This window comes from Lycium ferocissimum, chromosome 6 (assembly GCF_029784015.1).
Source record: "Lycium ferocissimum isolate CSIRO_LF1 chromosome 6, AGI_CSIRO_Lferr_CH_V1, whole genome shotgun sequence".
In the NCBI taxonomy this organism is placed as follows: Eukaryota; Viridiplantae; Streptophyta; class Magnoliopsida; order Solanales; family Solanaceae; genus Lycium; species Lycium ferocissimum.
This window is the reverse complement of record NC_081347.1, coordinates 63,651,783-63,723,871: the sequence shown is the minus strand read 5'-3', so window position 1 is coordinate 63,723,871 and position 72,089 is coordinate 63,651,783. Positions and strand designations below refer to the sequence as shown.

Sequence of the window (72,089 nt, the reverse complement as noted above, 5' to 3'; positions counted from 1 at the left end):
CGGTATCATCTTACCGGTCCTTTCGGGACTCGGTGTTATCTCGATCAAAGAGAGGCAACGCATACATATATATATATATATATATATATATATATATATATATATATATATATAAATGCATAAATGAAATCAACGTCATCATTAGAATTACCATTATCATCATATCAATCCTTGAAGGATCAACCATCGCAAGATGAAATCGACGATGTCACGGGAGTCTCGAGAATCATGAACTTAGGTAGCACTGGAAATAGAATCGTTATCATCGCTATATCTCACCTCGAAGGAACGAGTAACATGAGGTGAGACCATCAACAATAAGTACGGTTAAGAGATTCATGGAATGGCTCAATAATCTCATAATGCCCTCAAATCATAGCTTCGGAGTTTCAAAAAAAGAGAATCATCATCATCGTCACAATCATCATAGAAAAAATTCCCTTTAACATCATAAGAGGCTTTAAGAGTTATGAACTTCGAGCTTTTGAAAACAAGGCGGTTATGGTAACATTTATGAAATCATAACATAGGAATCATGCCTTTGAAAGAAAGGGACGAGCCTTAACATACCTGTTCAACCTCCTATTAGCTACGCTTATTCGTCCGAGCTCGCAAGTCTACATTTAAGAGGATTTACACTAACGTTAGCCTCTTTATCGCACACTTATTCCAAGTTTCAAATCAAACTATTCTATATTCTGCCGAAAATCGGGCAGCATCTCCCTGTTTATATGCCTAGCCCAAATTCTCAATTCAATAACCAACACAACAATAACAATACCAACATTAATAACATCATTTACCATATCAAATTATTCCATAGAACAGCCCATATGGTGTTTGTCCCATATTTCCACTAACAGAATTAATTTACAACAATTTAATAACTCCTTCTCCGTAATTAAACCAAGATTAACGTTAATAACAAGAGATTCATACCTTTATTTCGATAATAATGCTATATCTTCACTCCTCCACCTTGAGCTTAAGCCACAATGCCTCAATACACAATTTTGTAGTCGCAACTATATGCCGTCTAGACCGAGATTTGGGAATTATATCTGGTTTCAAGCTAAAAAGTTGATGATGGAAAGTTGGGGAATTTTCTGGAAGGTTTGGGGAGGTTTTGGGTGTGTTTGGTAGAAAAATAAGGGGGCCTCCCCTTTTATAGAACGGTCCAGGTTCTGCCTGGACCGACCTAAAATTAACTCAGCGCGTTCGCGCAGCCTTAATTTCTGACTGCGCGTTCATTCAGTAAAAAGGTCATAACTCTTGTTACCGATATTGTGTGAGGTCCCACGACCTATGGTTGGAAAGCTCTTTCAATCATCTACAACTTTCATTCTTGGTGTTTTTCTAAATTCTAAACTTATAATGTTGTTTTGGTCCCTCCAAGTCAGATCATCCAAAAATGTTTCCTTAAATCGTCCTTTAGGAGGGCTTATGCCCATATTTGGCTTATGGGTCCTTCTTAGGACTTGCTCAACTTTCCATATACTACTCATATGTCTTTTCACATGTCCTTTATAAAACTCCGGCGTGTGAGCCCTACTTGGCTTACAACGAGGGCTTTTCGGCAAGTGATATATGAACCGATGCACCCCGTATGGTCTCCACATATCATATATATGACATTATTCACTCTTATAATATAACCTTTCTCCTTAATCCTCGCATGACTTTATAGTCTAGGTAGCGCAAAATTTTTTGGGGTGTAACATTCTTCCCTCCTTAGGAACATTCGTCCTCGAATGTTGCAGTATTGCTAACCCACAACATCATCTTTGATTCCTTAGAACAGTTATTCTTCCTTTAGGGTCCGATTACCAGTTGCTTAAACTAGAACTTGGGTCAGTCTCTTCTCATTCTTCCTTAACCCTTTTATTGCCTTCAGTCAACTTCTTTCACTTCTTTGCCGTCATGTAGATGATAGGAATTTAACTAGTATCTCACTCTCACTCTGTCCTCATTATTTTAGCCTTGACTTGCCGTGCCATAACTATTCGTCATCCTATAAGTATTCTCTTTTTCTCACTTCTTGTTTCCTTGTTAGTCGGCAATTACTTTTCTCATATATGGCGTCCTCTTTGCGTTTACTCCTTCAGTACCATCTCGGGCTATTCCTTTATACTCGTTGATTTTTAAGTATGCACTGTACCGACACGGTAGCTCGTTAGTCGGGCTCCCTATTCCCTTACATTCTGTCCTTGCCGCTCTTTTACCCTTACATTCCAATTGCTTATTCAATATTACTTTGTCGCTAAAGTGCATAATGGTTGTGTTCCTTTCTAAGGCCAGTTATACCGATATCCGAAATACGTAATGTTTCTTCGCCATTTATTACCCTTCGCAGTACAGTTACATTTATGGCAAACTTATAATTCGAGTTCAAGCTAAATCCTTGGGCTCCTGCCACAACTTTTTCTTTAGCTTCCTGCCATAACTGTTTCTTTAACCTCCTTCCCTCAAATCTCACAATACAACCCAAAAGCATAGGGCTACGGCAATTTTTACTCCATTACGACCCTTTTACAACATATATATATCTAGCTTTGATTTCCTTGTACCGGCGGTCACTTCACCCGTCGTTATTCCTTATTGGCTTTCTGATATGGCCTTTTTGCAATTATAGTCGGGCATAGCTTCACGTTGATAGTTCATATAACTCCATAGCGTATGCTCTCATGTTCAGTATAATTAGTAATCCATGAAATGTTTTCTAATATCCAGTGAACTTTTTTATTTTCATTCATAAGAGTAGCGTTCTTTCTTTCTTCAAAAAATTACCAAACTACCAATCATTGTCCTTTTTGCTATAATTGTTATCCCTTCCGGTGCTAAAATCCCCTTTTTGTTGTCATCCTTGGGTGCGTCATTCTCCCTGTCATCCTTGTGAATTTGACTTGGACACCTTTCTTTCTCCCTTTACTACCCTTTTAGGACGTGTCGCTACATACTTAGGTACGGCGCAATTTTTGCCCGATACGGGGGTTTCAAATCATGGTCAAGAAATGTCGTAGCTGATGTCGGCGTGAAGCATTCTCTTAAGGTGTCTTCCATACTTTCTTCCAATATCTGTCTCACGGTATACTTATTGTCAACTTGTTTCTGCTTCTTTCTGTTACCTTCCTGACATGCCAATACGCCTCCAGCTAATAAATTTCTTCTTTTGGAGCTTGAGAGCATCCCAGTTCTTTTCAAGTCTAATATGCTCTTCCCCCCTTAAGGAGGTCCTTATATACCAATAAATTTTGAGTATCCATCATCTTCGATAATTATCTGCCACACTTCACGACCTTCTCAAGGCGGGGTTCCGTCATCATATGGTCTGACTTATCTATCTTTTTACTGGTTACACTCTTGTATTCAATTGGAATACTTATAAGGGTTAGATCCAATTCCGATGCCTTCTTTTCCGTCTTTTCACACCTCTATCTTTGATAACTAACGATTTTCTGGACCCACAAGTTAATGGGGACATCGAGATTCACCACGTCCTTTATGAAGTCTTCGATTATACCTTACTCCTTGTCTTTCTTCCCGACTTTGCTTATAACATCTCTAAAACCTCTTACCCTGAGTTCTTCATCCATTTATGTCTATATCATCATTCTTTTGTCAATATTTCCATACTCTTCCATCCACTACTAGTCGTTTCGCCCGTTTAACTCACTTGTTTATAATTCTTCTTAACTACGCGTTTGTGTTGCAGCTGTGCATCCAAGTTTTTCGAGTGTCCTACTACTTCTTACTCTTAGCACGGAATTCTTACAATGTACACTCTCTCTATCCTCATTCATCGAGCCTTCATCCGTCTTTCTGATGTCACAGCCAGGTTGTCCTCCATTCACGTTCCTTACATTTCATACTATTTCCTCGATGATCGAATCTCTCGGTCTTTACAGTTATTCTTGTCCCATGCTATTAATTTTCTAGTCATATGTGTCGCCCCATCATCCTCGTTCTTATCTCAATGATTGATCGGTTTCCTACCACCAACTCGTTAACGTATCTTGTGTACCTCCGTGGTTGAAGGTTTCCAGTTACTTTATTCCTAGATGCTCTCCTCTTTCTTCAATCAGCCCATTAGTATACCTTCGCTACTTTCACCCTTAACCTTTCTTGAGTTCTTTCCTCCTCGAGCGCCCTTCTCCTCTTGTTATTTACAGTATCGGCTCCGAAGTTCGTGAAATATTCCTTTAAACGTGCAAATCCGTCTTATTCTTAAGTCATCTTTTAGAAAAGCTTCCTCATGTCCGAGGCAACCGTGTCAATTTGACCACACATTTATCCCTTTACATATCTACCTTTCGAGAGTTGCAAATCTTTTAACATCGTTGCAAGGCTTAATCATCCTTTATCTTACTTCACATTCCTCGTCGTGGTCATTATCCTTTTAGCCCCACTTATCAAAATTTGTTCTCTAGCCCCACACATTCCTCTTTTATTCCATACTACCACACTTTATCCCTTTCACATGCCTACCTTCGAATTTTTTTTACCCAAATAGTCCCGTGCTTTGCCTGTCGTCTCTTTTGAAGGCTTCGCTCACTCTCATTTCTCACTTCTCTCTTCTTTTCTCAAGACATTCTAATCTCTTCACTTCCTATATATATACTCACTTCCTTCCTTTCCCTGATGTTCTTGCATTAGGACCTTCCAACTCTGACCTACAGTAAGAATAACATCAACTTACCTTGTAGCATCCGTACCATTTTTGCCACTTGAACTTCGTTACCTTATTCAATTAATGTCTTCTACATATCGCAACGTCGGTTGCTGGGATACACGTACCCGTTGATACAACCACATATGGAATGTCATACACTTACATATATATGTATTTACTAACATCTTGCTTACAAAGTATTTCCAGACACTAAGTATTTCCAAACATTATTCAAACTCATTCTCGTTCTAAAGCTGTGATGCACTTTCTTTCCTTTCACCGATCTAGTCTGCCTCGTCCTAAGCGACCTCTTAAGGTTTCCGCCCACTCCGCATACTCTAATTTCCCTTAGGGTACTCTAGCTTCCCATCTGCCTCCTATGTCTGACTTTGTAAGATTTTTAGTACACTTCCCAGGGGGTCACCCATCCTAGGATTTCTCTCACCCCAGCACGCTTAACCTTGAAACTCTAATGAAATCCGGTGCGTTAGTGCTGGTTTGGCCGCACACACCTTACTGCATGGCCTTGATCATCTCTCTCATCTGAGTCCGAAGGGTATAGATAACCAGGTAACTTATCGGTTTAGATTTTCGCCGACGGCGTTAAGTGCTAGTCTACAACAATTAGGATAGAAGGCTAGAGTAATCTATAACACTCACCGGGAAGCTAGTCGACGCGGTGCCTTCATCATCTCTCACCATAGGAGCGGGTAACCTGGTATGACCTCGGAGACCTCCTCCTCCGGTGTTCCAGACGAATACTCAGATGGATCTGTATCATAGCTGTCCTTTGGGGGGTCCTCCGAGGGATCAGTCTCAATAGAATAACTAAGGCTCCTCTTGCTGGGTCCTGGAGCCTAGGGTCCTGGATATACTCTAGGGTCCTTCTTAGCACCCCCACTGTCTTAAGCTGATCTCTTCATCTCTCGTCAGTCTGCACTTACAAACAGGAAAAAGGGTCAGAAGTAATCCTTCCTAGACTCTGGCTCTATCGCACGATCTAAGATAGAAAGAAAGGTCAATGATTCCTAAATGCCCTGCAGCATCCTGTTTATAAATGTGGCCGGCTTCACACCCATAAACAGGACTCTGCTAGACACGGCTTGTAGACAACCCTAGGACAGAACTGCTCTGATACCAATTTATCACACCCCACCCTTGGTAGGGCGTGATTGGCACCCGGCACCTTACGGAAACCGAGCGAACCAACTTATAACTTACATCCTTCGCGTCTCAAATGAAAACAATAGGATCGAGAGGCTAAATGCTAACATAATATCATGCATACGTATATGTACAATGGACCCATGATGCCAACATTACTATCGTCACACTATGACTAAGTTGTACACAGGAACTGTCTGCAAAGCCTCTATGAACATGACTGAAGTATACAAGTCGGGACAGGGCCCCCGACATACCCTGAACAAAATCATACATATATATATATATATATATCTAGGCTCGGCAGTGCTCCAGGAAGAGATGGAGCTCACCAATCAGAACTGGTACCTGAAGGCAGCCTACTATGGAAGATCATTGTCTCGTCTATCTACACCTGCGGGCATGAACGCAACGTCCACAAAAAAGGACGTCAGTACGAATAATTTACTGAGTATGTAAGGCATGAACAGTAATATATTAAGAAATACCGAACATGGAAAATTAATATAATGAACGTATGGGGATAAAGTAATATAAACAAGATCAACCTGTGCCTTTGAATGCCCTTTTAAGGCGAATGTCATGCATGCTTAGCTTTTTAAGAATTTTTCCATACATATCCCTACATATATAATATCTCGTCCGGTCGTTAAGGCGGGGTAATATATATATAGATACATATATTTATATACATATAGCATCTTACATGGTGTTATCTTACCCGGCCATATAGGCTCGGTATCATCTTACCCGGCTCTTTCGGGACTCGGTGTTATCCCCAACTGATCAGAGGGAGGCAACGCATATATATATATATATATATATATATATATATATATATATGCATAAATGAAATCAATGTCATCATTAGCATTACCATTATCATCATATCAATCCTTGAAGGATCAACCATCGCAAGATGAAATCGACGATGTCACGAGAGTCTCGAGAATCATGAACTTAGGTAGCACTGGAAATAGAATCGTTATCATCGCTATATCTCACCTCGAAGGAACGAGTAACATAAGGTGAGACCATCAACAATAAGTACGGTTAAGAGATTCATGGAATGGCTCAATAATCTCATAATGCCCTCAAATCATAACTTCGGAGTTTCAAAAAAAGAGAATCATCATCATCGTCACAATCATCATAGAACAAATTCCATTTAACATCATAAGAGGCTTTAAGATTCATGAACTTCGAGTTTTTGAAAACAAGGCGATTATGGAAACATTTATGAAATCATAACATAGAAATCATGTCTTTGAAAAAAAGGGACGAGCCTTAACATACCTGTTCAACCTCCTATTAGCTACGCTTATTCGTCCGAGATCGCAAGTCTACATTTAAGAGGATTTACACTAACGTTAGCCTCTTTATCGCACACTTATTCCAAGTTTCAAATCAAACTATTCTATATTCTGCCGAAAATCAAAGATCTCCCCCGTTTATATGCCTAGCCCGAATTCTCAATTCAATAACCAACACAACAATAACAATACCAATATTAATAACATCAATTCCCATATCAAATTATTCCATAGAACATCCCATATGGTGTTTGTCCCATATTTCCACCAACAAAATTAATTTACAACAATTTAATAACTCCTTCTCCGTAATTAAACCAAGATTAACGTTAATAACAAGAGATTCATACCTTTATCTCAATAATAATGCTATATCTTCACTCCTCCACCTTGAGCTTAAGCCACAACGCCTCAATACACAATTTTGTAGTCGCAACTATATGCCGTCGGGACCAAGATTTGGGAATTATACCTGGTTTCGGGCTAAAAAGTTGATGATGGAAAGTTGGGGAATTTTCTGGAAGGTTTGGGGAGGTTTCGGGTGTGTTTAGTTGGAAAATAAGGGGGCCTCCCCTTTTATAGAACGGTGCAGGTTCTGCCTGGACCGACCTAAAATTAACTCAGCGCGTTCGCGCAGCCTTAATTTTCTGACTGCGCGTTCGTTCAGTAAAAAGGTCATAACTCATAATACTGATATCGTGTGAGGTCCCACGACCTATGGTTGGAAATCTCTTTCAATTATCTACAACTTTCATTCTTGGTATTTTTCCAAATTCCAAACTTATAATATCGTTTTGACCTCTCCAATTTAGATCATCCGAAAATGTTTCCTTAAATCGTCCTTTTGGAGGGCTTATGCCCATATTTGGCTTATGGGTCCTTCTTAGGACTTGCTCAACTTTCCATATACTACTCATATGTCTCTTCACATGTCCTTCATAAAACTCCGGCGTGTGGGCCCCACTTGGCTTACAGCAACGAGGGCTTTTCGGCAAGTGACATATGAACCAATGCACCCCATATGGTCTCCACATATCATATATATGCCATTATTCACTCTTATAATATAACCCTTCTCCTTAATCCTCGCATGACTTTACTCTTGTTCGGGCTCACACTAAGCTGTCCACAATCTAGGTAGCGCAAAATTTTTCGGCGTGTAACAAAAGCAATCCATTATACGCCAATTACAACTTGTAATTATATATAATATAATTTTACAAGTATAAACAATACAATGAAATAAAAGCTATTATGAAATGAAAATCAACTATAACATCTTAACTTTCAAACAATGAAAACATCACAATTTCTTAAAACAATATTGCTATCATACTATTTATTCATTTTATCTCAGTATTATAATCAAAACGGAACTCCTTCATGAATAAAAATAAAATCACTTTCAAATAGCGAAATAATAAAATATGATAATTTTTATACATAGGACAAAAGATCAATGACAAGTAAAAATGTACATTTCGGTTATGTATTTTTAAAAGAAATATAAAGTGATATTCACTCTCACGATGTTCTCAAATGTGTGCAATACTATGACTTGTTATTTGAGTTACACCCAATCTTCTTACTTCTATAGATGAAAAACTATTAAGTATCATTCATTTGTTAAAGAATTGTAAGGGTCAACGATTCTAGTTAAGGAATTTAACATATAATTTGTGTAAGAACTGTTAGGCGAGCCCTGAGCGTTGGGCGTTAGGCGTGTTTAGGGCATATAGTCGGGCGCTTGAGGCGTAAGCCTCATAGGAAATAAGCCCCGCACGTGAACCCCGGGGCGTTTTGCCAGTGCCCCGTCCCGGGGCGAGCCCTAAAACTGCCTTTCAAAACACTGATTGCCATGCCCTACTCGAGGAGGTGGACGACATGTTTTGACCGGGATGTGGATGTGCACCATAGTATTCTTCCATTCCAGGACCAACTTGATCAGATGACGGACGATGCGGTAAAACTATTTAACTTTACATTATTAATTTAATTAAACTCCTTTTCTACTTGGTGATCACTAATTTGTATCTATATTTTATGCAGCTATTTATATGGACGTTGTACGCTACTATTTTGGATGGGTTGCTGGCCTTTTGCAGGGCTGGTCAGGCCGTGTGGAGGTCGCGGTGTCCATTGATACACCTAGACATCGTTGAGGACCACATGCCCGAGCGCGTCTTATAACAGTTTGGGCATACTCAGAATATACCCCCCGACATTTTTCATGAGTTCCGATACTACCAGAGGGACGATTGAGCGGCCATCGATGATGTATTTCTGGCTTTCATGGGTGTCCAGCTCCAGCGTTGGCAGGACAGGTTGGGGATTTTAGCAGTGGTCGGTCATGCGACTCCCATCATGGATTACATGCACTGGTATCATGGGATCACACGCCGATTGATTGGCAACCCAGCTTTACGTCCCGCAAGGGATGTCGGATACGCAGCACTCGCCGGGCAGTACGAGGCGTTGGTAAGTTTATCGTATTTATATTTTTTTAATTGTATTAATTATAACGTTTTAAAAATAACTATTTTTTTACTGTTGAACACAAACGCAGCTGGTGGTCTTACAGTGATTACGCATATTGAGGTTGCAGAGTATGTCTTACCCCGGGGTTGCGGGGCTTGAGGCGGAGATGGTACGGATATCCAAGGACGGTATCCGGTAGGCAGGAGAGTTTCGGCTCATGGATGATCCTGTTCTAGAGGGTGAGTATCAGGCGGCACGAGGAGGAGGACGCGGTCTTTGCTAGAGGACCTGGTAGTGGAGGACACCATCTAGTAGATGTGGCAGATGAGGCCACTCCCATTCCAGAGGCCGTTCCCATTCTAGTGCATCAGCAGCCGTTCCAGGCCAGTGGCAGCTCAGCTGGACAGTCACCTACGTTTACGCCGGCGCGCCTACTTGCGGAGATACTTGAGTCTCCATCTCACCCGAGCCAGAATGCGTACATAGAGGAACGTGATGACATCGATTGGGCGGCGTTTGCGGTTAGTGAGAAATTTAGACGGTCCCTGGATTCTTGACTTCGGTGACTTTTTAATCCCGGTTAGTATTTAAAATACTTATTTGATTATTTGAAGTACTTATTTTAAATATATATGTTACTTATTATTTCGTAATTTTTTATATTTTAGGATTCAGCGCCAGTGGATCCACTAGAGCGACTCATTCAGGCGTTTTCTCATGGGCCTGCCGAGCCAGAGGTGTCTTCTCATGAGACTGTCAAGCCACAGATAAGATTTTTATTAAAAATTAATTTTATTCAATATAAGGTGGATATTGAAAATACTTATTTGACTATTTAAAGTACTTATTTTAAATATATATGTTACTTATTATTTCGTAATTTTTTATATTTTAGGATTCAGCGTCAGTGGGTCCACCAGAGCGACTTACTCAGTTGTTTTCTCATGGGCTTGCCGAGCCAGAGATGTCTTCTCATGAGACTGTCAAGCCACAGTAAGATTTTTAGTTAAAAAAAAAATTATTCAATATAAGGTGAATACTTATTTAATTTTTTTAACCTTTATTTGGACCTCGAACAGCATCTCGTCTATGAGACTACTTCATATTCTGCACCAGACCCATCTCAGGAGCCTAATCGGGCACCCATCGTTACGCTGGTTTGATTATTCAACAAACGTTAATGTATTCAACATAAATAAGAAATGACACTAATTTTTATATCTTTTTCAGGTTTATCCTTCGGCGCCTGCGGTGGCATCTCTCGACCAGAATGAGGTCTCGTTTCCATACCCAGATCAGCCTGAGATTCTGAGCGTACCAGCGGGACTAGATCCCAAGAATAAGCACGTTATGCAGAAAGGCACAAGGGCGATGGATGATCATGGCTTAGAGCGCCCACTTATTAAGAAGAAAAAGGGGGATGGAGACGATGGCGAGGGCGGTGAGGATGGTATGAGCATTAGGCTTAAGGATAGTCTCAGGCATACTACATGTGGGACCCATCCACGATAGTGTATATACAATAGTGTTGTACAGTTTAAGTAAACATTATATATTTTTTGCATATCTATTCATATTTATAAATATTATCTTAGTCTTTATATAGTGTCATCTCCTAAATTGATAATTAAAAAAATCGTGACATCTTCAAAATAAAGTTACGCATTAATTTAAAAATAACACGAAATCCTAAAACATAAATAACTTAAAGCTAATGACAATAAGTCTTCAAAAAAAAGTGGACTTCAGGCACTTTTCAACTACTAAAACGACAATCCAAAGTTTTGCGTATCCTTAATGTATTGAGCCTACCTTATTAATCGCACAAAAATAAGTAGGGTTCTATATAAAATATTGAAGTTCCGGAATCTCGGAGCATAATTAATATATGCCTAAAGTATGTAAAAAAGTGTGAAAATGTAAAAGAAAGAGAGTTTAACCAAAACAAATAGGTCCTTTAGCGCATTATTTTACTACGCTAAAGGAGAGAAGGTATATTCTTTAACGCAGTAAAATATTGCGTTAAAGGACTTAAATGTACCGTTACGGTTAAGCCCTTTTAACGCAGTATTTTACTGCGTTAAAGATATTTTTGTACCTTTTTTTTTCTGGGATATTTTAATTCAATGTATCTTTTATAGGGCCATTTTGGTTCCGGACTACCCCTAGGCCCTAACCCTTCCTCCAACCTTCTTTTTGCTTTTCAACCCGGCCTTACAGATCAAGTCCATTTTAACGGTTTTAATTAAAATCCCACTAGGAATCTTTCACTCTTCTTCCTTCTGGTCTGGCCATCCCTCCTCTCATCATTCTTTTTATTGTTATTTTTTTAAAACTTTTTCAGATAAATGATTATCTTTTTTATTTAGTTCCACATCTATACACTAACCACTGGTCTTAGCCTATCACTATACGTGCCACAATTTGTCAATACTTTGGGCCTCAATTCAGGTTCTTCTTTTGGGGTGGTCTTTAAATTTTACCCCTCATATTTGAAATCTTTAAATTTTGCCCTTCGGCTAAAATTCATAGGTTCCAGGTTCGAACCCACACACAGTCAAAATTTTAAAAAAAATTCGCAAGGCAGAGTTTAAAATTCGCTATGCCCCCACCGGCATACACTTGTGAAGGAATTACCAAAGTTATGCCGGACCCGGCATACTTATGCCTTATGGGCAGACTTGGCATAAGTATGCCGGGTCCGGCATAACTTTGATAATTCCTTCACAAGTTTATGCCGGGTCCGGCATAAAAGTTTGCCCATTAAAAGTATGCCCCCACCGGCAGACTTTGCCTTGAAGCATATATATATATATATATATATATATATATATATATTAACTTTTTAAGGTAAACTTTTAGTAATGCCTTAACTAAAAGTGTGTCCCATAAAACATAACTAAAAGTATGCCCCATAAGGCGTAAGTTTTCCTTAAGGCATAACTAAAAGTTTGCCTTATAAGGCAAAGTTTAAATTTTGCTATGCCCCGGCAGACTTTTAGTTATGTTTAACTAAAAGTCTGCCGGAGGGGGCAGACTTTTAGTTATGTTTAGGAGGGGGCAGACTTTGCCTTATATATATATATATATATATATATATATATATATATATATATATATATATTTTTTTTTTTTTTATTTTATTTTTTTTACTTTTCAAGGTAAACTTTTAGTTATGCCTTAACTAAAAAGTATGCCCCAAAGACATAACTAAAAGTATGCCCATAAGGCGGAACTTTTCCTTAAGGCATAACTTAAACTTTGCCTTATAAGGCAAAGTCTATGCCTTAAGGAAAAGTGTCACGACCCGAACTACGGGCCGCGACGGGTATCCGGGGCTAACCACCGAACACCGCTCACTTTACTGCTTATCTGCTATCATTCATACTATATGCTCATATCATATAAAAACTGTCATTTTCTAAAATACATTTGCTTTTATAAACATAGGCCCTTCGGCTATCAAATAATAATATACATGTACATACACAAAAGCCATGGGACCAGACTACCCACACTGCGTATCTACGAGCCTCTACTAGAACACTGAACATATGGACGGGACAGGACCCCGCCGTGCCCGAAATACATGTACACAAAATAATGTCTCAAATAGCACCTCCGGAATAAGGGAGGGCTTCCGTAACTCTGCTGCTAGCTACTGTAGATCTGCACCGTCTCCTTGTCTACCTGTGGGCATGAACACAGCGTCCAAAGAAACGGACGTCAGTACGAATATTGTACTGAGTATGTAAAGCATGAGCAGTAAAGATGGAGAAACATAACTGTAATACATGAAATGACATAAGATGGAAGACATTGACATTCTCTTCATAGTACTTACCTGCTTTCCGTAGGGATGTTCCATGTTCTATTTCGTGCTCGTATACATAAATTCATACCTTTTACTTACTTACCTTTCATATCTATTCACTGGTCATACTCATGCTCGTATCACGTGCTTTGCATATACATAGCCCTTACTCGGCACTTACATGAACGTAGTATTTTCGTACTCTAATCACTGTCATATGCGTAGCATAATCGTACTCTTAACGATATCATATACTTATCTCATTCGTACTCACATGAACGTGATGCATATGGTATAATCACACAGGTAACACAATCATACTCATATAGACATCATACGTGAAGCATAGTCGTTCTCATACAAGCGTCATGCATATAACATAGTCGTGTTCATAATGGCATCATACATGTAGCATACTCGTATTCATATAGGTTGGCATCATTCATACTCGGCCCCGCCGGGCTCGATAGGATCGCTAGCATACGTACTCGGCCCTCTTGGCTCGATGGCATTACTGGTATACGTACTCGGCCCTCATGGGCTCGATAGACTTGATGGCATTCGTACTCGGCCCTCTTGGGCTCGATGGGCTTATCAGTATCCGTACTCGGCCCTCTTGGGCTCGATAGACTTAATGGTACACGTACTCGGCCCCTCTGGGCTCGATACATACATAGATACATATACGTCACTTAGGGCATCATGACCTTAGCATATCTAGTCATCATCTCGCATTCATCATCACACATACATATACTTTTCATAATGTCGCATCTATTTATGCACATTTAATCACTATCCGTATTCGGCCTCATAGGCTCGACAGCATATCGTATTCGGCCACGAGGGCTCGACCACATCGCATATATCTCATATCGTACATGCATTATAGGTTCATTATTATTTCTCGTTTCATAGTCATGTAGTAGCTTTGTTTTACTCTAGCGTCATCATATGCTTATCATCATATCATATATATACATAACTGTAATAACTGCCCGACCATATAGGTGCGGTGTAATAATCAATATCATCATATACTCATTACATCATGCTTATCATAACCTGCTTATCATAACTCATCGTGGTATGCTTGACATCATATACGCATTACATTACGTGCATAGGGACTCTTAACTATTCATACTTTATCGGGGTGACGTAAGGTCGTGGACCCCCGATGTCGTTATGAGCATTCTTACGTATTCTGCCTCACCTTGAAGGGACAAGCATAAGGTGAGTGTGCACAATGATCAATATCATTAAATTACATAAATGTCATCATTAGCTTCTTCGAGGCATCATATCATAGGCTATAGCATTTCTAGACTTTAGCTTGCTACCATCATTTTCGTATTCATCTTATATTTTTTTTTTCGTTTAGCTATTCATGAGAGAGGATTCCTTATTATCTTAGAGATAGGGACATTTATAGTAAACGAGGAGTTTCATGCCATAGGACTCATGCCTTAGGAAGAAAAGGATTTGCCTCACATACCTTTGCCATTTAGCCACTCCATTCTTTGGCTCGTCCTCCTTCAATGCTTGCGTCTTTACCTTCAAGAGGGTTCGTATCGTCATTAGCTAATCAATTACAAGAACGTACTTCTTAGGGCTAAAGAAAATCGGACAGCGTCTCCTTTGCTTATACTACTTTCCGCCATATTCTATATCAACTCCCAACATTCATAATAATCATCACAATATCGTTAACAACAATTATCATTCATTCATCTTATTTGCATTTCATAATCTCACTCCAATTTCCCATAATCAAGACTAAAAATCCATCGTCGTATTCTTTCGTATCCAATGCTCATTTCATGTTCTATAGGTCATTTATAACATATTTATATCCTCAACATATTCATTTCCACAATCCAATCCACTACTAATCACTAATGGCATTATTCATCCATTTAATGACCCATTTGTTGTACTCTTCTACAATCCATGAATCTTAGCTCAATAATACTTCAAATAGCATGTAAAGTTCGTGAAACTTACCTTGGATGATGGAGGAACAAGCCTTGGATAACAATTCACCCTTCCACCAAAACCCTACTTTCTCTCTCTTGGAATTTCTTGAGTTGAATAACTTTGATGAAGTTTCTTTCCACTTGTTCCACTCTATTTCTAGTTGATGATCTTTGATTTCTCTTGTTTTCTTATGGATGAAGTGTTTAGAACACTCTAGAGGTTTCTTGAATGGAGGAGGTGGGAGATGAAATGAAAATGAAATGAAATGAGGTCCCTTATATAAATCACAAAAGCGATTTTTAATGAACGGTCGTCGGGCTGTACGGTGGTCGTAAACCACGGTTTACGGACCGTATTCTGGTTTACGGTCCGTCCTCCATGCACGTATTTAAGCTTAAGAAAAACAGAAAGTTTGGTTGAGGAATGTGGCAGTTTACGGTCTGGTTCACGAGCCGTATACTAGTTTACGGGCCGTATACTGGACCGTATTTAACCTTTTTACACTTAACAGAAACTTAAGATTTTTGACTGCTTGGAGGACGATCGCACTATACGGTCCGTAAATCACTTTACGGGCCGTATTGTGCACTATACGACCACTGGCTGGGAATTTACGCAACTTTATTAATTCCACAAAATTCATGATTGGCCATTCCCGACTTAACAACACATCATATACTCAAGCTCTTCATCGTTCTACTCATCACTCAAGTACGGAAAAAAAAAAAATTCGAGGTGTCACAAAAAGTTCTTGCCTTATGGGGCATAATTTTGTTATGCCTTAACTAAAATTCTGCCCCATAAGGCATAACTAAATTATGTCTTAGGAAAAATTACGCCTTATGGGGCAGACTTTTAGATATCCGGATCGGCATAACTTTAGCTTTTCCTTAAAGATTGTATGCGGATCCGACATACACTCCCCCGCCCCGCCTTGCGAAATTATTTTTTTATTTTATGCTTGAGCGGGGGTTCGAACCCGAACTTCATGTATTCGCCCACCTTTCCAAGCGAAGGGCACAACTTAAAGACCACAAATATGAGGGACAAAATTTAAAGACCACAAATTTGAGGGGCAAAATTTAAAGACCACCCCAAAAGAAGGGCAATCCGCGCAAAAAAATGTCTTGTCATCACCCTGCAAAGACCAACTCTTTTTGATGGACCACTTATCGGTATAGTTATCCAATACTCCTTAAACAAAAAAGTGGGCTTGGCAGCAAGTCCGAGGGCATTTGCATCCCAGCTAAAAACCTCGAGTTTCAAATTGGGAACTTACGTAAATGTATCCTTTGGCCAACTAGTTTACTAACATGGCTGAAGTATACACTATTTATACATTTTGACTGTATATGTTGTGTATAGGTATGTATAATATATGAATAGTATATGTATATTTATGTATAGTATATGTATATTTAGTATTTTAAATTATACATTACCTATACACTGTGTACATATTCTGTAAACTAGATGGTTGAATGGTATTTGACTATAATTTTTCCTTTCAAATCTTGGCAGCCTAAGCACATATCATTGGAAGATCAGATAGATTAAATCAAGCTTCAGTTGGAACATAAAAAATGGATTAAGAAAGAAATTCAACAGCCTAAGCATACATTATCCACACTATGGACTTTATTCGATATATATTATATTTATCCTCTTCATATGAGGAAAAAATTTGTGAACAAGAAGTTAGTATAGTCAAATGGTTAATGAAGTGGTGACATTTACGAGAGATTGGGATTAAAACAGTAGAGAAAAAATTGTGCATATCTTTACGTTATATGTGTGTACATACTCTCATTTAATTAGTTTTGTTTGCTAATAAGATAAATTATAAGATAACAAACAAATAAATTAAAATTTGAAGACTTAGGGCAAGTCAGCTATGATCCATTGTTAATTAGTTTATTTAAACCCAACAAGTCTTAGTCAAAATAATCTATAGGCGATTTAATGATCAGTGTATTTTTATCCTCCCAAATTCAACTCAATACACTCATTTTGTTAGGGTTTACCCTGAATTTCCTACTTTATTTAAATTTTACCATAATTTTATTTTACTTCAAATAGGTTTTTTCTTATTGGAAAAGGTTATATTTGTGGAAAGGATTCTACCATATATATCATTTTCTTTGAGGAAAAGTTTTGGACTTTTATAAATAGGACATCCTTTCTTTTCATAGTCAACACAGTAGCATTCACAACGTAGTCTGTAAAGGAGTCTTTTTAGGAGAGATTTTTCTCTCAATAGTTTTTATGCTTCCTTTTATATTAGCTTTTATGTACGTCAATGGACCAAATAATATCAAAGTTTTATGCGTCTTAATTAGTGTAGTTTTCTTTGTTGTCTGATTTATCATCGTTAAAGATTTGCAATTATTAGCTTCCGCATGACGCCCTGTTATTTCGATCCCGACACATTTAAGACCCCTAAAGCGATATACATTCACGGTCTTAAACTCTTCATGAAAAAGTTATTATAATATACTGTACCTTAAATCTCTTCTTCTATGGTTTTAGTTAATCTCAAAGTGTCGCTGTACTCTCCTTTTCTTTCTAGCTGGATATTTATCTTTTCTCTTAGATTTTCAAGATTAAATACGTATATGTATTCCTGTAAAGTAGTACTTGCTATTACCAGGATCATTTTAGGCATGCTAGATGTAGGCATTCCATATTCGGAAGGTGACCAAAAAAGAAAAGGAAAGATGACAATTTAATCAGATAAACACACACAAAAAAAAAAAAAAAAAAAAAAAAAAAAACCACAATTAAACTGCCATATAATGAGAGAAAATCACTTCCACAGATCAGTACAAAGAATTAACTCACAACTACAAATTACGAATATAGAGAAAATCCACCAGATTCCAGCTATCAGTAATCCATACATAACAGATGTACTTAACTGTACATTGTGGCTAGGATTACAAGAGATCCCCATTCTTATGAACTTGATATAATTCTGGAATGCTATTAAAATTGTATAAGGAAAAAAAAAAGAAAAAAAAAAGAGAAATCAATTGCAAAACATAATTGATGAGAAACAATTAGGAATTAATTAAACGATGAAGATAATTTAATTACTTTTTCTTCCTGGATTGGTGCTCCTTTGCCATTTGTTCAAATAAGCTACCATCATAAACACCTCTAACTGTTTCTTTTCCAAGCAATCCATGCTTGTCTTTGCAAAGAAAGTATAGTGCCTTCCACTCTGACAAAGCAGCGATACTGCATAACATAATCCACCTTATTAGTATATTTTTACTTGCTTCATGAACCCAACAACAACAACAACAATAATAATTAGATTATATGTTTTAAGATTCTTACATACCGCTTAATTTAAATAAAAAAATATTTAATAGTTTTAATTATAAGATTATTTATCTAAATTATCCTTTATGACTCTCTTAAACATCTCAATTAGTATTCCACTAAAAATTCTAGCCAACAATAAGGATGAATCTGCAACAACAAAAAAAGTGTGTAGTCCCTCCTTCTAGTTTAAATGACACACTATTTTTTTTAATGCACTCTAAAAGGAATATATATATATATATATATATATATATATATATATATATTCGGAAACAATTAGCATTAAGCTTTTCATTTTACCCCTAATAAGAAGGTTTTATGACCACACAAATTAATGGTCTGGTATGTGTAAGCTATAGTTTTTAAAAGTCTTATAGTCACACAAAGACGTACGCTATGGGATGTTTTCGCCAACAAGTTTCAGAAGTCGATTATTTTTTTCTTAAACTCCGTGCAAATTCAAACTACGTCACATAAATTAAAATAAGGGAAGTAATAAATGTTTCTTTTTTTCCTCAAGTATAAAATATTTTAAAATAAGCCCAATTGGTAAAAGGACTAATATTTGGGATTAGAGGGATTACTAACAATAGTTTACTGATAAACTCCAATATTTAGGATAGAGAAAATTGTATTACCGTCCCTTATGGTCCTTCGGTTCCCTGTTTGCCTTTAGCATTTCATCCAATTCCTGGCCTGTCAAGGCGTTTCCATTTGAATGTGCATGTTTCTTGAATATCTCTTCGAATTTTTCCTGAACAAACCTTCAAAATGGGAAGACACATTTTCAGTTCTAATGTTAAACATTATCAACAAAAACGTACAAGTTTTATTCACTAACGATGTAAATAATTCACGTGTTCAGTCTGATTTTGATTGTATAGATACTTTTTACGCGTCAGTTGATGAAACTTAAACTCTTAGCAATAAGGTAGGGGCAGAGTAGAAAATCTCCTCTTTGAAAAATTATACTCATATAAGTAGGGTGAAAATGATATTTTTTTGGCTATAACTATAGATTCCCCTTCGCTTAAGAGAAAATTATATTGTATTGGCAAAAGAGTTCAAAATTTGCTTTACGTTATCGGTTCACATTCTTAGACAGATCTAGGATTTAAACTTTATGAGTTTAGACTCATAAGTTTACCACGCCTTCATCAAATTTACTGTGTTTAGAATCTATTACTTATATATATATTTGGTGACTTTTTTAACACATAGACAGGGCCTTAGCCAAAATCTATGGATTCAAATCAACCCATAGCTTACTAACAGGATGTGCCCCTATTCACATCCGAGGTACGACATTCTAGTACTTTTTTGAATTCCCGCATAAAATTTCTGATTCCGCCGCTAGGCAGGGAGTCGATGGGATGGTTCTAATGGGGTGGGAAGCATGAGACCAAAGTCGGCATGGCTTAGTTCAATTGACAAAGCTTGAAAGACTTGTGATTTAAATTACCGGTTGGAGTCTGCGACAAAACGAACTAAGCCCTGCCTAATATTTAAGTGGAGGAGGACAAAGGAACAGGTTCATTATCCCCAAGTTTTGAAGGCTACACTTATACCTTAAGGGGTTGGTTCTATCGAATCCCCCAGGTACGGAGTCACCTTTGTTAGGGTACGCTTTGCTCCCTAATGTGGAATTTCCCGAAGCGAATGCAGATATAATCGAGCCCAATGTGAATACCGAATTGGGAACCAAAAAATTAAGGGGTTGGTTCTAGATGAATTTCTCGCTCACAAAAAAAATAAAAATAAAGGAGGCATGAAATGCGTACCTTCCTTCACTGTCGTAGACACCACTGTCACTGCCATGCTTGGCAAATTTGATGTTCTTCACTTCAATTGGAAAGAGCAAAGAAGGCCATTTCCCCTGTATTAGTCCACATGATACAGTTGTAATTAATTAGTTATCAGTTACTTCCCTCCGTCTATTTTCTACAAGAAAATTAACATCCATGAAAGCTCAACACATTGTTGTAACGTCCAACAGATTGTGGCACCATCCGAGTATTTCTGTGAATTCTCGAAATGGAATGATGCCGAAAAGTATTTTTAGCCAAACATTAATTAATTAATCGTGTCATAAATATACTACTATAATATTTATGTAACTATAAAAATTTTAATGTATCTTAAATATATACCATAACCTTGGTTTTGCTATAAAAATTTATCATTTAGAGTAAAATGAAAAGTTTCAATTAAATTATTTCGAAATCTATAGGAATAAGGAATAATTAAACAAACCATGGATAAATCAAAGCGATCTTTAATTTTCATAGATTAAGCAATCTTTCCGTAGGTGTTTGCTCCCAACTAAATCGGGGAATTGAATTGATTATAGAAATATGAGTTTAATTAGTTAATTTATTAGTGAACAATAATGAAAAATATTATCAAGACTAGTGAATAGATTGACCGTGAAAATATAACGATTAATTACTCTTGCTATAAGATGGTATTTTTTCTATGTTATTTTTCTAAATCTCATTCTAACTGAGGATTTTTGTGGACTAATTACAGGGGAACCAGGAATAGTGGACCTCTTTTACTTTTATATAACTCAAGTTGTCTAGGCACAAAGCCAAACAAGTCCACATTACAAAGAATGCTAATTAAGTCATTTTTTTAATAGATTAAAAAAAAAATAGATCTTATAAACTGACAGGGAGTATGAATTACTTAACAACTTTGAAAACAAATGTTAAATGATGTACTAGAAAAAGTTAAATTACACTAGTACAGTAGTATATAGATTAATTATTTACTTCTTCTGTGACTAAAATATTTTGTAAGAGGTGCTTAAACTATGCAAGAAGCTTGGTCTAGGATTAGAAATTAATTACGCATAAAACAAATTAAAATAAAAATGCAAAAGAATTAATTAAAGACGTGATCGATCAAATACATGCATGCACGATATGCTTTCTGACATGTAAAGTATTTTAATAATTTTTCTAATGATATGTGAAGTGTTAATACGACATGAAATCAGGTGAAGTTTAGTGTATTTACATGTGAACACAACTGCCTGGTTGCGCACAACTTGTTGGAGATAAAAAGTAGGAAAGTGAATTTATTAAACAAAAGGAGATGGAATCATTTTTGGATTTGTACGTGTTATGTTCTAAAGCATTTTTCTAAGTTCGGAATACCATGAAGTCTATAAAAACGGTTATTTTATTTCTCCACTTTGGCAATATCAGGGTCCATATCTAACGAAGCAAACTACTACTACAAAAGCTTTTAGGAAATAATAATATATTGATACCATGAAATGCATTTCGATCTTATCCAACATTAAGATCGAAGGTGAATTCATGATTTTGAGTTGATGAAATTGATCTTTAAAATTTTAAATACTGACTTCATTGTATTTTCAAAATTATGATTTAAAATTTTAATATTTAGTGAAATTTTTGTAAATTTTCACATATGTAATATACTCCCATTAAAAATAACCTATCAAAAAAATCAAGGGGGCTTCTCACAACCATTGATCTCCGAATAAATATTCTCTCGAGTCATGTACAAAGATGAAAAAAAAAAAAAAACTGGAAATATACGACTAACATATATTATACGTGTGGGACATATAGGTTTGGAAATTGAATTTGTCCTAAATTTGATTCCGAGATTTGGAAAGGTGTAAATACAATATTACAGTTAGTGAAGTTAGACCGGGAAGTGCGTAACTCGCCTAGCTGCACATGAACATATGTATAATTTAGACAATATTTAAAATCATCATAAGGTCTTAATCTTCGCCTTCCATTATTGATCATTGTCATTCTTATTACCCACTCAATCATTCAAAAAAAAAAAAATTATCTTCAAGTTATTAGGGAGGCAAGTAAAATATTTCTATTTATCTTTTCAGTTTAGTTCTTCTATTATATGTCATATTCATTAATACAGTTGTTACCTACCTTAGTCTTTCAGTATAATATTTTTGGTTTAGTTCTCTTACGATATTATGAGAATATAAATGAGACCTAAATATTCTCTCGAGTCATGCACAAATTAGAGAAGTAAAAAGAACTGAAAACATACTATTAATATGTATACACATGTGGGACTTATAGCTTTAAAAATTGAATTAGTCCTAAGATCTGGTTCCTAGATCAGAAAAACTGTGAATATAGTTAATGAAGCTAAACCGAAAAGTGCGTAACTCCCCTAGTTACACATGAACATATATATTAATTTAGGCAATTTTTTTTAAAAATCATCATAGGGTCCTTAATCTTCGCCTTCCATTGCTGATCATTGTCATTCTTATTACCCACTCATTCATGCAAAAGGAAAAAAAAATCCGAGTTATTAGGGAAACAAAGTAAAATATTTCCATTTTTCTTTTCACTTTATTTTTTCTATTGTATGTCATCATATTCAATACAGTTGTTACCTACCTTAAGACTTTCACTATAATATTTTTGTTTTATTTCTCTTACGATATTCAAAATGAGAATATAAATGAGACCGCTTATTAAATAATAATATGTTCATATTCAAATGTGTGAATCTACAAACTCAAATGAATCGTGGAGAAAAAAAAAAGAATCATATAAAGAAAGAGCTAGAGAGACTTACAGGTCGAGTGTTTCGGCTGAGGCCAAAATTAATGAAGAAGGATGCAAAAATGGAAAGAAAAATACCACATCCAATTTTCCGGAAACCTGGTAATTCAAAGAAAGGATTTATCAACCAAAAAAAAAGGACGATTATACATATATAATTTAATTAAAGTGAAGTGCGAAATTATACTCCTAATATTTAGAGATGAAAATTGAATATTAACTTGTAATGAAATGAAGAAGGAAGAAAAACAAACAATGGTCAAGAGATCACAATATATTCACTTCAGAATGTTATGAATTAGAATTTAATTGATCTCTTGGCCATCGTTGCCCAGGACTTTCATTAATAGTGTTCAAGGATGTTTCAAAATCTACTATGTAGTATATAAAGTAATATTTGACCTATATACACAGTATAATTCTTGGATAAAGATATTTAACTGACCATCATCCGATGGTTGTAGCTCCTGCCCTGCTTAAACTACATATATGTGAAAGCAAAATGAAAGGAAAATATTGAGATAGAAATTAAAACCTTGATAAGTTTCCCAAGGGTAAATAATTCCATTCTTGTCGATATCAAAGAACATAACATGCTTTTCTAGAGGGGTTGGCTCTCTCTTCTCAATTCCTGCATATCAAATTAATTACACAAATTATAACTCCTCAAGTTCTCAAATTACAAAAACTACAAAACATTTAACATGAGAATAACAAGAAAAAAAAAAGGGGGGGGGGGGGAATAAGAGCTGCATACCCTCTTGATGTATGTTGTTGCAGGAAGCCATGTTTAAAATCTTAGAATATAATGAACAGAGAAAATTAGAAGAATATGATAGAAAGATTGGAATGAAAGGAATAAAGGAAGTATATATATAGAAGTAATTGGGTTTTATCTAACTCCTTGTGGATTACTAAGATTCACAGGAGAAGTATTTATATACTTACCAAAAGACCAAATAAAAAAAAATACACGCATGTGTTGCTCGGGTGTACACGTAGGTGGCATCCGCTATGAGAACCGAAACTCTTGATACAAAGTGCTTTACCTAGTCTAGTGTGCAAGTGAAAATTCAGATTAGTCGAAACTTCAGCTTTGAATAGTTAACCGGAAGAAAAAAAAATAGGTGGCAGATGCAATGAGAATAGGGGCGCTTTACCCAACTAAGTGTTCGCGTGAATTCAGATTAATCAAGCTAATAAACTTTAGATCTAAAGTGATTAAATCAAAAAAAAAAATACACTAATAAAAAACTCTTTACCCCGTGCGAATTTAAATTAGTCAAGCTACTAACCTTCAATTCGAATGGTTAAACCAAAAAAAAAAAAAAAAAAAAAAAAAACATACAAACAAACAAACATACTGAGAATTCTTTTTGATAGAAATCACTTTACCCCATGCGCGGAATCGAATTGATCAAACTACTAATCTTCAAATTCCGAACAATTAAACCAAAAAAAAAATGGCAGACACATAGAGAATTTTTTAATAAAAATCATTTTATCCCACACGTCAATTCAAATTAACCAAGCTGCTAAACTTCATATTTCGAATGGTTAAACAAAAAAAACAAAAAAAAGTGAGAGACACAATGAGACTTTCTTGGTACGAAACGTTTTATCTCATTTCATGCGATAATGTGAATTTCGAATTAATCGATCTAACAAAGTAGGAATTAGGAAATTCTATGCTGTTCTGGAAATTCTAAAGTACGGCACAGCAATGCAACCAATGTCTTTTTTCACTTTCACATCTGGAATTTGGAATCTTTCTTTATTGACTTAATTAATTTTATTTTCATCTCTTTCTTACCTGTTTCTCTATCTTTTTTTTTTATTAATCTTTTGCATTTTTTATTTGTAGCTTAATTCATTGCATTTTGCAGTGATCTAGTTCTTTTCTTTTACATTCTCATTTGGTTAGTAGTATTTATCATGATAGTCCAAGAATCTATTTCATGATAAAAATAACTTGTAATCCAACATGTTATATATACACTTACTTAAAGTTATGCTAAAAGACGTGATAGTGTAAAAAATATTACAATAAATAGAGACTCTTTTTCAAGTCTTTAGACTCTTTTTCAAGTCTTTAATCTCACTTATTGTGGATAAGAGTATTATTTTTTTTATACACTAAATAGTGTAAATGATCATAAAAAGTAGTTAACATTATACTTCAATAATTCAGCTGGATGCTTCTTTTTCTCTTTTCTTTCTTTCTTTATTTATGTTTTTCGGTGGACTCATCGTTAATTAACTGCCTAAAATATTAGTTTGAAAACGTTGAAGCAACGAATCACAAAAGCAACTAAGTATTTATTTAGCGTGAAAGTAAAAGCATCATTCTAATAAAGCAACAACAAAACATTATTTGCTTTATGAAGAAATAACGCATTTGTGCTTCTGTTTTCCTTTCCTTTGTCTTTAGCTTTACAGGAAACTTCGAAGAAGCAATAACGAACGTTGCTGAGGAGTAAGGACTTGTAAATGTAGAGTCTAGAATGATCGCATTGCTTAATGTATTTTGGCATAGTTTGGTTTACTAATCATCTCGATTGTTCATGTATTTCTGGTATTTATATGTGTACCTTGATAAATCCTCTTTTTTATAACGTTAGTTTGAGTGCACCTCAATTATTTTATGCACACTTGCTACCTCCCATTAGCACGGGCATTAGAGTGTTTGGGCAACTTGTAAGCGCCTCATTAATTTTACCAATTATTTGCTACCTCCCATTAATACTCGTATCAGATAACTTTATCCGCTAACATTTGAACAGATGAAAAGAAATTACTTAAGATTTTTTATTTTAATCAAAATTTAAATCTTGATCTTCCATAATTTTTATCTACTTTATTGGCAACTAGGACATGAGTTTGAATGCACTACGTATACCAATGGTAAAGGCCGAATACATCTACATACCTTTAAACTTGCCAGTAATTTTATTTAGATTCAAATTACAGCTTGTTCGATTGAGCACCTGAACACATAACAAAATGTCCCCATAAGACACTTTCGGCTCATGTTTTAGAAAAGCGTCTGCCTGTTTTCTCAAGTGTCGTTATACAAATACATTAACCACATAAATATGTTATCTCCTTAAATTATACACATTAGCCTTAAAAAGCCGTAAAACCTCAACCTTGTTCTAGCTAAGATTGAAATGCATAATTAAAGGAGGTGACACATTTATGTGGTTAACTTATCTACGTAATGGACACTTGAGAACATCCACAAAGGCCTTTCTATAATTTGAGTCGAAAGTGACTAATATGAATACTTTATCATGTGTTCAAATGTTCAATTAGAACGGACCGTAGTTTGAGGACCTAAATGAAATTTACCGAAAAATTTAAGGGACTATCGATGTATTGGGGTTTCCCACATCAAGAGCATAAGTCTCAAGAAGCAGGAGAAGGCGACAAGAATCTTACATCAAACTTCCCTCAAACAAACGAGTGGTATCATGATACATATTGAATCCTAATCACATAAGTTATCTACATCTGTCTATCTATATCTATATCTATCTATCTATCTATATTATTATAAAAGCATGAATATAAATTTTGGTTGACCAAAATATCCTTCAAATATTGAACGACTTTTATACCCTTCTAAAACTAAATAATTTCTTTACGGAAGCAATTGTTAGACAAAATTGTAATATTTGTAATTCAAAACTGTTTTATATTAGAATTTTGAAGGTATAATGATTCATGTAAAATTGGGATCCTCTCTTTTCGATTGGTAAGATATTAATTCCTTACACAACATAGAGTTCTAATATTACTAGCATTGTGATATCCTTAACAACCCAATTATTGGCAATTCCTTATGGATTTGACTTTGTTTGCGGGAAACAAGAATTAGACCTTATTTAGTTCTCTCCCATTGCAAATTTCAGATTTTAACTTTGACAACTTTGACTGTTTAATTTTCATGGCAGGACATCTCTTTGTTAGAGATTGAATCGGTGGTGTCCCTTTGGGCATATCTGATAAAATTTGATCACTGGTAACTTCTTTTCCTTATAGTACATGAGATCTCATTCATGGCTAAGACTCTTTTCCCTTCACTTTTTGCTTGTTTATTGCTTATGATATAAATTATGTGGTATAATTGTGTTTTGGGTCTGATCTTGCACAGGAAAATAGGCGGCTGTGGTTTTATCTCAACAAGTTTGATAGAGTTTCTCAATTTTTACAGTGGACTTCTATCTTCTTTGGCAAAATAGGTTGCTATTGTATTATTGTTCACATATGCTATGCACAGATTTGTTTAAAGTTTTTTATGAGGTAACGTAACTAGCTTATCTTGCTTTTCTAATCCTATTTCTTTTGGAAAATAATTCTCAAACCTAAAAACCTAAAAGAACGTTATTCAACATACTTCTTAAACCTATAAAATCCTAAAAGACAAAACGGATACATGAAGAAAAGAACAATAACATTATAGAAATTTATAGACGGTGATGTAATTTGCTTTGGAAAATGTAATAGTCGTCTGAAGGTATTTTTTAAGGTTAAAAAACTTGGCTATATAATCTTCATCTTTGTATCTACTAATTTCGTTAAAGAGATTCGGTTAAAAAACTTGGCTATATAATCTTTATCTTTGTATCTACTAATTTCGTTGAAAAGATGAATCTCTATCTTTATATCTGTTTAATGAGGTTTTTGACAACAAAAATCTAACTATAAGCTATTTACATTTTGTTAACCTGCAATAAAAAAAATTATTTGTAGGTGTATGTCGCAAAGGCTTTCAGTTTACCTTGAATTATCGAAATTAGGTGGCACGTTGGCGGCCACGTCATTATTTCTTCCATGTTGGCAGATTCTGTGGAGGTCTGTTAAATATAACAGTATATGTGGTGCCAAAATTAGACGGCAGGGGTAAAATTAATTCCAAAACTTAACGAAGGGTAAATGTGATCTATTTTCGATAGTTCGATGATATTTTTGACCCTTTTCTGTTAATTTTAGTAACATTCCTTTGATGAATACTAAGGTAAAATATTTATACCCCAAAGTCAATTTTAATTTTCATGACAAAAAATTGTTTTTAACTTTTGTTAAATAACTAAATATGTAAATTTTGATGAAATATCTTAAATGCGTGTACTACAAGAAAAAAAGGCAAAGTTTTTAATGTATTAGAGCATTAGACTATTGGTGAAGAACAACATTCATCGAGTATTTCAAGACGTGCTCAATAGACGATGAAACACAAATGTGTCTATACGAAGATAATTCCAAAGTATTATGTCAAATGGTAATTGTTGGAGTTGATATCATTAAGCCAATTAATATTTATACTCCTAAAACCTAAACATCTCGAAGAGCATTCTTAATTGGTAATACTTAATCCTATTGCTACTAGGAACTCAATCCTATTTCTTCCCATTTTTTAAAATACTAATTTATTTCTTTTGCTGTTGACATTTGTGGACTAAGAGGTAATATTCTTTTGGGTATTTGTATTATATATCTTACTTATTCATTTTTTATTTGGCCTTGTTATTTTATTAATATCAAATTATTTTTAAATAGACCCACATGGTACTTTTCTACGAACATATTGAAAAGTGGAAAGATTTTTATCAAATATTTGATTCCTTTTGGGATAATACAACATATAATCTTATTGTTTAAAGGATATTGTCTTTCCCAAGTCTTTATTTTATTAATATATGTTCCATATGTTATGTAACACCCTGCATCTTGGAACTAAGTTTAGACTCATAGCATTAGAGTTTTAGCGGAAAAACTGAAGGTTTGAACGTTTTGCGAAAATGGTTGATACGCCTACTTCGGGCAGCGATAACTCCTTGATCAGTTTGAAATTTGGGAAAGTACCCTTAATGAAAGTTATAGTATGTAGAAATACCTTTCTAACGATATAAGGACCAAGCCAATCATAGATCGGATCAAGGAGATATGATCATCTCAATATGGCTAATAGTAAAGCACTTGAAATCCTATAGAATCGGCTAAGTGTTCGATACGTCTGACTTCCAGTCAAATTTCGTGCAAATCCGTTGGGAATTTGAGGAACCTTCCTCAATGAAAGTTGTAGATCTTTGAAATAGCTTTCCAACGGTAGGTCGCCCAGCCCAAACGGATTACGTACAAGAAGTTATGCCCATTTTACCGAACACTGTGCAAAATCAACACCCGTCGCTTCTCGGGGCGCGTGAGGGCGCGTGAGAGAGCGCGCGATGGCCCCACTTCGCGGAGAGATCGCGCAACTCGAGTTTTTAGCTTCGAATGTTGCGCGATGCACCCGCATCGCGGAACCATCGCGAAACAAAGGTCGGCCGGTCAAAAGGTCGGGTTTACGCGTTTTAAGTTATATTTAAGGTTTGGGGTTTATTTCTCCAGCACCCCATTCACGAAAGATTACCCTAAAGTCAAGAATAACAAGTCCCAAGCCTCAAGAACCCTACAAGGTAAGTTTTATCATGATTTTAGGTTGAATTCAAGTCCCTAATCTCTTTCTAACTTGAGTAAACCCATCTCAAGGTTCAAGAATTCAAGATTTTTAGAAATCCTCTTCAAAGCTCAAGTCTTTAATTCAAGTTTTGGAGCGATTAAGGTATGTAGAACTTCCATCCACATGTGGGAATCTCTACGTTCTTCCCCATGCTCCGTTTCATGATATTCATGAAGTACAAACCCTAGGGCATTAAACCCAACATATTGGTAGCCCATAGTTATGCATTGATGTACATGAATTTTGTATCTATACTCGTCATTGTATTCCTAATCTTCCATTATGGTTATTAGGAACCCTAGCTTAATCCATGAATCATGAATTCTTCCTCATGCATTCTCATTATGTTCATATGAAAATTTATGATTTTATGTAGCAAGTCACATGCATGTTTTCAAGACAATTACTTATATAATTATGAACTATTGTTATTACTCATGAATCAAGAACATGTTTGCAAGACTACGACAAGTTACCTTATGAAACCATGTTACAAGTTATTTCATGAAATCATGATTACAAGTTATTTACAAGTTATTTCACGAAAATCATGGGCTTCTTAGCCAACTATATCATGTTCATGTTTTGGGATTGCTTAGTTAACCGAGAAGGCTCGTATAGCCCGAAACTACGTTGCCACCGTAGGATAAGGGTTGTCGCCAGTAGGCAACACCTTCATTATGCGTTTGGATCCTTACATGCTATTATTACTTAAATCTCATATCCCCGGCAAGGTGCGAGTGTTCTCCCGGTAGGGCGCAAGTACCGCATCATGTTGTCGGTTACACTATAGCATTCCCCACGTTACAAGAAGTTTTATATACATGTATTTTCATTGAATTCGTTTTCGGGCTTTACTCACGTTTCATGCTCATGTTACGTTTCATGCTCATGTTCAAGTTACATTCGGTTTCGATTCATGTTCTATACCTATGTTGTGCCATGTTCTTCATTTCGAAGGTTTTAGATACTAGTACTATTCACCATGTACTAACGTCCCTTTTGCCGGGGCACCGCACTTCACGGTGCGTATACCGATTTTCAGAGCATACACACACACGCGGCAAGAGGGATCACTTCGATTATCGCCTTATTGGAGCCCCACTCCTCTCGGGTTCAACATGGAGTCTATATTTAGTATGCAGATTATGGTAGTCCGTGGCCATGTCCCGGTAGTCGCATTCGACATGTTTTAGAGGTTTCATAGACGCATATTAGTTCGCGAGTCAGTTATGCTTTCATGTTTGCAGACTATTACGTTTTCATGAATTTTCATGCTATGAGATAATTTCAAGGCCTTATTCCGCAAATTATATTTTCATGATTTATTTAAATTGCATCATATAGATATATTGTTTGATGCCCATGTTGACAAGCAAGCCATGAGGTTCGCTCGGACACATGCAAGCAAGGCCCGAGTGCCGTGTTACGCCCAGGCCATGGTTCGGGGCGTGACATGTTACATGTTCAGTTGCCGAATAATATTGAGTTGATCAAATAATATTTATGTAGCTCATAAAATAAATAATATGTCATGTCAAATAACATTATCTAACATTTGTTATGATTGATAGGGAATAACGTGTGAGGCACGTTCATAGAGACTAGTATTATTTTAAAATCATGAATATAAATGTTGATTGACAAAAATACCCTTCAAATATTGAACGACTTTTATACCCTTAATGAGCTCTAATCCTATTTCTTTTTTAACATACTTCTTAAACCTAAATTAACTAAGTTAATCCCTACTTAAACCAAGTCACTTAATTAGTCCAATATAAGAGGTCGAAATTTAAAATGTCGCCCAGAATTTCGACCTCATGTGGTCGAAATCTGGCAACATTGTTGCTAAATTTCGACTTCATGTGGTCGAAATTTTAATGTGGAGGTACATTTAGACCTGGTGAGGTCGAAATTTAGCAATATCTGGGCTGAATTTCGACCTCGTGTGGTCGAAAATCTGGAAAAAAATATCAGCATTTCGCTGCTTTTACAGCAGCCTACCTGACAATTCAACCAAATCAACATTATTCTGCAACATATCAAATTCATCAACAATGCGAAATTACAACACATTCACTATCAAATTCAAAGTACTTCTAAATATCCTTAAAACTACATTCAAACACTTAAAACACCATAAAATTAAACAACCATAAACTACTTTCTACAATCAAATTCACCTTCAAAAGTACATCTAATTCGAATTAAAACTACAATCAAATATCATATACATATCCAAGAAAACATAGCAATATTAGAGTCCAAAAGTATACGAATCAAAAGAGTCAACGTTGGGTGTTAAAGACATGATCCGAATCCTCCCCACTATCCTCATCAACAAGACCATGAACTACGTTGGCCTGTGACCTACGAGCATCCCCGGGACACGGGGGAATCGGAAAGGCCCCCGAATTGAGTAGGCTGTCTATTTGGGCCTGCATACCCAACATCGTTGCCTCCGTGGCACTAAGTGTACGTGTTAGTTGAGTAACTTTCTGCTTCATTTCTTGGTACTCCTTAGGATCCACTGCCCCCTCAGAAGTAGCACCTACACCTTGAAGGAACGACGGGAATTGATGACAAGCTCGATTAGGGATCCCATAAACTGTCCCATACCTTGTCGGGGGAGCAACCTTCTCCATCCACTGCCGATCAATTACCTCGTTGGTCATTGACGTCCCGGCTGGCTGACTGGCACAATATTCCAACTTGTGTTGTTGATACTCGGTCTGAAGTTGAAGGATACAATGTTAGTAGGTAAATTTAGTTAAAACAAAAGTAGTTATTATTGTTAGTTAGTGACTTACATAGGTTTGCTAAGCCCTTGGCTCAATCCATTGGTCTGTACCATCGGCGTTCTTCGACTCCTCGTGTGAGTAATCTTGAAGACTTCATCTTGAGGTACTTCCTAACCCCTCTCGAGTGTCTGCAAACAAATCAAGATTAACAACTAATTTCATATCCAAACGAGCCACAAGTAAAAAATGAAATATGGGAGATGTTACTATATGTCAAGAAATCCAGCAACACTGTATTAGCAGCAGTAGTCACAACCTATTTCACTCCTTTCTCCATAATCAACAACTCTGTATTAGCAGGCAGTATTGTGCTACAATCAACATGAACGATGGAAAATAATCAACAACTCTGTATTAGTTAAATTATACCAGCTTTCGCCTTTAACACATTTCTGAATATGCAGTCTAAAAACATGAACCAAAAGCTGTTACAAAAACCTGAATATGCTTCTGCCAAAAAAAAAAAATGCTTCTGCAATATGGAATTTCAGCTGCTACTGCCAAAAAAAAAAAAGTAGTCAGCCTTAGAGGTTTGTTGAAGTTGAACCTTTCTACTGCTAGTAGCCAAACATTTATATCATTTTCAGCGTTAGTTAAACTTTCAGTGTCCTCATTTCAGGCTCCTGGATTCAGATATCTTGTTTTAAATTTTCTGGCTTCAACGTACACCATAACTTGTGCTACAGCTAATAAGTCAAACTCATATTTCCATTCTTACTTGTGAATGTGCTGATTCCAGATAGCTGAAGTTGCTTTCAGTGCAGAGGTTGCTTTCAAGCCTGAAAATGAAAAGTTGTTTATGAAGCCAATGCTGATGAAAAGATAACATAAGGTATGGTATATTAACATTGAGTGAAGAAACTGATATTGTCATTGAAGATTAATTTGATATTTGTTTCACATCTGGAACTTTTATCCTTATGCACTAGTGAATTCAAAACAGAGTTGTCAAGCACATGAGATCTAATGTACTGGAAATAAAGCTATGCCAGAATAAGGTATGACGAGGCATAATTGCAGGTCCACCTGGGCGATTAAAGGAAATTTGACTAATTATAACTAAGGTAAGTCTGAAACCATCATTGAACCACTAATCTACTTTATACGTTTATGAGTGATCAACTCTTAAAATATGCAGTCTAGTCCGTAGAAGCTAACTGTAATAGTATCCAACCACTATACTAATCAAACTGAAGCTAGAAAAGAGTTGAAAACTCATTAGTCTAGCTACTAACATCCTAACAAGTAGTTAACTGTTAATTTAGGCTAAGCAAAGTGTGATTTAACTAATTGCTTAAACAAAAAAATCACATAATTGCTAATTAAGCCAATAGTGGACTAACATATAAACCAAACAGATCCATGCAACTAACAATTAAACTACTCAAGCCACATGATTTTGATAAACCCCACTTTGCTTTTGATAAAATCTTCAGTTTCTGCCTAGCACATAAATTATCTGCTATAAATACTACTGCTTTTTCTTTGCATATTTTGGTTGGACTTCAGTATTTGTAGTAAAGCTACAAAGATTAGGGTATAGTGCTCCTATTATTATAAATAAGAAGCTTGTATGTCAACTGGCAAATTAGGACAAGTAACAACTTTAGATTTGGTTTACTCATTTGTTTAACTGTCAAGATAACTACATCAGAAAAGAAAAAGAAAATTCAAGTAAGCCTAGTAAAAATTTGAACCATAAGTATACTTGATATATTGGCTACATACTAACTCCTGCTGTCCTGCATATTATAGGAACACCTTAGCAAGTAAGGAGAAAAACATGGTTATATAGATAAATAATCTTATAGCCATTGTTAAAAGCACTCAAACAGAAATAAAAAAGCAAACCACCAGATTTCTTAGAGCGACAATCTTCAACATTCAAAAGACTAGCAATTGTTGCTATCTTTAGTAAATGTCTTGGCTAAGAATTAGAGATGCTTGCTTAAAATAAATGAAAGGTTAATGAACCACAATATGAGATTATGGTGTAGTTAGACACGAACTAGGAGATGAATGAAATGAATCAACCTTGTGTTCACTTATTTCCACTTTTTTCATTCACAATATAACAAACATTGTCCACTCAATTTTTTAAAGAACTTGATCAAGATTGTTATAAACCAGGAAAAAGATGTATTTATGCTTAACAGTTAGAACTTACTGAAGGTTTAGTTTAAGAAGATGCAAGATGTTTTAAAGTTAGAACTTGAAAACTCACTAAACATTTAGCTAACAGAGATGTAGGCAACATAGAACTTACTGTAAGACAAAATCTTAATCAGTTCACAATGACTTATGCTTTAAAGTTAGAACTTACTGAAAACTTACTAGAGCTTTAGTGACAAATTTAAAAGTGGAACACACTCTTTTGTTGGTTTTAAACATTTCTCTTGTTTTTTTCCTTTTTCATATCAAAGCTTCATAATGGCAAACTAGTACGAAGATATAAAGAGAAAGAACTCCAAGCTAAAGAAGCTGAACTGAAAAAAAAAAAAAAAAGAACAGGTAAGCTTGTAAGATTCCTCGAATTAGTGTTTGAAGGAATCTATGGTATTGACTATATTTCTCTTTAGGCATTTTATATACTATTAATTGGCTGTTTTATTGGTTTCATTTAGGACCTGAAAAAGAGGGAAGATGTTATAGCAAGAGGTAGTTCTCCAGTGTAACATTCACAAGTTTTGTAAATATCAAATTCCAGTCCATTCTAATACCTGCAAAGAAGTACTACACAGTCACAGGAACAGAGAGCTACCACGACAGAATGGATGTCTCTTTCACTTTCAAATTTCTTATTTATTGGACCATTTCATAGGTTTTTGCCAATAAAGAGGAACAAAAGAATGAAGGAAATTGAAAGGGATGTTCATGCCTCAATTAGAGGTATTATTGATAAAAGAGTGAAGGCAATGAAAGCAGTAAATATATTTCAAAAACATTCAATTTCAATTTCAATTTACACTTAGTAAAATTTTAACAAATAGCTCCAAATGCAATCTTTAACAATAAATATAAGTAATCTACTAATTAAACTACAATTACAAAGTAATGTAACTAATAATGATAGAAATGAGATTGAAAAAAAAATGGCAAGAAAATTACTTACCTTTAATGGCGGCGACGGAGGACAGGCAGTGGTGGGGATGGGGCATCGGCGGCGGGGAGGGGTGTGGTGGGAATGGGGCGTCGGCGGCGGGGTAGGGGTGTGTTGGGGGTGGGAGTTTTGGTATAAAATTAGGTTTTGGTATATTTTGGGTTGAGAATTGCACGATTGATGCTGGGGGAGTATATTAAATTTTTGAACTTTATTATTTAATTAAGTCAGATCTGACTAAATTTTCGACCGCATGCAGTCGAAATATGCTTTTTTTTTAATTAATTATTTTATTTATTTATTAGTTGTACAAAAATAAGTTTCAACCTCATGCGGTCGAAATTTTATTTCCTGTTTAAATATCCACCACGTGAGGTCGAAATCCAAAAAAAAAATTAAATTATGAAAATTTTGACCTCATGTGGTCGATTTTTTTCCGACCAAAAAGTGAGGTCGAAATTATTTGGTCGAAAAAACCTGAGATCTCAGAATTAGAAGGAGGCGTGGAAAACACAATTTGGTTCGACTTAAAATTTAATCTCCGTCGTGGGAGTTCTTTTGATTATGAAGAAGTATTTAAAATTTTGTTAATAATTATATTATTCAAGTTAATAGAAAATCACCGGTTCACACAATTACCTTATTTTTATGTTAGATCTTAGATCATGGATAGTCTGGACCACATAGGTTTAGGGATATGAGGAACCGCATGTAAATTATTTTGTCATTTATTTATCTAATATTGACATTTTATGCAGATGGGATGGAATTTTGACCAAATTATTTTAAAGATTTTTTTTCAAACCTTTTTTATTTTGTAAATATTACTTTGGGTAATTCTAAACCATATATGAAAATCGCAAAGTTTAAGTAAGGATAACAAAGGAAATGAACCAAGCCAGATAGCTCAAAATAAAATAGAAGGATGAGAAAAACAAGAATAGCTATCGTAAATATGATTGATTAGCTTCTGCAAGTCGGTAAACATTATATTCTAAGTTACATGTAAAAAAATAGTTAGAATTGTTTAAAAGAGAGGTTTCAATTTTTCTGAAATATTATATCTTTCTTTTTAAATCGACTTAATTTTTTTTAATTTCTAAGTACATTAATTGCTCATGGAAAAAAAGTGAATACATTCTGCCCGCTTGTAGTGGTTGGTTAGGCTAGGCCGGTTAGAACCTCTCCGCAGTTCTCGATTCTGATTGAACTAGGGAGGATCGGTATTGCTGGGGGAGATTGTTCTTCCTCAGCTGGCTTGTTAACCATGGTCTCTTGAAGGTTTCATTCTTTTACCAGCTCTCCCAGCTAACAACAAATATTATGCATTGATGCTACCGTTAAAATAGAATAGAAAAATACATCCAAAAAAAAAAAAAAAAGAGGTGGCACATGAAAAATGTTTTCAAAAATATGATTGTAGTGGGTTTGATTTTTGAAGTCCATGCATGCTTGTGGGAGATTAATTAGATGTATTAACGACAACTTCTAATCGAAATAAGTTGATCAATGATTGTAAAAGACAGATAGTCAGGAAAAAGGGGTAAATCCCAATTTTTATCAACTTTTTTGGATGGAAAAATTAAAGAATCACCATCAGGCAAAAAATAGTTATTTGATTTGATTGAAAAAATTCATATTTGGTAACAATGCATACATTGTAAAGCGAATTGTTCCTAATTTACTTTATGATTGACTCTATTTGTAACATGATATCTTGGACTATACACAAAATCGTTGTATCATCTAACTCTTTGTTCGTATCGGTTAGAAATTTTTTAATTTTGTTTAGTAACGTTTTCAGTACTTTTATATTTGTAATGAGAATAAATAAAAATATGATCACTCAATCTCTAATGTGAAATAATTTGTGGTGAAATATTTTTCAACACGGAGTGAAAGAACAATAAACATGTATCAAGAACTGCATTTCAAATACGTATTACTTGTATGATCTAATAATATTTTTGTGCCTCATAAAAATGATTATCTAATTATCTTTTTTTTTTTTTTCCTCATGTTTGACAAGGAATAACGTACAACGCGCGTTCGTAGAGACTAGTTTACTTATAAATGGATAATTTTTTAGAGAATAAATATCTGTGAAACAATTTAAATTTAAACTCATGCGTTACCTGTGTATGTTGCAGTATTATTAATCACTCTACCCTGATTTCTACATGTCGAATCCAAATCACACCAGTTGACTTATAAATGGATATTTTTTACAGAATAGATACCTGTGATTGTGAAACACTATAAAACTAAACACGAGTTACCGGTGTATATTGCAGTAAGTATTATCAGCCACTCTTAATATAGGATGCTAATTTTTGCAGCTAAATTTTTACCAAAGATTGAATCCTAATCAAACATGTGTTACCTTTGTTGGTTTTCATTCCAAGGTTGAGTTTGAATTATTATTATTTTTTGGCCGGGGGCGGGGTCGGTACTAGTGGAGGTCAGAGAGTAGATTGAATTAGAAAAACATTTGAAAACTATAGTTGTTCCTTTGGAGGCATCTTAAGATTATTACTCCTATAACGTAATATAAATACTAACAAATCCATAAGTTTATTTTAAACACTTGAAGTCACACAAATATTGTTCTTCCATAATCTAAATTGATCTCTTTAAGCACATCATTTGTAATCTCAAACAAACTTGAGCAGCATTCAGCAAATCAAAAGTATGAAACTAGTTAGCCTTATTCAGAGAGTTGGATAATTGGCATTAAACATCAATCCATCCCAGAATTAAGGAGGATTCAATAAGAAATACAAAACATACAGATACTTATACATGCTAAGATTGGAATTGTCTACGTATTAAGGTTTATATACATTATTATCTTTCAGTATTTTATCCAACTTACATAATGCAGCATTTCACAACTAGGCCTTTTTGATCCACCCGACCCTCTTCATTGCCTGGAAAAGGAAAGTACAGTCTTCAGTCAGATCGATATCGTAATTCTGGTCTCAACATGCTATTCAATCTAACAATGAAGTCCATTACCTAAATTGCTCGTTCGAGACATTACATCGACATGCCTCAACATACACTAAGCTAGCCATATAGACATGTCAAACTAAATGAAGCTGAAAAAATAAAAATGCAGATGTATACATGAAGGTGCGGATTTGACTTTTTAAAGGAGGGTCTAATTAAAAGAAAGAGGCGGGGTAGGGCAGAAATTAAAGTAAAAAGCAAAAAATACATAAATGAAACTGGGATGCAGGCATTCAGCTAAAAACGAAAAGCAGAAAAAAACACAAGGAATGCAGCAACTGGATTCGAACCCAGGTCATCCAGGGGCGGATCCACCCTTTACAATGGGGTACCACCCCTCAATTAATAAATTTTTTATATACTAATGTTGTAATTTGCTTAAATTAGGTTAAATATTTGATCCTGCCACCCCCAGTCATAAATTAGACAAAGGTGCTAGGGCTGATAGACACAAGTTTGAATTTATCTTGAACATTTTCCAACTCCCGTTTTCCTTTGCGCTTTTTACTTCCTTTGTACCGGTAATTTCCTTTTCGGCCCTCCCAATTTTCTATTTATCTTTTTATTATTTATATTGATTTTCCTCTTTTCTATTATTTTATCTGTGATCTCTAGCGAGAACACACAAATAGAAACTTCAAAATCCCTTAAATTAAGTATTTCTCTTAACCTCAATCTGTGAGTATTTAAATCGAAAAATTTGAGTCTCAATGGGAACTGTGGATTGAGATCAAAATTCAATTTATTTATTTTTATAATTTCTTTTATTTATTACTCCCTCCGTCCATGTTTACTTGTCTACATTTGACCTGAGATACTCTTAATAAGCAATAAATAAAATGAGAAATGAATTGGAGTACTTAATAATAAAGGTAAAATAGGTATAAAATGGTAAATTATGTCTTGATTTTCCAAACTATATAACTTCCAAGTAAAAGTGGACATATATTTTTAGTATAATGGACAAATAAAAATGGACGGAGATAGTGTATTATAAAAATTTATGCAATTCTATAATTGTTAAATTCAATTTAAATCACTTTACTACTTAAATTGTGATGGAAATTTCATAAGCACTACTTAGGAAAAACTTGAAATTTATGATTTAATTTTTAGAACTTTGTAGTTTATCTAATTCTACATTTACTTATGGGAGTATTTACCTATTGAAGAGTTTTTCTATTATTTTTCTTATTTTGATTGGTGTAATTTCCTTATTGAAGATGTTATTTTACTTGTGCAAATTCATTTTTAATATACATAAGAGATGCAAGTCCCTTGGTGAAAATGTTGATTTTGCTTCTGTTGTTAATGGGTGTTAATGAGTGTGATTCCTTGTTTAAGATGTTAATTATGTTCGTTTCTTGATTTTTGAGATGTAATTTTCACATTTGCACAAAAGCCTATTAAGTTGACCCGAATAAACTAAAAAAAGATGGACCCGACCCAAATATACGTTCCTAACAAGATGTATATTGAAGAAAATTGTGGCACCCGCCACCTTCAAATCCTAGATCCGCCTCTGAGGTTGTCACTCTCTAGCAGAGGCACTAAGCAGCGAATTTGACCTGTGGCCCCAGCCGGCTTTGTGTTTCAGGGTGTATAATTAAATGTTGTTGTTTCTCAAGGTATATCTACAAACAAAAATCCAAAGTTAATGAGGTGCAGTGCCCCCTCCCTCCCTCTTCCATGTAGGTCCGCGTCCGTGCATGTGGGTGGGAGGGTGGATGCAGGTGAATTTTTGTACAGGACTAGAACCACGTTAGGAATCAATCCTCTTTTGGGAATCCCATATTCTCTTTGGTTCAACAAGCAGTACAGAAAAGGATAGGAGGCACTTATTAGTTCACAGTGATCCATTATAACAACTACACCTCACTCCCAAACAAATCGGGGTTAGTGCCCCCTCCCTCCCTCTTCCATGTAGGTCCGCGTCCGTGCATGTGGGTGGGAGGGTGGATGCAGGTGAATTTTTGTACAGGACTAGAACCACGTTAGGAATCAATCCTCTTTTTGGGAATCCCATATTCTCTTTGGTTCAACAAGCAGTACAGAAAAGGATAGGAGGCACTTATTAGTTCACAGTGATCCATTATAACAACTACACCTCACTCCCAAACAAATCGGGGTTGGTTATATGAATTTTCACTGATCATGTTACTCTCTTGTAAACTCATCTGGCTCAGGCAGTAGTAATGTAAAATAAAATAAAAATCAATACTAATAAAATGGATAGTACTAGAAGTTATATTGATCAACCTAACAATGACTCACCATCAGAAGGTTGAGATAGCTTTCGATTTTGGGGAGACATCATTTCCTTTTTCAATTGCATCAATACATCCTCCATTGTGTTTTCCCTCTTCCAGTCAGCAAGCATGGGGAAAAGACTTGGCTCTACCTGATAAATTCTCTACATATAAGCCTGCTTTCTTAATATAAAACCTAATAAAGTCACATAGAAAGTAGTAGTACTTACCACACCAGTTTCATAATTTACGCAACTCATGTTAATCCTGGACTGGAACCTTACACCAGGTGGCTGATCTGGATATTCCTTTCCACAAAATAGTTTCAACTGATAGATGCGCCCTTCATGTACAGTCTGTCAAGCATTGCATGTCATTAGCGCACAAAATATTTGGTTTCATTACTGTCGAAGTCATCATGAGTAGTGAACAATTCTTTTACTGATCATACAAAAACCAACTAAACATAAGCTAAAGGCACATTTGATGAAAAGGTTGCTGTGTTAATTCCTGATACTGAGATAACTCCCTTCAGAACCCCTACAGAGGTTGCCAACAATTTCAAAAGGATCTATTTTTTAAAAAAAAATCATATTTGCTTCAATAAATGGTAAACATCCCAAGTTTTTTTTGATAAGGTAAATAATTTTATTAACAATTGGGGAAAACCCCGTATAGAAGCTGTATACCAAAGAAGAGAACCTACATCAAAATATGGTTCTCAAGTAAACAGCCTAAGTTAGAAGTACAATCCACTATTTTTTGTCAAGCGGCTAACTTACCCAATCAAATTTCATTTTATTATACAAACGTATCTCTCCACCCACCTATTGCTGACATCTTGTTTCTAGTATCACATATGGTGGTTGAAAATCAAATTATCCAAAAGTACAGAGTTGACCAGTTGGGGCGGGTCTCCAGTTTGTCATTTTGTACTACCCTTTCATTTTAATATTTATAGCTATATTTCGTTGATCCTTCATTTGTTCTTACATATCCATGTAAAATGGGAGAGATGTGGTTATTGACACCTCATGCAAATTCTCCCAAATATACTAAAAATTGGCAAAACGCTGCGAGTGCCCATATTGAGTGCATGCAACATAGATTTTAGTAAGCATTTGAATTAGAAAGTATGAAGGCTGTGAGATGGAGGAGGACGGCAGTTTACAGCCTACAGCAGTTAAAATTTTATTCCAATAGTTAGCTCGGTTACGAGCTTTAATGGAGAAAAAGGTCACTGAGGATTCCAAACCCAACTTGTTTGGGACTGAGGCCTAGTTGTTGTTAGCTCAATGACTAATAAGACAACATTGCTTTTTGATGAGGTTAATTAAATGTATTCGTCATGGTAGCAAGGCTAAAATCGAAACTGAAATAAATATGTACCAAAAGTGCACTATTGCACAGTAATATCTTATCAAAAGAGTTGAGAAGGTATGTTTCGGTTATGTTACAATAGCAAAAACAGTAGGTATCATATATCAACACGTATGTGCAGTTTTTCGCTAATTTTTAGTGTATTCCCAAAAATTCATTCAAAGTACTTATGCCCATGACACACCCATCAACACTGATACAGTGATAACTGATACGTCAAATGCAAATGCAAGATTCGTGTAATATGGTCCACTTTGTCATCTTTCTCTTTTCTTTACTCCTTTTCGGTGTTAAAATTTCATCAGAGTAGATATCATATCACGCAAGAACTAAACTAACATAAATTCAGGAGAATTTTCTCCTTTGATTGGATAGATAATACCTTCTAGAATAACATTTAAGCACAAAAAAAATAAGAAAAATCCAAAACAACCAAAAACCTCCATTACTGCAATCAGAAGAGTTGGAACGCCTTGGGGTCAATACTTATAAACTGTGCCGCTCCTGCAGTTTATTCCGTCTGAACTACATTTCCTATATTTTTTTCTCTTCTTGTTCCCCTTTTCTGGACTCTTTTTCGCTCGTCTATATCTGCCCCCTCATTCTTTATCTATCAAATAATAAGCAAATATTTTAGGGGCAGAACTTGCATGTAAACCTCTGGACTATTTTCCTAATCTATTTTCAGCTATCTATAGTAGGATTTTGATCATTAGTTTCTGCTAGATATAGTAGGATATGCATGCTGCTTTTGACCCTACCATCTTCTTATACACCAAAGGGTCTGAATTTAAAAATTAAAGCCCTTTAATAAAAACCTACGTGTCATTCTCAGGGTTTTTGTGGCACCTCAGTTCCTTAAGGCAGAAATCTATCTATCTTTAGATGTATCTGGAATATCCTATATAGATTTGCTCTTCAAGTCATTAAGTGGCAAATAGAGTCTAGGCCAACAACTAATTACAAATTCACTCGGCCTACTATATGCACTGTATCTTCTTGCTTTAGCAATGGTTATGACGACACGCATATTCAGCATGCTGTTTTAAGGTGGGGCGTTCTCTCTCTCTCTCTCTCTCTCTCTGTGCATCTTCAGGTTCTTTGGCTACTGCTCCTGCTTACCTTCTTCCTTCCTCTCATGCGAATGGACCTGAGTCTTTAGTATTGGTCCATAACTATTACATCCTATTACATGCATCCATCATATCATGCTTTCTTTAGCAGACTCTAAATGATAATGACTATATCATGGTTTCTTTGGCATATTATAAGTCAATCTTTTTTCTCCTTTTTGAACTGGTAAGAGTTTTATTAATAATGGGTACCAAGATGGTACAACAGGTACAAGAACGAAGGGAAGGCAGATCAGATCATAAAAAAACATCAAAACTGATCCTACTGTCTGCCCCCTAGCAAATCCAAAAACTCCATATACTGATTTATGCTACCAGTAGGACTACCCTTTCACCATAAGAAAAGATTCTGTAAACACTTGTTCTTAATCCTAGAAATATGGTCTCTTTGTCCTCCAAAACAAGCTTTATTCCTCTCCAACAATAAAATCCAAAGATGCTATAGGAATAGTACTCCAGATCTGCCTCAAGCCTTTCTGAATCTTCTGCCCTTGCAAGCACTCCAATAGGCCCCTTGATGCTATTAGGTATTGCCCAAGAAATACCACAGATACTCAGAAAAAGATCCCAACACTGCCAGAAATTCTACAAAGCAGAAAAAGATGTTCAACTGGTTCCTGGTCCTCCTCACATAAATAGCACCTATTAACCAGAAAAAAATCCTTCTCTTTGGAAATTTTCCTGAGTTAAACAAGCTCCAAAGTACAATCCAACCAAAGCAAGCTACTTTAATAGGAGCTTTTGTCTTGCAAATCATCTTCCATGGCCAGTTATTCCCAATAACCTGACTGCCTCATCAACAACCAGTAACAGTTATTCACATAGAACTCTCTATCCTTGCTGGTTTTCCATATCAAAGAATTCCTTTTATTAGTGTCAATATGCACTGTTTCTACTTGCTGCATCATCTGACAGAATCCTTCCAACTCCCAATCATTCAAATTTCTTCTAAAATTTACTTTCGAGCCTGAATCTGAGATTCTGAGTAGAACTCAGCTATAGTACCTTCCTCGTTACTAGAGCAGCTATATAAAATTGAAAATCTGGTTCCCAGACTCTTATTTGCCAATCCATGTATTAGACCAGAACTCGAAACTCTCACCATTGCGCATTCCTAAACTGGTATGAGAAAAGAATTCATCCCAAAACCTGATTATGTTCTTCCAGATCCAACCTTTTATGTAAGAGTTAGCTAAACAGGGTCTCCATCCATCCTTTTCACCATGAACAGCTTCAATCATCTGCTTGAAAGCATCATCTTCAGAACTATATTCCCATAGCCACTTCATGTCTTCTTGCGCACCCCCCCCCCCCCACCCCAAGGGAAGCCCTAAATATTTTGTAGGGAATTTTTCCACCTTACATTCCAACAAAGTTGTTAATTCTTCAACCACATCATCAGCACTAATGCTAAACATGCTGCTTTTTGCCAGGTTTATCTTCAACCTAGTAAGAGCTTCAAAAATTAAAAGGACCCCTCTGCGATACGAATCTGTTCTTTCTCTGTCTCACACTGGATAATGGTATCATCAGCATATATAATGTCTGAAAGCATCGCCATCTTCCCCCTGTTACTACCAATATCAAGACCCTAAATCCATCCCAAGTTTTCAGTCTTCCTTAAAATATTGATGAGACTCTCTATCACCAGAATAAACGAATAAGGAGATAAAGGGTCCCCTTGTTTCAGCCCTCTCTAAGATCTAAAACAGCCCTTGGGGACTCCCATAAGTGGGAATTTCTTCTATCTCTTCGCCTCTTTATTCTTCCTCACATTTCTTACCTTCTTCTTCTCCTCATCTTTGTTTTGGTTATTAACGGTGGTATCTGAGCTAGCTTCCACACACCTCGACCATTCCACCGGCTACCACCTCCCACCGCCACATGTACCAAGTAACTCCGCTCACCAAGCTTAAGCATCTTATTCTTCTTCTTCTTTTTCTATTGCTGCCGGAATCCTGTTCAAAATGGATGGACTTGTAGTTGCTCTTTTCTAATCCAAGATAAAGTTACACCAATAAATTAGCATATGGATAAGGCATAATCAGTCCCAAGTCTCCTTTTTCTCAAGTCTCAACAATATCTTAGTGTTATCTTTAGAATTCCGACCAAAAGGCGTCTCAACAGTAAATGCAACATCGAGTATATAACATGATGTTGATAGTAGAGGGCACAAAGCTAAACCATTTAAATTTCTCAATTGTTTAGCAGATCATAGGGATTTCTTAAAGATAGTGGAGGAGGCCTGGTGTAAACCAGTACTGGGCTCAAATATGGCTATGATATGGAGGAAACTCAAGCATGTGAAGCAGGCTCTAAAGAAACTAAATCAACAAGAGTACATGGGGATTGATAATAAAGTACAGGAGTTAAAACAACAGCTGCAGAACATACAGGCTAAAATGAGGAATCCATCACTGGTTCCCTTACTATATGCAGAGGAGAAAAAGGTCAAGAGGCAACTTGAACACTGGTTAGGCATTGAGGAAAATATTCTGAGACAAAAATCCAGAGTACAATGGTTGCAGTTAGGGGATTCAAATAATGCCTTTTTCTATATTTGAAGGGTCGAGTTGCCTCAAATAGCATTAGTAGTCTGATAAACAGGGATGGAGATATTTTACAGACGCAAGCTGATATTGAGGATGAGGTGACTGGTTTCTATCAAACCTTGCTAGGAACACATGCTGAGCAGTTACCAGCAGTTGATCCCACCATTATGCAGTTGGGAAAATCCCTAACTAGGGGACAACAACTGGAGCTCATGAAGGAAGTTACTAGGGAGGAGGTATTCATGGCTTTGAATGATATGGATGATCTGAAGGCACCAGGTTGTGATGGTTTTACTGCAAGATTCTTTAAAAAAGCATGGGTTGTGGTGGGGCAACAAGTGACAGATGCTGTGCTACATTTCTTTGCAACAGGAAATCTGTACTTTCCCATTAACTGCACCAACATTACCCTAATCCCAAAAGTTCAGAATCCAACTAAGATCTCAGAATATAGGCCAATCTCTTGCTGCTCAGTACTGTATAAACTCATATCCAAGATCCTCACAAAAAGAATGGAGCAGGTCATGAATGATTTGGTTGATAAAAATCAGGTAGCTTTTGTACCAGGAAGGGTGATCACAGATAATATCATCCTTAGCCATGAATTGGTTAAAGGATATACAAGGAAAGGCATTTCCTCAAGGGTCATGTTGAAGATAGATATGAGGAAAGCATATGACTCTGTTGAATGGGCATATTTGGAACAGATCTTGGTTTGTCTAAAATTCCCTGAGCAGTTTGTACAATGGATAATGAAGTGTATCAGGTCTGTATCATACTCAGTACTGCTTAATGGTGAACCTACAAAGCCATTCCAAGCACAAAAAGGATTGAGGCAAGGGGACCCCCTATCCCCATTCCTTTTTGTCTTGGCCATGGAGTACCTGTCAAGAATTTTGAAAACTCTAAAGGATCAGCAATCTTTTAAATTACACCCAAGATGTGCTAAAATGAACCTTATCCAACTAAGCTTTGCAGATGATTTACTCTTATTCTGCAAGGGTGATCCTACTTCTGTGACTGAGCTATTCCATGGATTTCAAAGATTTTCCCATGCCTCTGGACTGAGTGCTAATTTAGAGAAAAGTTCCATATATTTTGGAGGAGTCAAGCCAGATACGCAGAATGCTATACTACAAGTTCTGGGGTTTGTTAAAGGAGAATTGCCCTTTAGGTATTTAGGAGTTCCATTAAGTACTAAGAGGGTATCAGTTGTCCAATGCAAAACACTGGTGGACAAGATATTGAGTAGAGCGAAATCTTGGACTGCAAAATTCTTGTCCTATGCTGGAAGGGTACAGCTGATCAAAACAGTATTATTCTCCATACAGGTCTTTTGGTCCCAAGTTTTTGTTTTGCCAAAGAAGGTAGTGAAGATGATTGAAGCTACTTGCAGAGCTTTCCTATGGACAGGGCAGGCTGATACATCAAAAAAGGCACTAATTTCCTGGGATAAACTGTGTTGCCCAAAGGTGTCTGGGGGATTAAATATACTTGATATCCAAGTGTGGAACAAAGCTGCAATCTGCAAGCTGTTGTGGGCACTAAGTAAGAAGAAGGATAAGCTCTGGGTGGTGTGGGTGCACACCTATTATGTCAAAGGAGGGAGTATATGGGATGCCAACTGCAAACAAGCATCCTGGATAGTCCAAAGAATCCTAAAGGCTCAGAAGTACTTTACATGGCAGGATATGATGAAGCTGATGTACTTGGCATGAGATCCTTCTCAATAAAGATGCTATATAGTAAGTTGAGAGGTGTGATGCCCAAGGTGGATTGGAGAAGGATAGTGTGCAATAATCAGGGGGCTCCTAAATGGATTTTCATTTTGTACGTGGCAGTTTCAAGGAGACTTCTTACTAGAACTAGGCTAGCAAAATGGGGAATCATTACTGAGGTGAACTGTCCTCTTTGTGAGAGGGTGGATGAGGATATAGACCATTTGCTATTTGAATGCTCTTTCTCTGCAACTATGTGGGAGAAGGTGTTGGCATGGCAAGGTATACAAAGGAGAGCAATGCCTTGGCAACAGGAAGTATTTTGGGCAATCTGCCATGCTAAGGGCAGAACTGGCAAAGCTGAGGTATACCGAATGGCATTGGCAAGTAGTGTTTATCATATTTGGCAGGAGAGGAACTGGAGAATATTTCAAAAGAGATCAAGGAGTGCAGCTGAACTTACTAGATTGATCATTCAAGAAGTGCATTGTAGAAGAGGCAAGAAAGGGGAAACAGCTAAAGCCTTAGACAATTTAAATTTCTATCCCTCCTAGCTGTGTAGGATGCATTGAGTTGTAGTGGTTGATGCTGATAGCAGCTGCTGGTTTGTTAGAGCTGCTGTCTTTTTTTGTACATATTTGCTACTTGGTAAATAAAATATCTTTACTTACCAAAAAAAACATCGAGTATATAAAATATTCGAAGTGTGATCATATAGTCACTAAAGTTAACAGTAGATCAGCCCGAGAACCAAATTGAAAGACACATTACCATTAACAGCGAAAAAGTACCATGAGGCCTAATTACAGTCACAGCAGTACAGAGCTCGACTGTTATTGAATAAGCAAGAAATATCAACAAATCTTAAAACTGGAATTCAGTTAACTTTAGGTACCATTTCGATTGATTGATGTGAATTCATAATGTGAAAACTCCTACTGTTGATGTCATATTTGTTTAATAGAAAAGAAATCAGCTTTATATATAACTTTGTTAGTCCTACAACTGTAAATAAGATTTCAACTGACATCTAAATTGACAAAATTTGAAATCCTTTGAAATTGATTAACACTTTAGATGTCAACATGAGAGTCGCACCTCATTAATTTATACATCCAAAATATGATTTCTATGTGCAAATATACAGATATCAAATCCCTTGGATTCAAATAGAGCCTCAAGAAAACATGATCAAGCTCTTCAAGAACACAGAAAAAGAATTACAAGCATTAAGGTGAAAGAGCTGAGAAAGAAAGCTTACATTAGGAGGACCAATTATAGTTCCTGTCCATGACTGCATGTACACATCATCTGCGTCGTCCATCCCGTAGCTAACAGTTCCATCCCCTATTCCCTTTTCTCCTCTTTCAAGTTCTTCCAATAATCTGAAATTCCTCGGGACTGGATACATGAACACAAATACTATCAGTAAAGGTTACATTACAATGCTGCTATGGTACGTGGAATATAGCACATTAATATGGGCATCCTTGGAAAAGACTAAAGACAAAGTTACTGAACAATATCATGTCATTGCAATCACAGATGATGATTGATTACCAACTCCTACTTTGCCAACTCACTTTCCCCCTTCCATAAAACACACCCAAAAATCAGTTGGTGCCACTGCAAGGAATCCTTTGTTAATCGTTAATTTAGGTAGGTTTGCTCATTTGGTAAGATTGCATAAAAGTTGGGGAAAGCTTTGATAGTTTTTATAAATTGTGGGTTTTCATGGTTATGAGGAAAAGTGCAATTTGATTTCAATTCTGTTTGCAAAAATTATGACCAAACACAATTTCAGCTTCAAATGAACCTTCAGCCAAATCAATAATTTTAAATCATGATTTCAAGTTCATGTCCACACGCCTACTTATATAAATGACTTGTTCTCCTACAGCTTTCTTGTGAACAATTATGTGCTTAGAAAAATCATCAGCATTCAATTAAGGTGATGCGAGCATACTAAACAGAAAACTCAAACTGAAACCAAGATTAGAACCTCTGTCATCTCCATAATGTTCTTAGCCTTTTTATTTTCTACTCTTGGATTTGTGAAGATTAATCCCAATTTGGAGCTAGAGAAGTAATGTTTTTTTTACCCATCCACCCATTACTTTAACCAAGAATGCATAAGTCAGTGTTTAGTTCGATTCATTTTTGACAGATTCTCTGCTATGGATAAACAGTAGCTGTCAGTTTTTCTTTACATTAAAGCAGTCGGTATTGACAGTTATAGATTAAAAAAATTGTTATGCGATCCCTAAATCATTTAGCTTCATGTTGTCTTACACTAGTTGCACCCCCCTCACCCCCCCAAAAAAACACATTCCAATATTTACAAAAGTATTCTAATGTGGCATGTCATAAATCATATTCCCTTTCTTTACTTCGAACTTCGGAATAGATTAAGCCCCAAAACCCCAAGGGGGCGGGTGTAAGCAAATATGTACCATAACATTTCGGAAGCAGTAAAACCCAGCTACAGATTACAACAGGACAGTAGCCCTCTATCAATACTTTGTTATCGAATTTTCATACAGAACTTCCAAAATTAGCATCAATTCAGCTGATGTCTTCACCTTAATTGGGCAAATACTTCTATTAAAAAAAACTTCAACTTTTCCATAAAAGCTGACAACCACGTTCACCAAATTCATTCAAAAAAGCGAAAAATTTAAAATTTTTGTGTGGAAACAACAAATCATCTGCCCACGCACTTAGCCTAATCTGGACAAAACCCAAGAAAGAAACCCTATTACCAAGATACCAAAAACGGCTTGAACAGCACAGAAAAAATACAGAAGTTATGAAGCATAAAATTCCAACAAAAGGGCTAAAAATTTAAACTTTCTTGTGTGAAAACACCAAATCATCTGCTCACCCACGTAGCCTATTCTGGAAAAAAACCCAAAAAAGAAATCCTATTCCCAAATACCAAAATGGGTTTAAACAGCACAGAAAAATACAGAAATCTTGAAGCACACAAATTCCGACAAAAATAGAAACTTTTGTAGAAAGATCTACAGCTGGACTAAAAATTGGAAGTTTTTCAAGATTTTGATGCTTACCTACAACTCTTGAGGATTCATTGGAAGTATAACAGCAAAGAAAGGTTTTAGAGTTGAAAAACAAAAGGGTACTCCTAACCCCAAACCCCCAAGGGGAAGGGTGAAAGCAACTATGTACAGATTACAAGTTTACAACAGAATAGTAGCCCTATCAATAATTTCTTATCGAATTTTCGTACAGAATTTCCAAAACTGGCATCAATTCAGCTGATATCTTCACGTTAATTGGGCAAACATTTCTGTTAACAAAAACTTGAACTTTCCCATAAAAGCTGACACCAAGTTCACCAAATTCATTCAATAAGATTAAAAATTTAAACTTTTTGTATGGAAACAGCAAAATCATCTGCCAACCCACTTAGCCTAATTTGGGTAAACCTCAAAAAAGAAACCCTATTTCCAAAATCCCAAAAAGTGTTTAAACAGCACTTGGAAGCACATAAATTCCAACAAAAATAGGAACTTTTGAATAACAAGATAAAAGAGTTCTACAAAGATCTATAGTTAGATTAAAAATTGGATTTTTTAAAGATTTTGATTGTTTACCTTCAACTCTTGATGATCCTTGTGGCCTCATTACTGGCAGCATTTTGGAAATATAACAGTAAAGAAAGGTTTTTAATTTGAAAAAACAAAAGGGAATTCCTAAGAAAGAGGCAACTTAGCCTAATCTGGATAAAACCCAAAAAAGAAACCCTATTCCCAAGCACCAGAAAGGGTTTAAACAGCACAGAAAGATACAGAGAGAACATAAATTCCAACAAAAATAGAAACTTTTCTACAAAGATCTACAGATAAACTAAAAATTGGAACTTTTCAAGATTTTGAAGCTTACCCACAACTCTTGATGATCCTTCTGACCCCATTTCTGGAAGCATTTTGGAAATATAACAGTAAAGACTGATTTTTTGAGTTGAAAAACCAAAAGGGTATTCCTAAAATAGATGTTGGTCCCAACTCCCAAATCTAGACTGAAGCTTTATAAGGTACTACAATTTCTGTTAACAAAAACTTCAACTTTCCCACACAAGTAAACACCAAATTCATTCAATAGGGCTAAAAATTGTAACTTAGCCTAATCTGGATAAAACCCAAAAAGGGTTTAAACAGCACAGAAAAATACAGCAATCTTGAAGCACATAAACTCCAACAAAGATAGAAACTTTTGAATAACAAGATAACAGAGTTCTACAAAGATCTATAGATAGACAAAAAATTGGATTTATTTTTTTATTTTTTTCAAGATTTTGATTGCTTACCTACAACTCTTGATGATCCTTCTGACCCCATTTCTGGCAGCATTTGAAATATAACAGCAAAGATAGGTTTTTTTAAGTTGAAAAAACAAAAGGGTATTCCTAAGAAGTAAAGCCCAGCTACATATTACAACAGGATAGTAGCTCTATCAATTTAGCTGATATCTTCACCTTAATTGGAAAATATCTCTGTGACTCTGTTAACAAGAACTTCAACTTTCCCATAAAAGCTGACACCAAATTCATTCAATAGGGCTAAAAACTAAAACTTTATGTGTGTAAACAGCAAACCATCTGCCCACCCACTTAACCTACTTTGGGTAAACCCCAAAAAAAGAAACCCTGTTTCCAAATACCAGAAAGGGTTTAAACAACACAAAATAATACAGAAATTATCAAGCACTTAAATTCAAACAAAAATAGAAACTTTCCAATAACAAGACAAAAGAGTTCTACAAAGATCTATAACTAGACTAAGAGCAAACTTGCAATGGAAAAGATTGAATTTTTTTTTTTTTTTCAAGATTTTGATTGCTTACCTACAACTCTTGATGATCCTTCTGACCCCATTTCTGGTAGCATTAGAAATATCAACAGCAAATTAAGGTTTTTTTAGTTGAAAAACCAAAAGGGTAAAAGGAGTAAACAAGAAAGGGAACAAGAAGTGGTATAGGGGAAAAGGAAGAGGTGTTGGTCCCTCTCAACTCACAAATCAAGACTGCAACTTTATGAGGTAACAGTACTTTACTAATTCACCGTGTCAAGTTCACAACTACAGTTTGACATAAGTTTTGAGGATAAGATTTATTTTAGGTAAAAAATAAAAAGAAGGATTATTAAACAAAAGAGAAAATGAGTTGATGATCTGTTCATCGTTTTTACATATGACAATTAAGACTTGTTTACATTGAGCATCCGTATTAGTTATGATAAGCCGTAACTTTTGAAGCTTGTCTCAGTTGAATTTAATATGTATGATTAAAGAATGTGCATATTTTAGGTTCTTTTAATTATAGTTGATCTTCGATCTGTCGTTGCGCTTAAAAACATACATATAAGCTTTTTCAAAATTTGAGTTAGAGATTTCTGATAACAACATATTATCATTATCATGTGTTTAGATGCTCTATTAAAATATGTCATAGTTTAAAGGGAAAAGGGTCAAAAGTACCCCCTTTATTTTAGAAAAAGGGCTAAAAATATCCTTCGAACTCATTTTGGGTAAAAAATACCCCTCCCATCCTTAAGGTTTTTAAATATACCCCTGTCTTAACGGAAATTATCCCCTAAAATAACTCGAAATCATTTTTTAAACCTGCTCCATTATTTAAATTCGACCCAACTAAATAATAACCCATAAGATCTGCTTATTCTCCCAATATTTAAAAAATAATTTTGACTTATTTTGGGGGATAATTTCTATCAAAACAGATATATATTTGAAAACTTTAAGGATGAAAGGGGTATTTTTGATCCAAGATAAATTTGGAGGATATTTTTAGCCTTTTTTATAGAGTAGAGAGCTATTTTTGACCTTGTTCCCTAGTTTAAATGTCCAAATAGAATTAACGACAAATTTAAAAAATTACCAACATATATATTCCGCCTATTTGTAAATTTAAAGCAAAATTTCAGTTCCCAAAGTGAATTATTAAACTAGTCACGCAATTCATTCTAATTGAGCTCCTTGTATATACATATATATTTTTTTTAACGAAATAAAATATTTTATACATATATGTCAGCGTAGGTAGCTGGTAACATAGAGTAAGACGCACCCATATATTTTAATGACAACTGAAAATATCTCTTATAATTCAGTAGCAACAATTGGTATAATTGACAAACCAAAAAACATGCATTTTTTTGTGTGAAAAATCTATTTTTCTTTGTCATTATCAATTGAATCAGAACTTTTAATATCACATGATTTCTATGATATGACAGCGTGAGGGGTAACATTTGATAAGAAAAAAAGTACAAATTTTATACAATAATAATAACAACAACAAGAAGATGAAATAAATTGCAATAACTTATTCAAAAAATTGGAACATTAGGGGTGTGTTCGGTATGGAGGAAAATATTTTTCAAAAAATATTTTTTAATTTTCTCATATTCGTTTAGTCAAAAATTTCCACCAACCACCCTACTACTATCCAACCCACCCCCAACTATCAAACCCCAACCACTCTCACCACCCCCACTCCACGACCAAACACCCCCCCCCCTCTAAAAAAAATTAATTTTGTTTTGAAAAAAGTTTTGAATTTTTTTTTTTTTATGATTTTTTGTACCACCCACCCCGCACCCCACCACTCCCCCCCCCCCGCCTTTGAATTTTTTTTTTTTGCACCACCCAACCCCAAAGCACCCGACTACCAAACCCCAACCACTCCTACAACCCATGCACCACCCACCCCCACGCAACCCACCCCCCAACCGCTCCGCAACTCATGCACCACCCCCCTTCTCCTAATTTTTTTTTCTTTAAAAATAGTTTTAGAAGTTTCTTTTTTTATTTTTTCACCCCACCCACCCCTACGACCGCGCCCCTCCCGACACCCCACCCCCCGCCAAAAAAAAATTAAGTTTTATTTTTTGATTCTCTACACCCACCCCCCGTTCGCACCCCCTACACCCTCCTGACTTGTCTACTTCCTATTTAATTTTATCTTTATTAAAAAATTATAAAAATTAAAAGTTTGCGTGGTTAAAAATTAAGATTTTTGGCGGGGGTGGTGGGGGGTCGGGGGGTGTGTAAAAATCCAAAAAAAAAAAAGTATTTTTAAGAAAAAAAAAATTGTGAGGGGGGGTCCGCGCAGGGGGTGGAGGGTTATGGTGGTGCAGAAAATCCAGAAAAGAAAATTAAAAACTTCAAAAAAAAAAAAATTGGGTTGATATGGGTCCACGTGGGGGGGGGGTGTGTGGAGGAGATGTGATGGTATAGAAAATCCAGAAAAAAAAATTAAAAACTTCAAAGAAAAAATTGTTGGAGGTGGGGGGTGCGGGTTGGTGTGGTATGGGGAAGTGGGGTTGGGATGGAGTTGGCGAGGCTTGGGTAATGTTTTAAACCAACTAAACGAACATGAGAAAATAAGTAAAAAAAATTCACTTATTTTTTACTTCCCAAACGAACATGAAAAAATAAATAGAAATTTACTTATTTTTTAAGAACACATTTTTCAAAAAAATATTTTCCTCCGTACCGAACACACCCCAGGTCAATAAAGCTAATACTTTTTTTTCTTTTTTGAGTTAAAAACACGACAATCAATAGCGGAACAATGTTATGTGGGGCACGAAAACCCCTCCTACTTACACATGCAGGTAAATTTCCTATATAAAAGTTTACATGGTTTGCTATATAATGCAGAACAAATTTTGGCATTTGGTGCTTCGAGACCTTGTGGCCACATTTGTTAATTTGATTTTAGCTAGACTTATTTTCTAATTTTTCTTTCTCTTCTGCTGTATCTTATCATTTTTTCTCTCCCGGACTACATCCAACCCGATTAATTTCTCAAGACTTCACGGAAAATAATTAAGTTGGATTAAGAGATTAGCCATTGGCTACTTCTAATTGAAACTAGACAAGGTATAGCACGGGCCCAACACGTGATGCATGTAATTTAAGGTGATCATATAAAAACTTTTAAAACTTTCTTATTTCAAGTTTAACTCTTAATTACTTTTTTCTAATTTTAACATGATGCATGTAATTTAAGGTGAGTAGCTCAGTTGATTAGCTACATGAACTTTCACTTTGTTGGTGAGAGTTCGATTCTCCACCTTGTAGTCTCTTGCCCTATTCCCCTTCCCTTACCCCTTATGTAATTAAAACAATTTTTGTAAGAATTAAGGTGAACTATATGAAAATATTAAAATCTTTCTTATTTAAAGTCTTAACTCTTAATTAGTTTGTTCATTTTTCTTTTAACATGATGCATGTAATTTAAGATCTATATAAATCTTTCTTATGTAAAGTCTAACTCTTAATTAGTTTGTTCATTTATTTTTTTCTTAGAATACCTGTAGTTGCAAGCCCCTCCTTAATTCTTCACATCAAATTCTGAAAAGTTAAATGCTCTCTACATTTGCTTAAAGATGCTTTCTCAGATAAAAAGCTTATTTTCATATTTTTTGTCTAACTGTAATTTCAACTAAATTTACTTTTATGTAAATTTAAGTCTATATTTTTTTGTCATACTTTCAAATGTGATCTAAACGACATTTTATATGCAAAACATTAGAAAATTTTGAACTATATTTTTTTTTCACATTCACTTGGGAGTGGAACATCTTATGGATTTTTTTGGGCAGTAAGCTCTTGAATGAGCTCTAAAGTTTTGCTCAAGTAGAAATGAAAATGAAAGTTAAATGTGTTTTCAATCACATGCAGATAAGCGGTTTTGGATTTGTTTGGTTTAAATAATCTATTAAATATATTTTAACAAAATGATTTATATTTGTTTATTTAAGTAGAAAGTATCACAGAAATACAAATAAAAGTATTAAATGATGTCTCTTGTAATGAATTTATTAAATTTTATTATCAAACTCTATGTTGTATGGAAGTATATAAATTTTCAAGAAACCGACGAAAAAAAAAAAGAGTTATTGCACTTCTAATTTGTAGACATAGGAACAATCCTTGGAATTTGATATTTGATCTTATGGCTTTCATAGGGCTGTTCGTCATTGAAATATTGCAGTTACTCACAACTTTGCATTAAATTTATTAAAGAATTATATTATATCAAGCAATGAAAATAAGCTTTGCATTAAATTTATTAAAGAAATATATTATATCAAGCAATGAAAATAACAATTAGGAGTAGCTCCTTTAAAAGCATGTCAATTTTTCATTTTAAATATATGAAATATATCTTGCCTTTCATAGTTGGTGCACAGGTATAGTGCTTTTTAAGATTTCAGATAAAAGTAAAGTACATCTCATTGATGAAAGAAGTATTACTTCTGGAAGTTTGTGTTGGAAAAAAAATCACCTCGATTGACCGCCACGTGTAACAAAGCACTGAAAAGAATTGCTTGATTGATTGCATGAAATTACATTTTTACCCTTGATCGTTCCAATCTTCACTCTTCTATATAGTTAAAAGATAGAAATATTATATTGTTAGTTTATGTAAATTGGACTCAAAACATATTTATTCTTTTTATCAATCTTTGATTCAAGAATTATAGAAATAAATCAAAATTATATTAATTCTTTTTGTAAATCAGTTTGCATAACTTATATTATATTGTTAGTTTATGTCAATTGGACTCAAAACATATTTATTCTTTTTATCAATCTTTGATTAAGTAAATTTTAGAAATAAATGAAACTTATATTAATTCATATATTTAGATCAAATCTTAAAGGTTTAAATGACACAAAGTTCAAAAACAAAAAATATATATATATATATATATATATATATATATATATATAGGATCTGCTATGCAATAGTTAGGTGGGTTGGTCCACTCCTTTTTTCAAGCATTTGTCACCAAGCATGTTGACGATCCTCTGCCTCCAAACCCGTGCTTATATATAGTATAAAAAACTTGTCATTACATTGAAGTGTCGTACATTTGTTTCAGTATAAATTTAATGTAGCGCATTAGAATTTGTTTAATCAAATTTAATACTTAAAACACGCTGTATGCGGGTGAAATTGAGGTCAAAGCTACCCTCGATTTCCCGTTATGTTATGTAAGGATTTGGACCGTTATATGGGATTGAACGGGTTCCAATCGAGGGTCCCGTAGTCGAGACTTCAACATGGTCGAGGGAAAATATCGATATTGATTCAACCGAGCCCGGAGGTGGTCGAGTTAATCGAGTGTCGATCATGACTGAGCATAGCCCAAACGGACTAAGAGCACCGAGATGGAATAAGAAGCAGTTGAGTAGATAAGCATGGGGGGCGTAATATCCGCCACCGCCCGAATATTTCGGCACCTTTTTAGGTCGGTTACTCAACTGAAAAACGTGTTGCTATCTAGAATTGTAAATAGGGTAGGACTCTTCTACTATATAAAGAGGAGCACCCCCTCATTTTTCAGCCTATCTTGGATGCATAAGAAAACTCTAAGCAATTATATTCAAATTCTAAGTTATTGTTCTACATTTTCTTTAAGTGTTCATCAATATTTTACATGACTCGAGTCCGGTTCCCACAACCCGAGCACGGTTCTGTTACTCTTTGTCAAGGACAAGGTTCTTTATTTCTTTGATTTGATCACTAACTTATTTCCATATCATTATTTGTTGTTATTTCATCATACGTATTAAATTAAGTCACGTATCTTTTGCACCGCGTAAAAATTCAACCGTTGCCTGCTTTAAGGGTAAACACACGCTAATAAGGAGGAAATGTTGTATGCTGTGTTGAAAAAGGCTACAAAACGCGAGGTGTATTTAAAATGATTTAGATCAGTCTAAGAAGAGGCTTTGGGCCAAGTCAAATTGGAAACTATAGTACAGACTAAAGTTTCAAACGAGTGCGCACAAGGCCTAAATTTGGACAAACACAGCTCTCAATATAAAATTGGCTTAATACCTAGATGGACCCTTAAACTTGGCATGTTTTGTAAGATAGGCATATAAACTTACAAGGTGACCTGATAGACACTTAAACTTACTCAAAGTGTATTTTTCAAGTTTTCCAGTTGTTTTGAAAACAAAAACTATATTTTTCAAACACTCACAATTTTCATGGCCAAACAAGCCCTAAATATATCACAATTTTTTTTTTTTAAATGCAAAAATAAGGCAAACGCATATACATGAGACTATAAATGTGCACTTAAACCAATAAATACTCGCTAATCGCAATTTTGCAGCTTTCAATTAACTCGGATTTTTTTTTTTACACTTGAATAATTAAAAAACAATAACTTTAACCAATAAAAATCCTTAAAAAAAGAAATTTCAAATTAAGAAATTTCTTTTTTTAAGGATTTTTATTGGTTAAAGTTATTGTTTTTTAATTATTCAAGTGTAAAAAAAAAATCCGAGTTAATTGAAAGCTGCAAAATTGCGATTAGCGAGTATTTATTGGTTTAAGTGCACATTTATAGTCTCATGTATATGCATTTGCCTTATTTTTGCATTTTTTTAAAAAAAATATTTTGTGATATATTTAGGGCTTGTTTGGCCATGAAAATTGTGAGTGTTTGAAAAATATAGTTTTTGTTTTCAAAACAACTGGAAAACTTGAAAAATACACTTTGAGTAAGTTTAAGTGTCTATCTGGTCACCTTGTAAGTTTATATGCCTATCTTACAAAACATGCCAAGTTTAAGGGTCCATCTAGGTATTAAGCCTATAAAATTATTTAGGTTGTGCACTGTATATCAAATTAAAGCTTCATTTTTTTGTGCGGATTGCCCTTATTTTGGGGTGGTCTTTAAATTTTACCCCTCAAATTTGTGGTCTTTAAATTTTACCCCTTATATTTGTGATCTTTAAGTTATGCCCTTCGCTTGGAAAGGTAGGCGAATACATGAAGTTCTGGGTTCGAACCCCCGCTCAAGCATAAAATAAAAAAATATTTAGGCAAGGCGAGCGGGGAGTGTATCGGATCCGGCATACAATCTTTAGGAAAAGCTAAAGTTATGCCGGATCCGCATAACTAAAAGTCCGCCCCATAAGGCGGAATTTTTCCTAAGACATAGTTTAGTTATGCCTTATGGGGCAGAATTTTAGTTAAGGCATAACAAAATTATGCCCCATAAGGCAAAAACTTTTCCTTAAGGCATAGACTTTGCCAGGCAAAGTTTAAGTTATGCCTTAAGGAAAAGTTCCGCCTTATGGGCATACTTTTAGTTATGTCTTTAGGGCATACTTTTTAGTTAAGGCATAACTAAAAGTTTACCTTGAAAAGTAAAAAAAAATAAAAAAATATATATATATATATATATGCCTCAAGGCAAAGTCTGCCGGAGGGGGCATAGCAAAATTTAAATTTTGCCTTATAAGGCAAACTTTTAGTTATGCCTTAAGGAAAACTTACGCCTTATGGGGCATACTTTTAGTTATGTTTTATGGGGCACACTTTTAGTTAAGGCATTACTAAAAGTTTACCTTGAAAAGTTAAAAAAAATTATATATATATATGTGCTTCAAGGCAAAGTCTGCCCCCTCCGGCAGACTTTTAGTTAAACATAACTAAAAGTCTGCCGGAGGGGACATAGCGAAATTTAAACTATGCCTTGCAAATTTTTTTAAAATTTTTGACTGAGCGAAGGTTCGAACCCGGAACCTATGGGTTTTAGCTGAAGGGCAAAATTTAAAGACCACAACTATGAGGGGCAAAATTTAAATACCACCCCAAAAGAAGGGCGATTCGCAGAATTGCCCTTAAAGCTTTTGGAGTCTAGTTTCTAGTTACGCAAACCGTTCGTCGTTTTGATCATTCCTACCAAAAGTTCTCACCATTTTACCGAAAGATGTCTAGCAGGGAAATATTTGAGACACAGAGTATAACACAAGTGAATTGCGACGTACAAGTAAGGAAAACACCTGCTCCTATATAAATAGCAGCAGCATGCCCATGTTCTCTTCGTCCAATTAGGTATTTGATGTACAAATTTCCTAAAATTGATCTAGTATTATTTGCTGGCACCAATGCTTCATAAAGGTTGAATGGTGCACTTAGTTGAAGGCTCAGTTATTTACCTTGAGGAATAGGGATCAATTTTCATTTAATATTTTCTTTTTTCTCCTTTTTCTTAGTGGTGCACCCACATTCTAGAAATTCTAAATTCGTCTCTACATGTAACAACCCACTTTTGGGATTCTTGAGGAAAGGCAAGGCTCTTTCACGGAGGATTTGATAGACTGATAAGTTAAACCCACCTCTAAACTAAGGCTTGAGGTTCAGAGGCGGAACCACGTTATGCCAAGGAGTGTCATATTTACACAATATGCGAAAATGGTATACAAATAACACCACTTGACGTATCCAGTAATCTAGTTCGCTGGTCTAGCGCCCTTTTTTTTCCTTTTTGCATCGAAGTCCTGAGTTCGATTTCAAAGGCAGATTTATTTGATTTTTAATTTTTATTTAAGTTCCTCCCTATTTTTTCTATGCTAAATATACTGGTTCCTTGCTTACGTGGAACGGATTTAATTAAATTCTAACTTTGGAAATAATTTACGCACTCTCTTTTGCAATTCTAGGAAGGCGTTCTATTTGCTGCTATAGTTTTTTGAAGTTCTGTTCTTATTTATTAAAACTTTGTTATTAATTTCTAATTGATTTGTTTTATGACATCAATTTCTTTTTAATGACATCCACTGTTTTTCTTTGTGAATTTAATTCCGGGAACTTGTTTGAGGTTTATTTAAATTAATATTTTAATTTAACGTTTGTGATCATGATTAAAGTTTTTTCAATTTTAAGGGACTCGGTGATCTTTCTAAAAATACTAGTGCAGACAAAGAAGCATGAAACTCATCTTCTTGTGTCTTGGCTTATAAAATTTACTTTACTTTTTTCAATTCTACTCTATAGTTAAGAGAGATTTCTCGGATATGAAGTTGATTAAAACTGATTTATCTAATCGAATAGATGATGGACTTTTGTGTGGTTATTTGGTGTACTACATAAAAAGAAAATTATTAGGTACGGAGTATTAATTTTGAATACAACATTTCAAATATGAAAACTTGTCGAGGAGAGTTATAGCAATGAGTATATTTTACTAATATGATTTAGATATATTTTAATATGATGTTATAGTGATTTATTCACCTCTTTAGATGTCGACACCGCTTACAAAAGATTCTACGTATGCCACTGCTGAGGTACATAAGGAATTGAATTAATTAATTTCTAACACATAAAAGAACATACTCTGCAAATAAAATATAACGAAAAAGTTTTTTTGTTATAGCTTAGATATAATGAAAGCTTATAGTGTTAGACAAAACAACAACATATTATCCAGTGTGATGCTATGAGTCTGGAGAGGGTATAGTGTACAGAGACCTTAACCTTACGTCCTTACCTTGTAGAGATACAGATGTTATTTCCAATACCCTTGGCTCAAGATATGCAACAACCAGGGGCGAATTTAGGGAGCGGAAGGGTATTCGGCAAAAAATTACACTGCATATACAGGGTAGATTTTCTGTATTTATGTACATATATAAGTTTTGAATACCTTCAATAATCGCAAAAGTTTAGCTCAAGTAGCCTAGGGTGTTCAAAATACACTCCAGCACTAAGGTTCTATTCTCAAGGACAATATTATTTTTTATGTTTAGCTTTTGTTGTTGTTGTTTTTTCTATTTGATTTTGGAAGAGCATCACGATGTCGTTTTGGTAATTTAAATTATTATTTTAAAAAAACGTGGTGAAAATTCCTAAAATCAAAAAGTTCAAATTAGTTTAAAATTGGAAATCGGAGCTAATCTTTGATGGTAAAAGGCTGTACGCATGTATCCATTGGCAACTTCAACTATGGTTGCTCCAAGTTTCCCGCTGAGTTATTTTGATGGGTAGTATAGAATTGAGAACCTTGTTCTATAGTCCCTTTATCCCGTCAACCTCATCTGGGTAATCTGTATATTGTTTGGAGGTATTGGCTCTGGTTATGAAGTCCTTTTGTGACGTTAAAATGCTTTTTTCTGATTTTTTAAATTTCTAATGCTTGATGTCTGCAAGTCTGTCAATCCATGACTTGCTTCTTGAAATATCGTATGTAGTTGTAAAACTTCAAATACATTTTTATTTTTCGAACACTCTGAGTAAAAATTCTGGATCCGTCACTCACAAACACAGTTTTATAATAGCATTATCATTCACTGATTGACAATGACAAAGGTAACTTAACATCTACTTTAGTTGCAATGTGCAAATTTATTCAAGGTGACTCCAAATTCTTTAATTCTTTAAAGTTTTAACCGTTATTTTATTAGAGTTCCTAGCTCACGGCCATTCCCGAAGATTCTTACAAAAATGGACAAAGGTGCAAATATATTCCTCAACTTTGCGATTTAGAGCATATATATCACTCGTTAAAAAAGTGGTGCATATATACCCCACAATTACACAAATGGTGCAAGTATACTCCTGCCATTAGAAAAATGATGCAAATATACCATTTTCGCAGCCAAAAGTTTTTTGAAAAATCATTTAGCTTATATTCTAATTAAGAAAATGTCACGTGGCTTTTTAAAAAAAACGTCTACTTGTTTTTTTTAGTAGACTTATTCTTTTAAAGCCACGAAGCAAATTTTTTTTTCCTCGTGGGTTGTCTCATTCTTTTTGAAGGAATATCTCCTTGGCTTTAAAATAACATAAGTTTATCCATTTTTTTAAGGGAAATTTACTTGGGGTAGAGAACATATAAGTGGTATTTATATTTAGTAACTATACTATACTTTAATTACATCTGGTAGCTAAATGTTGTATTTCAATAACAGAAGGTAACTAACACGTAACTCTCTCTCTCTCTCTAACGTCTTCTCTCTTCCCTCACTTTTACTGTCGCCCATCTCCTCTTTCCCATCCTTCTGTCTTCCTCTCCATCTTCTCTGGCGAGTCTAGTCGCCGCCGTCGAACCATCCTTAAACACTGTTGAAACACCGCCACTGTCACACACACACACACACACACACACATATATACACACGTATCGTTATATATCGTGTATCTACATGTCTACTTTGTAACCCTAGGGTTTTGGATTGTTAAAGGTTCATTGATTTTGTGTGGATCTGTGTTGATTTGAATGGATACGCATCGTCTTCTTCGTCAATGGCAGAGTCGTCGTCTTCTCCGGGCGATTTCTAACTGCCACCGACACACACCGATGGAAAAGGAGTAGTAAGGCCCAGATCTAACTAGAAATAGCGACTTCCGGTGACTTCCAGTCGACCCCGACGATCTCTGGCATATTTATTTCTTGTATCTCAGATTTGAGTGTATCTTATTTGTTGTATCTCAAATTTGAGTATATCTTAGGTCTGAATGTATTTGAGTGTATTTGTTATTTGTTTAGTGTAAAATTTAGTGTTGCTTTATGTATTTTTCTCTTGTATTTCGAAGGAGATATTTTTGTATACAAATAAATACACTGAATTTGAATATAGCTGAATATTCCTATATATATTTTTTTTTTTTGCACTTATGTTGTTTGACTACAACCGAATTTAAATACAATAAGTTGAATACAGTGTAAAAGTAGCTACGGATGCATACAACCGAATTGGAATACAGCCGAATTTGAATACACGTTACTGTAGCTATGAAATGTAATTAGCAAAAGTGTAGCTGCCTAAAAAAAAAAAAAAAACAAAGTGTAGTCATTTTTTTAAATGGACCAGACCCGACCCACCAGAAAAAGATATTACATGTCTTAAAAAATTAAGTCTACTAAAAAACTAGGTTCACATGGCTCACATGGCATTTTTATAGTTAAAAACAAGCTAAAGGATTTTTATTAAAATTTTATCAGCAAAAAAGGTATATTTGCACCATTTGTGTAACAATAAGGATACATATGCACCACTTTTTTAACGAGGAGTATATCTGCTGTAAATCACAAAGTTGAGGGGTATATTTGCACCTTTTCCCCCAAAAAAATTAAGACACTCCCTCCGTTTCAATTAAAGTGTCTTAATTTGACTGAACATAAAATTTAAAGAATAAAATGGACTTTCGAATTTTGTGGTCTTAAATTAAAGATGTAATGTATTAAAATGTCCTTTTAATCTTGTGGTTATAAACTTGTCATGTATGATGTTTGAAGTATCAACTTACTGAATGTAGAATTTTTTTTTTCCAGAAAGACCACAAAATAATAATAATAATAATAATACTCTTGAATTAAAACGGATGAATACGTAGTATTTCTTTAATTTTAAACCCTTAGAGGTCGTTTGGTAGCTGGATAAGAGATAAGTTATTCATGTATTAATTTCTGCATTAACTTACACCATGTTTGATACCTAGTAAAGAGACATCTCATTCATGTATTAATTTTTGCATACTTATACCACATTTGGTAGCTGGTTAGGAATAAGTTATTCCTGTATAAAATTAGCACGACATTTGATTTGCAATTTAGAAACCCATATAACTAATACATGTTGACACCCAATTTTGGCCCTCCCTTTTCGTTTAATTAATTTCACTATGCTTTTAGTCCTGAGAATTCCCAAACGAGTTAGGAATATTTTCACTAATTATTACACTATTTTTCGAGATATCTCTCTAAAGTTCAGAACATTTCTATTGTTTCTTAAAAATGACCAAACGTCATATTTTATAATTAAAAATGACTAAACATCATTTTTTTATAATTAAAATAAAAAATAATAATAATAATAATAATGTTGATATTCGTATATCAATATTGGCATTGACATTTTTCCTTTAATCCCACTTATTACCGTATTAATCATCTTTTACTCTATTTTTAAACTAAATACGTATATTAAATTACTTGTGTCATAATTTATTGTGGGAATTAATTAATACAAAGAAGCATATTTTAATTAATTGATTGAAATAGAGAGGGATTAGAAATTAAATCATCTACCCATAATATTGGGTCAATTCCCTTCTCCCCTTAACCAAAATCTGTGGCCCAAAAATATCCCTAGCCCAATTCCCCACTACCCGACCTGGCCCAAACCCTTACAACTAAGTCCCTAAACAGCCCTAACCAAACGATCCCTTCTCCTTCAACCAACAGCCCTAACCAAACGATCCCTTTTCTCTTCAACCAACAGCCCTCACCTAACGACGTTGCCATCGCCGCCACCCAGTCACTTTCGTCACCTCACCGTCGTTGGACCGCTGGATTAAAGTGGTCAGCGACGCCACTGTCAATCAGCCCATCTCTCAATCCGATGGATACAAATCGGAATCTGCAATATTGCTACCCCAAACGGCTCTTTCTCCTTCAAATCACCTCTGAAAAGGTGAGATTTTTCACCCCTTTTTCTTGATATTATCCATCAAAATCTCTTTTCCCAGAACTTCTCATCCAAAAACGTCACCTTTTCCCTTTTTTTTTTTTTTGAAATCCGAATTTTCAGCTTCTTGAAGAAGCATGTTGAAACCCCCTCGGCATTTGCCTATAAATACCGGCCTTTGAGAGCCATTTTAGAACAGGTTGAACAACCACGAAAATCCCTTTTATTTTTCACAAGTTTTCCTCTCATAAAATTCCTTTTGTCAAAAATTTGGATTTTCAGAAAAATCTCAGTTCTCGGCTAAGCAAAGAGCACTTCAAGCAGATTCGGAGACTCGACAACTATAATAGCCTCAGTTCGCTGTCCCGAAGAAGGTAATCACACTCGTCTTTTCTTCGTCTTTAATTTCGTGGAAGTAGAAATGTAGTTGTTCAAGTATCTCTTGTCGTTTGTTTGGTTTAGCGGACTGAAATGCGATCGGTCAATGGTTGTGGCTGGTTGTTGATTTTGCGGACCTGATTTGTTCTAAGTTCTAGCCTAAAAAAGGGGTTAAGGAAAAATTGCCTATGCTTGAAGGAATCGCTAACTACTTAGTCGACTAGGTGTAGCGATATTCATTTCATTCTGAAAAGTACTATGAGATTATGTTTCTGTTAGGGAGTCGATATATGGTCATATAAATGGTAGAATATGAGCCTTCGAAGGTTGTTTACAATGGCATTATGAAAACAGGTAGGTGATAGTTTTGAATATAAGATAAATATAAATATAAATCTGATTGCGTGTTGTTCTTGTTCATGTTCATGCTACAAAGGGTATGGTTAGTTAATGTTGTCATGTATGTGAATAGTTAAGTCGTTTGCGGAGGATCCATCCCACGCATGATAATAACTGTTTGAGCATAGTTAATTTGGCTGCTTGTTCCCAGCTTTGTTTTCACGTGACTGTTTTTGTCTTTTTTTTGTACCATTATGATCTTAACCTGTTACGACATTGTCTACATGTGTGTTTCATTTTGATCGAAACCTTGTCACTTTCCATTTCTGGAAACTTTCCTGCAGAACTCCCTATTTAGTGTAATTGAAATTCTGGTGAAACATACGTGTCTTTGGTAGATTTCCAGTAATAAGTGATAGTGTGGCGCTCAAAACTCGTTCAAATTATTATACATCTTGTTCATGCTTAAAGAAATGAGCTAGCACATAGGTATATCATCTTTATATTGATTTAGTTAACAACTTGAGATTTTCTTAAAAAAAAAAAAAAAAAAAAAGGGTTCCATGTGTTTCTCTTAATTAAAAACCTCTTCAGCTAGTTAAGCAGCATGTTTTAGTCGAAATCTCTTGAACTAGTTGAGTAGTATGTTTATTTGAGGTCTAGAAATATATTATGTATGAAAACCTCTTCTTGTAAACTATCAAGTTGATTAAAGTCTGAGCATAATTAATAATAGTCACTGGTAACTTATCAAGAGGACTGCATTTTTAATTTTGAATCATTGTTTCAGCTACTTCATATGAAATATGACTGAAATTTCTAACCAAAAGAATTTACTTTTTCATGGAAATGAGATGTCAATAAATGGGACTGTTCCCCAGTGTGTTCCTAACAGCCTGAGCTTATAAAGTGTGATATTTTTTTGTGTTTAATAAGGAACATTGGTATGAAAGGACAGTAATGTTTAATTATGGCTCAAGGTCTAGTTTGTCGGAACTTATCTGTAGAGATCTTGTATGCTACTAAGTGTATAGAAAATTTATTTGCATTCATATGAATGGCATATAAGCAGGAGATGATTCTTTTAGAGAACTTCTTTGAGATTCAGACTGTTGATTTTTTTTTCCAGAAATCATGTTCATAGAGACTACACTTTGTCTATGTTAAAGTTGTGAATGTACTGTTGTTAAGAAATTAATAGGTACTAGTTAATTTCTCCCCATTGATTTCATCTTCTTCAAACCTGTTTCATCTTGATTGTTTAGCTTGGCTGAAAGAGTATCATGATTTCATTATGGTTTAAACTTATACATATTAGCTACTGATAGTTTTGCCTCACTGCTTTGAGTCTTCATTTAAATCTGCCAAGTAGAATAATTGGAATTTATTGGAGTGCTCAAGTGGTACGGTTGTAGTTTCCAGTTGTCGGGATATTAATCTAGCGAACACGCAGTCTACTATGCCTACTGCATTCCCTGTGGATGTAATACTTGTTTAAACCTTCTCAAGAGTTGAAAATTATTGTTTATAAAATGACGAGGGCAAAAGTGTTGTCTGTTCCTATTTTTTTTTTCTCTCCTCTTTCTATTTTTGGTTTTGATCTTTGGATTAGTTGAGTAATGTGTTTGCGGAATCTAAAAACCTGTTTGTAGTTTGAGTATGCATGGGAACCTTTCCTTTTGAGTTATCAAGTTGATTAAAGGCCAAGCATAGGTAATAAAGTCACTGGCAACTGCCCATGAAGGCTCCTTCTGTCATTTAAATCACACCTATCAGTATTTCCTTCAAAACATGACTGAATTCTCAAACTGAAAGGAAATTGCTGTTTATATACTTTTAGAAATACATGTATGGATCTGCGAGGGTCATTTTCTGTTTGCCTTGTTTGTTCTTACTTGTCGCGTAAAAATGGTTAAGGAATATGAACTACACTTAGGAATGGTTAACTACCTAATCGACTACGTGCAATAATATTCACTTCATCTCAAAAATGTCGTTTACATTACTCATGAGATTTTTTTTTTTTTAGGTTACTGCTTCTGATTTTTTTTTTCTCTAAAAAAAAAGCTACTGTTTTTTTTTCATTAGAAGGCTACTGTTTCGATTAAAAAAAAAAAAAGACTACATGTTTGATCCAAGACCTATTTGGTTTATCTGTTTCGCCTTTCTACTCGTGTTTAACTTTTAGAAACCATGACTATAGAATCTCTCTATGTGTTTTTTTAGAGAAGAAATTATGTAATTCGTTGAAACCTTGAGATTATGAACCTGAATAGGTGTCCACAGATTTATTTAGCTATCTTTTATCGAAACGCGTCATAGGTCGATTAAGTTCTAACTGAATCAAGAAGAACTAGATCTCCGCTTAATTAGAAGGACTTGGAAAAGTGTCATGCTTTATTTGAACCCATATTGAAGGACTAGTCATTGGTAAAAATGATGTGTTTTCTTATCCTCCATGACATACTCAAGGTTTGTTTGTGAAAAGGGAGATACAGTAATAGGAAAATAGCTTGGCCTTAGCAGCTAGAAAGTCAAATCTGACTTGGTTTACTAGAAACTATGACCTTAGGACCTGTGCATTTTAAAAGTATGTTTGATTAAAGTTCCTGAATTATAAAGAATCACTTCCATGCTTGAAAATGATCTCCTTCTTCTTAGAATGCTAGTGGAAACCTATACTGTAGTAAAGTATCTTATTATCCTTATGACTTGTTGGAATGAATTTTGAAGTACCTTAGCCTAGCATGACAATTAACTCTCCTTTAATTCACTAAAATGTTTGGTTTGGTCAGATTTGTTTGAACTCATTTGGTTGCCTATAATGGTTTTGTTGGAAAGGGACGTACTACACCCAAAGGTGTGAAAATTGTTCAACTTTTAAATACTGTAGAGCTTAGGTTCGTCATAAAATGCGGATAAGTTAGATCATGGTGTGTTTGCTTTATTTTGACACATTTACTTAAGTCAGGTTGATCTCTTTCCGAAGTTGGCTGAATATTTGGTGCTAAATCTAGTATATTATTTATTCTTGATGGCATGTTTCACTCATTCGATTTTGGCGTTATTAAGATCAATTAAGGGTATCAGTAATTCTTATCTTTATCTTTTTTTTTATGAGGAACCTTGGGAGCACTTGGAGTTATGACAACTCCGGATTCTGCCCATATCAGAGAGTAGTCAGCAACAGATTTATTTGCTCGTGTCTAGCCTTCCTTAACCTTCGTCTCGAGTCTCCGTCCCTCTTCTTCTCTTAAAATTTATGCCTTTTGTATTACTATATTTTATTTGCACCCTTTGACTAACATTTTTATGGGTTTGTATTGGTAGGATTTTATTTCTTGCTTGTTTGTGAACTCGTGAATGGCCGAACTTTGTCGTTGGTCACTTTTCTTTAGATATAAATCTTGGTTTCCCTTTAACTTTGCGTATTTCACAGGTTATAAATATTTTCTAACTAATCGATAAGGGCGATTTTTTTTTTATCCGTTTTGACAAAAAAAATGAGGGAGCCAAATAGGGGTCTCAAGAGGATAGGATGCATATTTTATGGGCGATCACTTTCTATTTAATGCAAATATATGGAACAGGTTAGATTCACCAAGTCTAAATGAGGAAATTATATTACGGCTCGAGTATAGTGGCTCAAGCTATTTTACGAGAGCTACAAGATACATACTCTATTTTTCATATACATATGTATACAACCTTATTCTTTTATCAAATCATCCAATCATCGTTACACTATGTGTGTACCCATATCTATCACGATACTTATACATATTATTATATTTTTCATGGATATTTCTAAAAGTATACTTATTTATACTATTTTACATATGATAGACATATTCCACGTATATGTCATTTTCTTACAAATAATAGGTACTTTTATACTCCACATCATGTATTCTGTCCTTGTATACCATAACCATATTTATACCCAAATCTTCAAAAATACACATGTACTCTTTTGTAAACAATATACATTCCTAGTGCATAGAATTTTACAACTCGTATTAATTACTTCCCTTCACAATGAGTATGCCTACATACTATTTTTTAAAAAACACGTACCATACATATACTATTTTATCTCCATTAATTCCCTTGGATGTCTTTACGTTATATGCATCTATATAGTACTAACATGTGATCAATAACTATTTTTTAGTTACCCATGATATACATATCACAAATATATGTTATTTTTAATTAAAAATAAATAAAATATATATATATATATATATATATATATATATACATATATATCTTCTTATTCTATATTATACATACTATTCTTATATAAAATAATTGTCATACATACGTTTCTCGCGCACACATTAGCATTAACTACTTCCTTTATAAATATACCTCTGCTCCCATAGTTATAATTACTTTAAAACCCCCTTTTTTTTTTATACCACTAATTTTAAGAGAGTAGTTTCTTTCCCGCAATTATTTAAATAGGTGATAATAAATAAGAAATAATTAAATAATTCCCCTCTAGTGTTAATTAAACTAAGTTTAAATTTGTCTCGGATAGGCTCGAGGGACGCTTAACACCTTCAGAGGGTAAATAAAACACTTACCAGAATCTACGAGTTTCAAAGACTAAAAATGGAGTTTACATTTTTACGAATGGTTTCCTAATATTTTCCTAAAATTAGGTGGCGACTTTGAAAATTTGCAAAATCAGAGGAAACATAGTCATAGGTTGTGAACTAGTTTTAATTCGTTAAAAATAGGGCATGACAATACATATATAAGTTATGAGGGAATCTATGTATTATTTTATGCAGGGTAGAAGATGAAATAACTAATACATGAATAAAAACTTGAAATGACAATATTACCCTTATCATCCCCCACTTAAATACTTTTCTTTTCTAAACCATATTTTTATATAGTTTTTAATATAATATTTAAATATTTTTCAAATAAATAATATTTTAATTTAATTGTAAACAAATTAATTTTAAGAAGTATATAATATTTATTAACTTTTAATATGACAAATCAATTACATCCAAAGAAATAATTTATGCATAACTAAACTTTGCTTAATTAAACCATGCATAACTAATACCTGTAGAATTAATACATGCATTACTAATATCAGTATAACTAATATCTACATTACTAATACATTTATAATTTTAACCCGCTATCAAACGACCCCTTATATTTTGTTAGAGTTCCTAGCTCGCGGACCACTTCCCGAACGTTCTTCAAACATGAAGATACTGTATTTTACGTACTAGAGTGGTTCATTTCTAGATAAAATAAAATATTCTATACTCGATTCTGTGG

At 34.9% G+C, this 72,089-nt stretch overlaps 3 protein-coding genes and 1 long non-coding RNA gene across 23 annotated transcripts; 1 reads left to right on the top strand and 3 right to left on the bottom strand.

Moving 5' to 3' along the window:
- Positions 1–18,182: 18,182 nt before the first annotated feature.
- Positions 18,183–24,258, bottom strand: LOC132060009 (probable peroxygenase 5). Its single transcript, XM_059452858.1, has 7 exons — positions 24,092–24,258; positions 23,870–23,965; positions 23,348–23,433; positions 20,530–20,624; positions 19,387–19,512; positions 18,515–18,658; positions 18,183–18,400 (listed from the first exon to the last, which is right to left on the bottom strand). Exons 1-7 carry the CDS (start codon positions 24,120–24,122, stop codon positions 18,355–18,357), a joined length of 624 nt encoding a protein of 207 aa, XP_059308841.1. The 5' UTR covers positions 24,123–24,258; the 3' UTR covers positions 18,183–18,354.
- Positions 24,259–31,929: 7,671 nt separating this feature from the next.
- Positions 31,930–35,957, bottom strand: LOC132060007 (uncharacterized). Of its 15 annotated transcripts, XR_009415861.1 has the most exons (6): positions 34,978–35,723; positions 33,362–33,422; positions 33,082–33,140; positions 32,900–32,954; positions 32,653–32,771; positions 31,930–32,574 (listed from the first exon to the last, which is right to left on the bottom strand). It is a non-coding gene; the product is annotated as an uncharacterized LOC132060007 (long non-coding RNA). The 15 variants fall into 15 exon arrangements; XR_009415853.1 differs by adding an exon at positions 35,756–35,957 and having other exon boundaries at positions 32,653–33,140; positions 34,978–35,363; XR_009415852.1 differs by adding an exon at positions 35,756–35,954 and having other exon boundaries at positions 32,653–33,140; positions 35,271–35,363.
- Positions 35,958–38,450: 2,493 nt separating this feature from the next.
- Positions 38,451–52,863, bottom strand: LOC132060006 (ubiquitin-conjugating enzyme E2 variant 1B-like). 6 transcript variants are annotated; one of them, XM_059452856.1, is made up of 6 exons: positions 51,720–51,739; positions 51,405–51,430; positions 49,049–49,188; positions 41,235–41,360; positions 41,030–41,156; positions 38,451–38,673 (listed from the first exon to the last, which is right to left on the bottom strand). In XM_059452856.1, the coding sequence occupies exons 1-6, from the start codon at positions 51,734–51,736 to the stop codon at positions 38,615–38,617; spliced, it is 495 nt and encodes a 164-aa protein (XP_059308839.1). In that variant the 5' UTR covers positions 51,737–51,739; the 3' UTR covers positions 38,451–38,614. The 6 variants fall into 6 exon arrangements, with proteins under 6 accessions (XP_059308839.1, XP_059308836.1, XP_059308837.1 ...); XM_059452853.1 differs by lacking the exons at positions 51,405–51,430; positions 51,720–51,739 and adding an exon at positions 52,654–52,863; XM_059452854.1 differs by lacking the exons at positions 51,405–51,430; positions 51,720–51,739 and adding an exon at positions 52,118–52,276.
- On the top strand, positions 47,805–48,379 carry LOC132060449 (uncharacterized). The gene has a single exon (XM_059453488.1). It carries the CDS (start codon positions 47,805–47,807, stop codon positions 48,339–48,341), a length of 537 nt encoding a protein of 178 aa, XP_059309471.1. The 3' UTR covers positions 48,342–48,379.
- Positions 52,864–72,089: the final 19,226 nt, after the last annotated feature.

Bases quoted from the DNA above. Each gene is read 5' to 3' on its own strand.
- LOC132060449 (XM_059453488.1), top strand. From the start codon at position 47,805: ATGCTATATAGTAAGTTGAGAGGTGTGATGCCCAAGGTGGATTGGAGA.
- LOC132060006 (XM_059452853.1), bottom strand. From the start codon at position 52,696: ATGCTACCAGAAATGGGGTCAGAAGGATCATCAAGAGTTGTAG. The intron at 49,189-52,653 runs GTAAGCAATCAA...TCATGTATCCAG, and splicing joins AGGATCATCAAGAGTTGTAG to TCCCGAGGAATTTCAGATTA. The intron at 38,674-41,029 runs GTGAGTCATTGT...TTCCTTTTCCAG, and splicing joins GCTATCTCAACCTTCTGATG to GCAATGAAGAGGGTCGGGTG.
- LOC132060009 (XM_059452858.1), bottom strand. From the start codon at position 24,122: ATGGCTTCCTGCAACAACATACATCAAGAGG. The intron at 18,659-19,386 runs GTAATACAATTT...TATGTTATGCAG, and splicing joins CCGAAGGACCATAAGGGACG to TATCGCTGCTTTGTCAGAGT. The intron at 18,401-18,514 runs GTAATTAAATTA...CAATTTTAATAG, and splicing joins CACCAATCCAGGAAGAAAAA to CATTCCAGAATTATATCAAG.